This window comes from Populus alba, chromosome 2, assembly GCF_005239225.2.
Source record: "Populus alba chromosome 2, ASM523922v2, whole genome shotgun sequence".
Taxonomy (NCBI): Eukaryota; Viridiplantae; Streptophyta; class Magnoliopsida; order Malpighiales; family Salicaceae; genus Populus; species Populus alba.
This window is the reverse complement of record NC_133285.1, coordinates 15,970,017-16,042,105: the sequence shown is the minus strand read 5'-3', so window position 1 is coordinate 16,042,105 and position 72,089 is coordinate 15,970,017. Positions and strand designations below refer to the sequence as shown.

Sequence of the window (72,089 nt, the reverse complement as noted above, 5' to 3'; positions counted from 1 at the left end):
GTAGAATTGTAGATAGTTCCTTTTGTTCTTTTCGGGCCGAGGCCCCTTTTGTGTATAAAATAATTGAATAGAAAATAAATAGGAGTGTTTGTCAATGTGGTTGATTGGTGTTTAAAAAAAAATTGATTTTTTTTAAATTAATTTTTATAATTTTAAATTATTTTAATGTACTTATATTAAAATTAATTTTTTAAAAAACTATATTATTATAATTTATTTTCAAATAAAAAAATATTTTAAAAAACAATTTCAATTATACTCTCAAATAAACATAAAGACAGGAGGGAGAGGTGTGTTGAATTTGTATTCGGAAAATTAATAAAAGAGGTAAAAGAGAAACTGTCAAACTTAAAATAATTATATAAAAACATAACATTAATAAATAACATTGTTGATACAAAAAATAGCTATACGATTCCAAGAATCTATTTAAAATCCATAACAACAATGATCAAAACACAAATAACACATAAAATATACCTCCAAAGTAAAAAAAAATAAAATTGGGTTGTGATGTGTGATTTGCTAAGCCTATTTAGGAGTGTGATAGTGGTTGTAATTTAAAAATATTTTTCATTTAGAAATATATTATAATAATATTTTTTTTAGTTTTTAAAAAATATTTTTAATGTTACCAAATTAAAATGATTTAAAAAGAAAAAAAGAAAAAATTTAACAAAAGATCAATTCGAAATTTAGGATAAAGTTGTTTGCTTGCGTTTCAAACACGCTTTTCGAGGGTGGAGAGTTGAAAGAGACGTCTCTACAGGGTGCGAGGGACTTAAATTGAAAAATTGTCACAACCAGGTCCTGTTGATATTCAGTTTGTAAAATTAAGAGCTCGTTTGGCATTGTGGCTAAACCGGCTTTTCACCAAAATTCAAAAAAAAAAAATTTTGCTAAAATTGAGTACGGTTTGTACTTTTTGGATCGTTTTGATGTGCTGATGTCAAAAATAATTTTTAAAAAATGAAAAAACATTTTTGGCATGCTTTTCGGCACGAAAAGCTATTTGAAAAGCAACCGCTACCACACTTCCAAACACCTTCTAAATTACCAACAAATTATCAACTACATTAATACTAGAAGAGATTGGAAAGATAATGTTGCGTGGTGGTGTACTGTTTTTTCTTTTGAATAAGATTATACAAATAAAATAAATAAATAAATTCGTTCAAAAAGTGATTAAAAATTATAGAGCTAATTGTGTATCGCTGAAAATAATATTTTCTATGGCTTAGCTGTGTTAAAAAAAATATATATATTATTTTCAATTCATTGTTGTGTAACGATAACATTAAGCAGGTGGATATAAGAGCACTACTGGGGACGGTGATTATAACGTCGGTGGTGGTGATGGAGACATCGGAGATGGTGACCGTGGTGGCAGTGGAGATGGAAATGGTGATAATAAGGTGTTTACAAAATACTTGATATTTGTTACACATTTTAATACGAATTAACTTTTTTTTTTGAATAAAAATATTAAATATAAAGGTTTCTTTCAAATTTTTTTCTTACATGAAAAACTAAAGGTAAATTGAAAAGTTTATGTACCTATTTAATTAGATAAATTAAAAATTATATATGTTAATAAATAAATAATAATTTATTAATAATAATTAAATACATACTTGGAAAAGTCAAGAAATAGAGGTATATCAAAATATTTGATTTCGCAACACGGATCATTTACTTGATTTTATTCAACAACCCTGTTTATTAAAATTATTTTTTTATTTAATTAAATGATAATAAAAATAGACACATATATAAAATTAATTAAATCAAATCAAATGAAAAAAATCTCGCAAGGTTGCACTTACTAGAAATACTATAAAAACATAATTTTTTTTTTAAATAGAGTTCAATTATATAAAACATTAAAAAATTTATAGATAAATTAAAATAATCTCTTCAAAAATTAAATACATAAAAGATAATTTTTAAAAAAACAACTATTTAAAATATGATAAAAAAAAACAAAGAGAATGCGCATTAATTTAAATATAAATTCAAAAAAATATTTTAAAAAACATATAAAAAGCATGATTTTTTTTTCTAAAAAGCAAAATTACAAAAAAAAAAAAAGTTTGGCCCACACATAGCCCTAATTTTTTTTTTTTTAAAAAAAGGTGCAATTCAGGTGGATGACTATCTTTTGAAAAAAAAAATTACATATAACATATTGTCTGATTTTCCCTAAATTTCAATCACTATGGTGTCTAGAAAAACGAGGTATAATTTTTTAACCTAAAAACTTGTTTTTGATCAATTTTTGATCCAAAACACCTAGAAAAAAAGACTAAACATCTTGATAGCTCTATAGATGACTTAAAAAAACTAAAAAAAAACACAAAAATCATAAAAAAAAAATCCTCTTAGGCTTAAATGTGTTTTTTTTAGAGAATTTCAAGGTGAAAAAAACCTAAGTAGAACTTCCCTTATAAAATAAAACACATTGACACCAAACTCAACTTTTTTTATGGGTAAATTGGTGTTGGTATTGATTTTCTTTCTTTACTACTAGAATCTAGCTGCTTCTTTCTCTCTCTTATCTCTCAAACCAAGGATTAAAGAATAAAAAAATAATTTTTTATACCAAAATTGAATTGAAAAAAATATGGAGGGATTGAATATGTATAATATGTAAAGTTCAAGAATTAAAGTAAAACTTTTTGTGATATCTTTGAACTCATCACTTATTTTCAATGTCTTTTTTTCACTTTAGTCCTCCCTTCTTTCAATCTTGTCTTTAGCAAGCAAATTTGATTCAAACTTCTTTTAATTTGGCCCAAAGAATACAATCACGCAAAAACAGACTAACAAAAAGGAGAAGTATGAATGGTTAATCCACAATAAATATGAGGTGATGAGCAATGTCGATGTAGAGTAAAACAACCACACCTTTTCGTGTTTCTATAAATAATGTACATGCCCACAGTGTTGTGTGGAGAACCAGCATTTTTTAAAACAAGAAAACATGTCAAAGTTTCATGAATTTTGTTGGCATTTTTATTAAACATGAAAACATGCAATTGTGTAAGAAAAAGTCTAGGACTAAAATTAAAAAAAAAAAAAAACTTATGAAGAGTTAATCCACGATAAAATGTGAGGTGATGAACAATGTCGATGTATAGTAAAATGATCACACCTTTTAGTGTTTTCTATAACTAGTTTGTATGTCTGTGCTATGTTGTAGAGGATAAATATTTTTTAAAACATGAAAAAATATCAAGGTTTCATGAATTTTTTTGGCAATGTTATTAAAAATAAAAATACAATCATTTTGATTTATTTTTTTTCCATCAAGATAAAATTTTCTATTAATATATCTCCTGGTTATCTTAGAAAACGCTATATTTGTAAATGGAATAATTGTTTCTCTTGATTATTGAAGTAAGTAAACAAAAAATATCAAAATTACATGTTCATATTTTATGTGATTAAAAACTAAAAAAATCATAAATGTAATAAAATCATGTTCTAAATCTATTTAAAAGATTTAAGAATAAAAAAAATTAAATTGAATTTTCATAAACAATTTATTATTATTATTATTATTATTATCCTTTTCATATAAGTTACATAATAATTGATAAAATAATTATTAAAATTCAAATAAAAATCTACTTATTCAAGAACCATGTTAAAACTGAAGAGCAAATAAATTTGATACTTTTTTTTTTATATAGTACAAAAAAATAAAAGAGAAAAATTAAAAAGGATCAAACCTAGTGCCTGCCCTCGAATAGCAAGCCAGGCTCGCACACTTGACCATGCTTTTTTCTTTTTTTTTCTTTTTTTTTTTTTGATTAAAATAAAAGAAATGCTTTTTTCTTTTATTAGGGAGGGACTGTCTCTTATTTTTTCTTGAAAAAAAACATGTACAACAATTTATTTGTTTGAAAAATAATTTTATCAGTGTCATTCGAACTCATATCCTCATGGTGCTGACTTGCATATTAGCTAACTGAGCTCCAACCATGAATAAAACAATTAAAAAAGCATATTAAGATGTGTTTACTGTTCATATAAATAGCGAAATATGATATGAAACTTTTTTTTTTTTATGGTATTCATGTAATTTGCATTACATTTATGAAATTACAAGTACAAATAAAAATATATTTTTTTTATTAATCTAGATCGTAAATAATACACACACCAAGTTATATATATATAATTTCTATTTTTAAAATATAATTAAAGCCGTTATTTATATGATAATAGCCATGTAATAATGATATGTATTTAATTTTGATAAAAAAAACCTGTAATAAAAGCATGTATTAAAAACAACTTTGATTTTTATAAATATTTAAATCATACATAAGAGCTCGTCATTAAATTAGTAGATAAAACAAGATAATTAAGAAAAATATTAAAATTAAGATAATTTAATTCACCAATCCATCTTGCACACATGCAAAGCGAGACACTATTCACTCCACTCCACTTCAACATCAACATCAACATCAACATCAAGTTCGTTCCAAATCCATCCGTGAGAAAAAATCCATCTGCAAGAAAAGACAAGAGCAAGCATAAAGAATATCCAAAAAATATTTTTTTTTCAAATTATTTTAATATTTTTTCAAGTTGATCTGAGTTTTAAAAATATTTTAAAGAAAAAGATTCAACGAAAACAAACACATTATTCCCTAATGAAAATACAGTATATATGTAATGATGCTAGATTAATGTACTGCTACATAATACCATCAAACAAAAAGAGAAAAAGACCAGCACTAGGCTACTAGCTAGTGTATACTAAACCTCAGACGGGAGGCCTGCTACGAAAGTCAGAGAGGACATAATCTCAGAACATCAGACACCATTACTGTTGCTTGTGCTGCTGTTGCTATAAATGCTCCCTGTAACACCACCACCACTAGCACCGCTGCCTGCGTTGATTGGCGTTTTCTTTTCTGAGGAGCCCTTACAGAGCTTAACAGGGTACTTGATGGCATTGATCTCCAGCTTTCTCATGGCAGCTTTACCAAGATCAACACCGCATACATCAGAGAGCCTTACAAGATACAACAACACATCCGATAGCTCCTCTCCGAGGTGCTCTTTCTCTTCACCTTTCCAATCAGGGAGCCCTCTTGGAACCTCTCCTTTCCACTGAAATATCTCAGACAATTCACCTACTTCTCCCACCTGAAACAAAACAACAACAAAATACAATCAAACACCGAAATGCTGAAACGAGACATGAGCCTGACAGAGAAACCTCCACCATTATTATCATTGCGCCTTCACATAAGAACTGTAGTTATAATCAAACAATGTGGGGTCTTGTTTTGAAACATAATGTGGCCCAGAAATGGTGCTTGTGATTGCCTTACTTGTGTAATGGAAAAAACATGCGGTTTCAAACAGTGGAAGCTGATGAAGTTCTAGCTTTTCGACGCCCAACTTCATCAATTTTTCAAAATTCACATACAAGAAACCACTCGAGCAGCAAAACATGGACAAGTAAGAAGACAGATAAAACATCTATTTAGCTTCACTTAGATCCGAGAAACCATTCAGAGAGCATAACTAGAAAATAGACAAGGGAGGAGTGCAACTATCCAGCTGAAAAAGGTCCAGCACCATCAATGAATAAAAGAAGGAGATTATGCAGTTGGGTTTAAAACTTTTTGGCAAAAAATCAAAAAACAAATGGTCTAATGCTAGAAGAAACATGAAGAAAGGGTCAGTAAACCTTTTATCCTCCTTTTCTTTCTTCAACAAACGATCAGATTCAGTGATTGTGTGTATCCTCCAGTCAATTATTTAATATTTTAAAGGAGCTAAATCATAAGACTAGACCAAAAAAGAGAACTGAGACTAAGGAATTGAAAGCCAAAGATCAATAGTAATATACAACATGAAAATGCATAAAATTAAGCAGCTTTTTTACACATACTGAGGCCTGACACACATAAATTTTTGTAGAAAGAAATGAGGTTTGTCACTTTGTTTCAAGCTCTGATGGGACTACAGAAAAATCCCGATACAAAACAAAACAAAGCATAGATATTTGAGAAGATTATATCAATATGGTATACTTTTTATAGATTGTAATTAGGGTTGGGGAGAGGAGAAACATACCATGGCCAAAAGGAGATTTCGAGGACTATGAAACTGGTCCCAGTCTCTTTCCTTTGCAAAGTCAGCCATTTTCTTCTTGAGGTCTTCTAGGGAAACCCTCTCTTCCACTCCTGCCATCTTTCTTTCTTCCTTCCTTCCTCTGCAACACCAAGAGAAACCAAGTCGCCCTAAATTAGTAATAACTAGCAGGCAACCAAAAATTATGTAGTGAGCTGGGCTACCTGCTATGGCCCGTTCAATGGACTCCATATCCGATGTGGCCTGACTGACACGTGTCGGGTAATGATTTCCATGGAGAAGCTAAAGATTTTGAGGGACCACCCGTTATATTAGAGAAATATATTATTAGTAGCACGGAGAAATTATGTTTTAAACTGTTTTTTTAATATATTAAAATAATATTTTTTTTATAATTTATTATCATATATCTAAAAATAATTTAAATAAATAGTATTTTGACAGCCTAATAAATCAATTCGATGATTCATTAATTTGGGTTAGGTTTTTTTTACTAGATTAAAAGTTGATTTAGATAAATTTAAAAAGATTTATATTTAAATTTATAACTTAATCAACTTGAATGAGTTATAATTGAGTCATTTTAAAAAAAATTTAAATTTTTATAAAAAATAACTTTGTTAAGAGTTTTATTTTAAAACTTTTTTTTTTACCTATATGACATTTTTTTTATTTTAAATTATTTTTGAAACTACATCATTTTAGAAAAAAGAGTCTAAATTAACCTATTGATTTGAGGGTTTACTCGAGATCTAAGGCTAAGCTTTGGTGGGATTTGATTTCAGGCCAACTTTGATAATTATGGTCAGTATAGTTGTTAAACCTTGCACAATGAGTTGACGTGATAAAACTCGGAGCTTCGTCTGAGTTGATTTTTAAGTTAAATAAGAAAAACATATACATCTCGCATTCCTCGTTATGTTTTTTTTAATAAAAAGACAAGGAAATGAACAAAGAGATGAAAAACAAAATTATATATTTGATTGAGACATTCCAAGAGAATAGAGATATGCGAAAGGAACGTTACAATATGGTTGTGGGGACACATATTGATCGTCTGTAATCACGGCATTATAATAAAAAAACTATAGAATTGATATTACTGTGCGAGTGAATTTAATTCACTTTATACTAATTTTTCAAGAAAAAAATATTATTTTGTTAATGAATTTAACTCTCTAAACTTTTTTTTTTAAAAAAAATTAATACAATTAAAACTTTCAACAAAAAAAAAAAAAAATGTGAACAGTGCAGTGAATTGCACTGTTCCTTATTTTTTTATAACGTGCAGAGAATGAAAAGCATGTTTTCGTTGCTTTTTCCTTTTCAGTGTTTTAAAACGCAAAAATTGTGTGGGTCTCATAAACAATAAATTGTTTTTTTTGTATTACCAAACGGCTGCGTGCTGCGTTTTAAATAAAACGCAGCCGCAGCCGCGTAGACAAACGGAGTCCTAGACTCCTTTTGTTCATGTGGTCACGCCATTTTTTTTTTAAAATTAATTTTTAGTGTTTTTTTATTGTTTTAATATTAAAAATAAATTTTAAAATAAAAAATATTATTTTAATATATTTTAAATAAAAAAAACTTAAAAAAATACATCTAGACTACAATACCAAACACTAATTAAATCTAATACAAGAATCAATCGTAGAAACTTTTTTCTTAGAATGTGCGTGGATCCATGCCTATCTATTTTGCTAGATTCTGCAAAAGATCTATTGATGAGATTTGTTGTCCAGATCGTTTATAAATACAATTATAATTATTTTTAAAAAATAATTTTTATTTAAAAATATATTAAAATAATATTTTTTTATTTTTAAAAATTATTTATACACTCAGCGTATTAAAATATATAAAAATATTAAATAATAATAATAATAAAAAATTAATTTTTTTAAAATTTTTTTAAAATAAAAAATAAACAATATTTTAATGGAAGCTTAAGAGAGCTATAGTAATTATAGTAATTAGGTTTAAGATTGTTCCCTATCACGTATGTTCTCAAGAAACTTTCTTTTAAGATATTTTTATGAACACAGTTTTTTATTATTATTATTATTATTATTATTTTGGAGTCCACAACATGAAAGAAATATTTTAATATGAATAAGGTGGAGATTGACAATTGACAAATGACGATCACTGCCTCTCTTTTCTCACAGTGAAAAGATTATCAAAATATTCGTTTTTTGTGTTTCTTTTAGAGGTGGAGGATAAGTTTTGTTACGTGGAATCTATTAAAAAAAAATTAATTTTTGTGATGGAATTTTGTGTATAATTAGGTTATATTCAATTACAACTTTAACTATAAAAACTAAAATAAATACCAATGATATCACAACAAATATAGTTTTTTTCAATAGAAAAATTTATTTTTGGTTCAGTTCGGTTTTTATTAAAAAAAATAATCAAATTGGTTTTTTATTTAAAAGAAACCAGTTCAATTTGAATGGTTTCAGTTCGGTTATGTTATTTTAGATCAAAAACTGGTTTTTTTATTGGCTTGATTTTTTTGGTTTAGCTCGGTTTGGCTCGATTTTTTTTAGTTTGACTCCAGTTTTTTTCGGTTTGGTTTTTTCCATTTCAGGTTTATAAAACTGAAACTGAACTGAGCCAGTCAATTTTTTTAAAATTCTAATCGGTTTAATTAATTTTTTTTTCACGATTTGATTTTTTCAACTATTTTTTTTATTTTCTCGATTTAATTGGTTTTTTGAATGTTTTGTTCACCCATACTTTGTAGTAATCAGCACTAGTTAGACACATAACAATTAATCCATGATCGATTTGGTAGAGCTTTTTTGTTTTTGTATTTTAAAAATATTTTTTGAAAAAAAATAATTTTTTTATATTTGTTCTTCTTTAAATAATTGTTTTATGTTTTTAAATTGTTTTGACATGCTGATATCAAAAATATTTTTTAAAAAATAAAAAAAATATTATTTCAATATATTTCCAAACAAAACACCTTCTAAAAACAAATCACTAACACTATACCAAACAAACTCTTAATCTAATAACTTCTTGTCTGATAACGAGCCAAGTGTCATTTCAAACTTAGGGTATAACTAACTTGATTGAATCGATCAAATCTAAATAAAATTGAATAAAGTTAATTTTAAATATTTTATTTTTTTATTTAAAAATAATATATTTTTTTATTTTTTTGATAAATAATATTATTTTAAAATTAATTTAGATTGACTCTATTAATCTAGGAAACTTACGACCGAATCCAATAACTGTGATTAGGTGAATCCTCTTTAAAACAGTATATAAAAAGCTGGTTAATTTAAAAAAAAACATATTATGTATTATAATATTTAATTAATTCTTAAAAATATCAAGCACCGTATTACCAACTCGATAACATATGTGCTTAAAAAAAAAGGTTTGAGTGAAGAATCTGTAGAAATAGACATTATTGCCTTGAGTCATCACGAGTATGAAACCTGTTTATAAGTGTTGTTATTATTGTTTTTTTAAAGTATTTTTTATTAAAAATATATTAAAATAATATTTTTTTATATTTTTAAAAATTATTTTTAATATTAGTGCATCAAAATAATCTAAAAATACTAAAAAAATATTAATTTAAAATAAATTTAATTTTTTTTTAAAACAATTTTAAAACATAAAAATAAACAGATGAACAAGTAATAAACATTGTGGCCATCTTTTATTTATTATTTTTTTACGTATTTATTTCAAAGAGGATCATCAATTAATGATGGGTTCTCGTCTCCCAAATGATTTTTTCTCCCATCAATTATTTTTATTATAAAATATTATTTTTTTAATTTGTTTTTTAGATTTTAGTAATCAGACTTTATTGAACCAATCAAGTCATAAGTTAACTTAAGAGAGTCAATTGCGCGTCCCATTATCAATATCTTTTTTTATTTTAATTTCAAACTTAATTAGGGTTAGGTTTTGAATTTTAAAATCTTTAAATTAATTCTTCCAGTCAGTTGAATTTAACAAATATATATATTTTACTGCATACCATAAAGTTAGGATAATTCTTAAAAAAATAATTCAACAAAAAATAATTGACTATTAATAGAAATACAAAGTTATAAAATGCTTATTACCATTTTGGGTTAATTTGAAAATTTGAAATAGATTTTTTTCTGTAAGTGTCTATTTAGAACGCGGTGTAAACTATATTTCTAAAAATTTTAAATTTTTTTATTAAAAATATATATTTTTAGATTATTTTGATATATTGATATCAAAAATAATTTTTATAAAATAAAAAATATATTAATTTAATATATTTTTAAATAAAAAAATATTTTAAATCATAACTGCGAAGACAACTCTAAACACTATCATGAAAACTAAATTTTGACCACTAGATGATATTGCACACGCTATCCAAACAACTCGGAAGCACTAACACGTGAATTTCACGCGCAACTGATTTTTTAAAATAAATTAATATTAAATATATATTATAAACCAGGCTCTTATAAAACACTATTACTGAAGTTCAAGAGAAATTGCTTGCATCACAAATTAAGGACACATCATTTTCCAATGGAGCATTGTAGAATTCAAACCATTTATACCAGTTCGAGAAATCAAATCTGGAGATGCCGGCAACGGAGTGAGTTGATAAAACAGGAGCAGAAAAGGAAAATTCAAAGAAAAAGCATCTATGTGACATTTTGTGAAGAGTTACAATAGAGCAGGTTCAGTAAAAAGAAAAGAAAAGAAAATTTAAAACAATGATTTCAGAATATCATAACTTAAAAATAATATAAATTATATTAAAATCCGAGCTGACGGTGGATAATATAATAATTACTGGAGATATATATAATTATTAATTTTAAAACTCATGAATTAATTAAGATATGTGCATGTGTTTTATAAAGAAATTATAATAAATACTAGATAAATAGCTCGCACTATACTACTAGTGGGGTAAAGTGTTTGCCAATATAAAAAAAGATGTTCATGTTATATCAATAATTTAAAAGGAGTAAACAAAAATCTAAGAATTTAGTAATTAAAAAAGGTCACATGTGTTGTCACAACAATGAACAAAAAAGCAAAACACCATGAATAGAGAGCATCTCATGCAATTAATTTACTTTTACTAAAAACTAAATTTTCTTTTTTAAAAGCTAGATTCAACAAAGGTTAAAAAATAAATATGAGTTGACCCTTATATCTTTCAAAACCACCAAAAAAATCCCATAAAAAAACGAATAATAAAATAAAAAAATATGGATGGATGAAAATAAAAATTAAAAACTTTTTTTTTTAAAAAAAACAAGTAAACTTAAGTGACCTTGTAAACTTAGGTTAATCTCTTAAACTCGTAAGCCATTAAATTATAGACCTGTACTAAACTAAGAAGCTCAAAACCCTCTAAATCAACCGGAGAATGAAATCACTAAATCTAATTTAATTAAAAAAACAAAATTCTTTTTTCAAAAGATAAATTTAACAAAGACTGGAAAAAAAAAAACTTGAGTCAACCCTTGTTATTTTAAAAAGCGAGATAAATCATATAGAAAACAAAAAAAAAATGTTGAAGGATAAAATCACAAAAAAAAAAAATAGAGCTCAAACAAATGAAAAAAATCAAGCAAACAAAGTGAACCTTATAAACTCGGGTTAAACTCTCAAATTCACAATTTGTTAAATTCTCAACCAGGGCTTAACCCGGAAGCTTAACACCTGAAGAATTAAATGTTGGAATATGAAATCAATTAATTAGTTTTAAAAAGTTAAATTTAACAAAGACAAAAAAATAATAATTTAGGCAACCTGTGTTATGTTCTAAACGAGTAAGATATCCTATAGAAAGTGAATAAAAAATAATAAATACTAGAGTATGAGAAAAAAGAAAAAAAAACCAAGGGAGACCGTGTCAATTTCATAAGTTAAGGCTAATCTCTTAAACCCGCAATCTATTAAATTATAGACCTAGACTCAACTAAAAAGTAAGACACTTGGCCAGTCAAATGTTGAAGGATGAAATAATAATAAAATAAAATCAATCTTAAAAAATCCTACAAGGTAAAAAAATAGCAATAAGGAGAAAAAAGAAATAGATTTGATGGGAAAAAAAAACTCAAGAAAGAAGAAATTGTAAAAAGAAAATTCAAAAACCATCTAAAATAAAACAATAGTAATTAAAAGAACAAAAACTAAAATTGACAGATGAAAAAATCTATTTGAGATGAAATTGAAAAAAATCCTTAATTTTATAAATTATTCTAAATAAAAAATTATAATAAATAGAATAGAGATAAAATCTTAACGACAAGAAATCTTAGTTGTTGATTTGATTTTTTTAAGGCCAATATAAAAATTGAGTAGGAGAGGGGAAAAAAAAATCCACATGCACTAAACTAGAAATAATTTAGCAACATACATTATCACTTGTACGTAGAGGAGATGCCGAGACACTTCGGCCACTTCGGCCATCGCCTTGGAAGCAAGGTTTTGTACATTGTAAGGTGCTGCATGAGTTATTTGAACCTGACAAATATTGTTCACGTGTTTCTAGCTTTATCATATTTTATTTATTTATTATATTATTTTGATGCCATAATGATATTCAATATCTATCAAATAATAAAATGCAAAAATAAAAATAAAATAACCTCTAAATCAAAGGCAAAGCTTTTTAAATCCCAAAGGCAATCAAGTGAGTAACTGTTTTAGAATTAAGTCAACGATTGAAAAGCTATTTTTTTCTATTATGGATAATAAATTAATTATATTATATAATAAAAATATAAAATAACTATTTAACCTCGTTTATTCTTGAAATGGTTAATAAATCTTGTGAAAAATACAAAATTACCCTTAAAATACGTGTTATAAGAATTAAAAAGTTAAAAAGGCAAAACAGTAATTTAACCGAGCAGCTTTTTAGCTAATGATCCCAAGATTTTCATTTATACGTTCCCGGCATTGTTTTATACTACTAAGCATGCAGGACACATGTACGCACAAAGAACAATACATTCAAGTTTATCAGGAGTACGATTAATTAATTCTAAATTTATTATTTATTTTGTTTCGTATATAGAATAATAATAATAAAATTTTTTATCATCTGTTTAAAAATATAATTACAATTATTTTTTAAAGTTTTTTAATTTGAAAATACATTAAAATAATATTTTTTTTTATTTTTTTAAAAATCATTTTTAATATCAACATATCAAAATGATATGCAAACATTACAAAAATATTAATTTAAATTTTTTTCCAAAACAAAACATAAAAACAAGATAATAAATTAATTATATTAAATGTCTTCTTAAATTAAATATTTACCACACTTGTTTAATTAAATATCAGTATAAAAACGTACAAACTAAGAATAAGTTAACTTTTATTAACTTAAAAAAGAATTAATGTTTTGAAAGGATACCATGCTATCTATCTATCTATCTATCTATCTATCTATATATATATATTAAGCTTGGGCAACGACATGCTTACATACTTTGCTGGTATAAAAAGAAGGATACGATCCATTATGATATTTTATCTATTTTGGAATCAAAATCTTGACAATTTTACATGATTGGGTTTTTCAAGATATAGTTTTGTTTTGTTTTATTTTTGTGTTTTAAAAATATTTTTTAAAAAATAATTTTTTATTTTATATTAGTATTTTTTGAATGTTTTTAGATTGTTTTAACGTGATTATTATCAAAAATTTAAGATATTGATTGATTTGTTTGTTTTGTATTTTAAAAATATTTTTTAATTTATTTTTGTTTTATATTAATAATTTTTTAAGTGTTTTTAAATTATTTTAACGTGATTATATCAAAAATAATTTTTTAAAAATAAAAAAATATATTATTTTAATATATTTTTAATTAGAATTAATTTATACTCACAAACACACCGTTTAAAAGTCAAAGAGTCTGGAGTTAATTGTGTTTGGGTTTCCTGCTCCCTTCCTGAACTACATCTTCATGCCATCAATTTCTGTCTATACACTCTGTTGCTGACAACAATCAACAGAACTTTTGTCTTCAGATTTTGGGATTTGGAACAAGGTATCTAGCTAGGTGATGAAAATAAAAAACTATAAGCAAAAAGACAGACCAGGTAGAACAACAACAGGTAATCCATTATCATAAATATTACAGAGAAAGGTCTACGTACAGAAGAACACAACTTGGACACTGCATGGATACCCCCATTCTTATTTCAATTGCTTCATCTGCGCACCTTTTCTCCTTATAATTCTTGCAAAAAGCTTAAAAGTTGAACATCCATGTCCATATATAGCTGCTCTTTACAAGGCTGTAGACAACATTGTTTGCAGCCTCTTAATTAAAAGATACAAAAATCACAACATATTACTCCCTTTAGTGCTCGTAGTTCATGCACGTACAGCCTGGTTAAAAGGCAAGAGCGTGGTTCATAGCTAACCTCTCCAGTGCCTACAAACCCATTGGATTTCACCATTTGGGTCAAAAAATGAATGACACTTGCGGAGAATCAGTTTGGAAGACCACAAAACAAAACCAGACTGACCTAATTCACAGAGCTGAAAGCTAGAAAGTAGTTTGCCAAAAAAAAAAAAAAAAAAAAAAAAAGAAAAGGAGAAGGAAAGGAAAGGGAAAAACATTGCACCCAGCTGCTAGTCATCTCCTTGAATATACCAGCAGAGAAGCATGGTAGCACAGCGTCGAAGTACGTAAATCCTGGCTCGTTGTTCTTGAACCAACGAAGCACATTTTCTTGTAAAGCCATGCCTCTTCTTCTTTGCTGGGCTTTTGGTGATGTTCTTCTGGAATAGCTTGACCTCAGCCATTGTATATGTATAATACGTTTACAAAGAAGAAAAGAAAACTCTAAAGAGAGAAAAATCACGAGAGGAAGAAAGCTCACGAGAAAGAGCAAAACCTGAAGTGTCAAAGTTATGTCGATGTATTTATAGGATACCATCTGTACAGGAAGAATCATAAAAAAAATAAAAAAGGCACTTCATATATTAAACTTAAGTTAATTTAAGGATTAATTGAACATGGACACAATAGTTGTCACCCTATATATGGGTTACGAGCTGAAATAGAAACTCGGGTCATATTAAGTTGATCATTAGATCAATTCGAATCAATTATTTTTATTTAAACCTAAAATTTGATCTAAATTAGGTTTTAAATTATATATTTTTCATATTAATTCACTAAACCCGACCGGGTTTACGCAAAAACACGAGAGATTGGAGGATTTGCATTGAAAGATGATTCATTTCCTTGGTGTAGATTCCTATAAAGAGAGGTTTGGCTTCCTTTAGAATGAAGCAAGGGACTGAACGTAGTCAGCTTGGAAAAAGAAGGGGATTTTTGCATGGAAAGAAGCAGGATGAATTTGGGACATTATTTAGGTTTTTTTTATTCAACTTTGTAAGGTGGGTGGGGGAAATTGTGCCCTTTTATGATCTCTCGTCAGTATAAGACGCCCGAGCAGCTACGTTTTCTTTTCAGGGGAAAACATTCCTAAATATCTGAATATTTCGAAGTAAATGTTGCTTATAACCATGACAGAAAGAGTAATGAACAATGTGTTCATTTACCAAGATGATTGAACTCTTATTAAGTGACATTGAATTTTTGAGTCAGATTTGTGTTTTTTTTTTTTAATATAAATGCATCACTAACTTGTTTTCTAGTAAAAAAATAACCATGAACAAAAAAACCCGTTATTTATTACACAATATTTTATTTTATTCACTACAAGATTTAACAGTTTTACCGACGGACTTTTTCCGTCGGCGTAAGACACATATTCCATCGGTAATTAATTTACCGACTAAATCACCGACGGAGAATTTTCATCGGTGAATCATTTGTCGGTAATTTTTTGTCCGTCGGTAATTCCATCGGTAATAATATTACCGACGGATTTACTGGCGGAATAGGCGCGTCGGTAAATTTTTTTTATTACCGATGGATTTACCAATGGATTTACCGACGGAAATTTCCGTCGGTAAAATCCGTCGGTAAATTATTTAAAAAACATTTAAAAAAAAAATTATTTTATAAAATTATAAAATAATTAAATTAACATAAATCAACATTGTATAATATATACTCAAAATGCTTGGAAAAAATAATAAGAAAATCAACTCAAACAAATTTGTAACAAAAAATAAAAACAAAAAAATTAATTCAACTAAAAAATTCATATGAAAAAAATGAATATGAAAAATTTAAAAATTCAATAAATAAATCAACTAAAAATTGATCTCATATGAAAAAAAAAAAAAAAACTCACAACAACATTTATACAATTATTAAGAACAAAATCAATTAAAATTAAATAAAAAACAAATATAGTGAAAAATCATGAAAAAAATAAGAAAAAGAAAGATCTTACCTTAATATACTTGCAAGTGAAGCTAAGGAAAAAACAATTCGTGAAGCATATTAATTAAAAAAAACTAAGAGGATAAAAGAAGAAGGAAGAAGAAGACATACCCGAGCATGGAGGAAAAGAGAAGGAGATGAGGAGAGAAAAGAAGAGAAAGAAATAGATATTGATGTTTTTTACATATAGTGAAGAAGAAGAAGAAGAAGAAGAAGAAGAAGAAGAAGTAGTAGAAGAAGAAGAAGAAGAAATAGAAGAAGAAGAAGAAGAAGAAGAAGAAGAAATGAGTCTGTTTCTTGTGAAATAAGCGGATTCAGGTTTTTTATTGGGGCGCGTTACCGACGGATTTACCGACGGATAATTGAATATTAATATTTTTTAATTATTCCGTCGGTAATTCCGTCGGTAATATTTAATTTAAATTTTCAATTTCATAAAAAGTTTTTAGAAACCGCCAAAAATTACCGATGATTTTTCAATCCGTCGGTGATTCCGTCTGTAATATTTAAATGAAAATTTTAAATCAATTGAATTTTTTCAGAAAACCGCCAAAACACGCCGATGAATTTTCAATCCGTCGGTGATTTTGTCCGTAAAGTAAAACGATTAAGTGCAATTGGAAGATGAACAGTTCTGGAGCTCTCTGTAAAATACCAACGGAAAAATTCCGTCGGTAATTCCCTTTGTAATTGACATGATGAACAGTGTTCACAGTTTACCAACGGATTTACCGACGGAATTCCGTTGGTAAAAAATGACACGTCATCTTTTTTTTTTTTTTTGCTTTGCTTTATTTTTTTTCCCACGGTAATTCCCTCGGTATATACCGAGGGAATCTTTTAGTCGGTAAAATCCCTCGGAAATATTTCCATCGGTAAAATCCCTCGGAAATTTACCGACGGAAATATTCCCTCGGTATTTCCGTTGGTATTTATTGATTTTCTGGTAGTGATTATCGAATGAAAATTTTTAAAAATATTTAGACGACGACATATTGGAACGATTTAAGCTGATCTTGGTTAACTCGTAAAATTTGTGACCTAGTTCATGAGATAGCGATAACCCCATAAAAAGATAACCAAAATAAATTATAGGAACAAGATAACCATATGGAAAGTTAATAAAAAAATATTATGAAGGCTAACTACCAATCAATCTAATATCGAAGGATGAATTTGCAAAAAAAAATTTAATTTGAAAAAAAATTATAAAACAATGACAAAAAAATCAAAATCAACAAGGGTTAAATCATCAAACACATGAACTAAGTCATGATAAAGGGATATCCCCAAAGAAAAAAAAATAAAAAAGAAAAATCGAACCACAATTATCAACCAACTCAATGTTAAAGAAGAAAATTAAAAGAAAAAATCAATTTTAAAAAAGAAAAAAAAAATCAACTTGATTCAGTTTGCCAAACCTATAAGACGAATCGTGAGACTGTGATAACCTTGTAAAAATAAAATTAAAAAAAAAATTATAAAGATAAATCCCCAAACCAACTTAATGTCTAAGGGAGAAACTGAAAGAAAAAATTCAATTAAAAAAACAAAAAAAAAAAGATCTAATCCAACTAGGGTTATCGTGTCAAACTCGCCACTTGGTTCATGGGATAAGGATAACCCCATGGAAAGTAAAGAAATCAAAAATTATAAAATTTAATCCCTAACAAACCCAATTTTAAAGGATTCAATTGTAGGGGAAAAAAAATTAAAATAGGACCAAAAAAAGGACCGAAATCAACTCGAGCCAACTTTTCAAACCTGTGACTTGGGTCATAAGGCTGCAATTATCTCATAGAAAGCAAATCAGCAAAAATCATGAAGCTCAATTCTCGATTAATCTAATGTTGAGGGATGAAATTGAAAAAAATCATTTGAAAAATGATCCAAAACAAAATCAGTAGCAATCAAAAGAATAATAACCATATCTGATATAAAAATAAAATGGCATGACACCTTGGGGAGATGAGAAAGAAAAAAACAAGAAAAAAGAATCTCCATGTGCCTCTAACCTCTATACATATTGCATCACTTGCAAGGGCTTGCTAAAACGCTTCTAACACCATCAAGTAAGGTGAAATTTGTACACTGAAGGAAGCCATGCACGCTACCGGAGAGCGTCAACTTCACATGGTGGCACGTACAATGCATGCGCCACCCTGTTTACCAGTGCTTCTTGACTCCAGTCCTTGTAGTTTGTTTCTGTTTAAAACCTGGTTCATCAAACCTAAATTGTTTTAAATCAATAAAATTAAACTTTATTTTGCAAAGCCGACTATAGAGTCTTTCCTTAACGACGCAAAATCCCTATACTTTGGCAACCAAAAAACTCTATTGAGTTCAACCCCAAATAAATTAAAAAAAAAATGATCAAATTGAAAAACAAAAAAATAAATGAAAAAGAAAATGGAACTGGCAGGCTAACTCAGTTCAATTAAATTTTTTGAAAAATTAAAACAATTTTTTTTTAAAATCAAAATCAGGTTAATTCTAGATTAAGTTTTTTAAAAACACAATCTGAGTCATTAACGAGCCTAAGATTAACCTGCCAAGCAGGTCCAAGTTTAATAAATGCGGTTATACTGATCAGCATTCTAGGGTTCTCATGGAGATTAATACATAAGCCACGTTAGAGACAAGAGAGGACAACAGCTCCTTTTTGTTAATTAGCCCATAGAGAAGGTGATCAAAGGTCATAAAAAAAAAGTAATTATATTCTATAAAAAAAATTGTCAATTAATTTCAACCCTATCAATAATTACATATTGTCACGGGGTAATTTTTCGCCCTTGAATAAACCTGTGCGGCAGCCTAGTCCCTCACTAGACTCAGCCTTTCCTCACCAATCCCACTCGTGTTTGCCTAGAAACTAAGCAAGCGGAATACACAAGTAGAATAGGATAATCAAAGTGCACAACAAGCTTTATAGGAACTCTTTCCCAATCTTTATTGATCTCGTAAACAAAGGAAGCTATACACAAATCTGTATGTGTGCTATGCACAAAGATTGCATGCTACACCAAGCTATCTCTAACTCGTACTCTACATGTTCTTGCATGTCTGAACGTGCCCCACGCATGCCTCCCTTCAACCAAGAGCTGCAACTAGTATTTATAGACAAGCATTTACAAGGCACAACTCCCATTCCTACTTTTAAGGAAGTAGTGGGACATTATCTCACCCATGAACATAGTGGCCCCATTATCTACCAAGTAGTGGGTAGTTTCCCCCCATGATCTCCCATGCTCTTAGTGGGTTGAGAGCAACCCCTGGTCAGCCCCCACGTTTTTAGCCCCCATGATCTTGGATATCCATAACTGCAACTAACCCACCTTCTACATGTCCACATGGCAGCCCCAACTGTCAATTCTTGCTGCGTCATCTGTTGAGTTTCTCGCATGCCTTGGACAATCCGTCGTCCAAGCTTCAGATCGTGCCAAGTCATGCCCCTGACTTGCACAAGCTGTTGCGCGTTTCCAAATTCGCATCTGTGTGCAGGCTTCCAATTCCTGCGCTGCCGAATTCGCATCTGTGTGTAGGATGCCACTGTTTGCGCTGCCGAATTCCGCGACAGACCCAGTTCTCATCAGCCTATCCCCCTGACGAGTTTTCCTGCTTGGCCTGGACAGTCCATCGTCCAGTCCATGTTCGTCAACAATCTGCGTTGCCGATTTTTCTTTGACGAACCTTCAGCTGCACAAATTTGCGCTGCTGATTTAACCCACTGTTGGCATGGCTGCCAGCACCTTCAAGCACTGTTTTGGACAGCCTGCCAAAGCGTGCACCTCGTGCACATTTAACACTGTTACACATATCCTCTTTTGCCTACAAGTTTGGATATAAATTTAGCAATTAATTTGTTATTTATTTACCTTTATCCTTTTTTCCTTTCCTTTTATTTATTCATTTATTATTTATTTTGCATAACAAAAAAATTAGAAAGGGAAAAATAAATTTTAAGGGTGTGTTTGTTTTCTGGAAAGTGGTTTCCAAGAAACCAGTTTCCAAACATTCATGTGTTTGTTTGCCATTAGAAAAATTGGTCAACGAAAAACACTTTCTGGTCAACGAAAAACTTTTTTCAGTCAAAGAAAAATTTGACTTAGTTTCCAGAAAAATATATTTTTTTGGGTGGAAAACACTTTCCAGAAGTTGTGAAAAATTTAGAAATATCATATTATTTGCTGATTATATCAAATTTGGTCCTTAAGCTTTTGATATATATATATATATATATATATATATTTGTTTTTCAATTTATATTCACTTTGGTCTTCATTTTTATAATTATTATTTACTTTTTTCTTATTATTTTTTAGTTTAAATTTTTTATCAATCAAATTTGATCTTCATTCTTTTGATTGTTACTTATTTTATTTGAAATAATTTATGAAATATTAATTATTATTATTATTTTAATTTTTTTATTTTTTTAGATTTGATTTCTATTATTTTGTTTATTATTTATTTTATTTGAAATAATTTATGAAATTATATTTTTTTTCAATTTCATTCTCATTCAACTTTTTAATTTGTAAGATTTGTTCCTCGTTATTTTAATAAACTTGAAAAAAATAAAATATTAATAAGTTATTTTCTAGCTCATTTTCCATGACATAACCAAACACTGAAAAAATATTTTTCAAATTATTTTTTCATTACACTACCAAACATTGAAAAAAATAATTTACTTTCCCAGAATTTACTTAAAAAAAAAAAAAACTATTTTCAATAAACAAACGGGGCTATAAGATTTGGAAGGAAAAAAAAAAAAGCTTGACTATGATCTAATAAAATAAATTAATTTTACATGTCATAAATAATTTTCTTTTCATGAAATGCAGTTATATTCAATGTATTAATATTCGCTTCATTTAAGAGCTTTACAAGATGTAACATGTATGAACAACTTCAAGTATAAAATTTTTCAAGCCACCTGCCCTGATTCTTTAGAAGATCCTCAGCAAATGCCAAAACAATGCCCCTCCAACTCCAGTGTTGTTAACTCATGGTTGCCTCAGTCAACTCTCTTTGCCCCCAAGCAACAAGCAACTCATAATCCTGCAGAATCCAATACATTTTATAAAACATTAGGCTTTAATGCTTCCCTACTCGTTTTTCATCATCCTTTCCATTCCTTTTGTTGATGCATGCATTCTTTCTCTTCTGGGTACAGTCAAGAACATAAACACAACCTTCCTATATATATATATAAATGTTTTTCGATTCTGTGCTGACAACAGTAACTATCTGGACAGCTTCAGCCATCCCCTAAATCGAACTTTTCGCAAGGCTGTAACGGCAAGTGGACATAACTGACAGCTTAAAAGAATATGTTAGTCCGACAGTGAGTACCTGTACAATTGCCTGCGCACAAAGCTTCCCTGATAGAACAGCACCTTCCATTGAAGCCAGGTACTTTTGTTTCGTGTAGTCACCAGATAGATAGAAACCCTCTATAGGTGATCTTTGCAAGGGACGGCAAGGTTCACAGTTGGGACCGTCTTGTAAACAGACCTGAGACATTCATTAGAAAGGTCTCAAGTGGGGAAATGAAGACTTGAGTACTGGTGTCATTCACCAATCAATAGCAGTGATATAAAGTTCTAACATAGGGTGCTGGATGACATTGTTACGTTTTTGCAGGAAAATAAAAGGTAAAATTACATGCCACTAAGTCCGTTATTCAACTTAAATGCATTTTCTGTCGCATGAGGGTAAAGAATCCGTCTTCCATCACCCACTGAGGACTTCAAACAGTGTTCATGATTTGCTTAATTGCGTTTAATGAAGTATTTCCAAATGCAAGGCTTTGTAGTCTAACCTTGGAGTTTTAACAACATGATACTTTACTATTTTTGTTTTGCTCTGATCTGTGGATATTTCATCAGGAAAAAGTTTTGCAAGTTCCCCCATTGCAGCATCAATAATCTCCGAGTCACTCCGTGAAATCCATTCTTCAGCAGGTGCAAAAACTAACTCCAGCATTGACTGCTTTGGGTCATAATATTCTTGCATCACCAGTAAATAATGAGTTAATGGTTACATTCAGTTTACTCTTTTTATGATTAGGGGAGGGGGGGCAGAGTTGGTCTCTGAAGATTTGATGATGAATAGGCATGTCAGTCCACCATAAATAAACAACTCCATCTCTGAATATCATCAATTGAAGTAATAAAACACACTCGTATACTTTCTCTGAATGGCGACATAACACTAGCAATTGTTAAAACTTCTAGCAAACAGCTGCCCAAAGCTTCATCAAACCCCAAATGGTATGCTGTTTTCCATTCATAATGGAACAAAGTGAGAGGATTCAACATTTAGATACTGCTACTTAAATTATGTCAATCTACATGAGAATATTACAAAACTCAGCATGTGTTTTTGTGTGTTTCATAACACATGTATATGCATGTGTCAGGTGTGAGTGAGTAAGAAAAAAACATTTTAATACAACTTTTACCTTACATGTCACAGACATGTCAGCATACACACTGAGAGGGGGACTTCTGCACAACATAAATGAGAGATGAAACGCGTCAGGCGATAGAGCATCTCTAATTTCAAAAAGAAAGAGAAGAAATATAATTACCAAAAAGAAGACAAACATGTAGTTGGATTGTAAAGGAAAGAAAAACTCTTCTTGAGTCTAGGGCAAAGAATGTATCGGAAGAGTTTGAACACTAAACTCCAAAATTCCAGTTGAAAATATGATTGAAGCTATCAGGAAAATTCTTCTGATGCCAATCATTAGAAAGTTTTACAATGGAATCTTACTTCAAAGAGCAATTCTATGAACCCTAACATCATTCTGTTGAAATAAAGAACAGAAGTAAAGACACATTTGCTAGCACCAATATCAATATCATTGTTGGTACTGTTAAATTCCCGTCTCAAAATTGTTACATGCAGAAGGCATCTTACCAAAATTGAAGTCAAATCAATGAATCAGTAAGTTATCACAAAATCATTAGCTTTGAAGTCGCTCAATCAGCAGAAGAGATGCATTAAGCATAATATGCTTTTGTGTGTGTGTGTGGTGTCTTATATGCAATAGAAATATAAGGTAAAACACGGACCTTAACTAAGAGTTTAAGTTGTCAGGTTGAGTGGTAACCAATTAGAACGCGAGGCCTCCTCAAGTTTCAAGTCTAGAGGACTCACTAGAGGTGTATAAGAGAATACAATATAAATTATTCTTGAAACCTCACTTATTAGCTTAAGATTTTGGCTTGACTGGTTTTTGACAATAAACATATGTTCTAAACAAATAAATTGATACAGAATGAAGATGCAGGACCTGCTGAAAAGTAGGTGATCATATGTTCTTCAGTTTCCTGTCAAACCTGCAATAAAGATAATTGTTAGAGGAACATCAGGCTTAGGTTTGAACTATTTAACAACAAGATGCGTCAACATACAGAGAGAGATATTGACTCCAACTTAAAGATTAAAGAGTGCCATAATAAAAAAAGTTAAAAAAATGTTGTGATACTTTTCTTGCAGAAGAAAGTGTTGTGAAATTGGGAAAAAATGATTGATGACACAATTATATGGCTGATAAGAATGTTCCCATTGAGCTGGTGCATAAGTAACACATATCAAGATCATTCTAACAAATGCAATACACTTACTTAGTTGTTAGTTGTTACTAGTTAGTGGGGAAGGGAAGCTAACTTGACCGCTAATGGAAGTTGCGGGGCTAATCGCCACCTTCTTGCATAATGCAAAAAGGTGCTACCACTTGCAGTAAACCATAGGTAGCCAAAGCTAGAAAGTTAACAAAGAAAGCTACTGACATCGTCTGCTCTCGGCTTCAAGAAGCATCAGCTTGAGTTGAAACTTCTGGACAACCCGTTTGGTGGTCACAAGAGATATCTACACAATTACCTTGTGTGGAGTGGACAGAGGGACAACAAATCTCAGAGTTTTGCCAGGTACTTTAAAAGCCACAAGTCAAATCTAAAAGTTAATCTAATCAGTATAATAAAAGTTGACAACCGCATATTGAGTGCAAGAACACAGCGTGTTTCTTCAGATTATTAACATTTGCATCATCAAGCTCAACAAGAAACCACGAATTATATGATGATGACAGGACAAGAAAAAATAATAAAATTAACAGATGAATAGAAAAATCAGAAAGCACAAGTATGTTGCCAGCTTGAGAGCAGGCTAAAAATAGAGCAGAATAGAAACCTTTCCACCTAGAACATCTCTTGCTTCAAGCAATACAGGCTTATGGCCTGCATCTGCCAAATATTTTACAGTAGATAAACCAGCCAAACCTGAAACACTAAGGAAATTTCTTAATCACACATTAACGATAAACATTTTTTTAATTCTAGAACTGCAGAATCTCTTAAGAGTGTATATACAAAATTTGTGAAATTACGAGCTCAATATTGTTAAATACGAGGAGAATATGTCAATGAATTTTTTTTATATAAATTGAAGTCTAAATTCTTAACCCACAAAATTTTATCATCCAAAGAGAAGGATAGAGTTTCATCACCTGCACCAGCAATGACAACCTTCAATGGTTTAGATGGAGAGAGAGAGAGAGAGAGAGAGAGAGAGAGAGAGAGGCAGAGAGATGGGACAAGAGAGAAGAGGCACTTCCACTTACCCTTTGAAATGGAAAGAAATTGGTCCAGACAAGAGTGAGAGGGAGAGTCGGAGAAGCAACTAGATAGACATTAGACAGTACCTGGTGGAGCTAAGAAACGGTTGATGTACTTTTTGTCCGTTAAGTATTAACAAAAACTAAAACATAAATGTGTCTCATTAAAAAAAAAAAAAAAAAGGTAAAAAAAACTGTGAAAAAAACTGTTAACTAAAATATTTGAATAATAATTTCTTATAATATAGTTATTTTTATTTTTTTTACTATTAAATTGATTAAAAACTCATGTCATAAACTTTAGTTTTAGATATATATTAAATATTTTTTTTGTTAAGGCGTGAGAGGATGAAAATATTAATGTTTTCCATACACAAAACTCAAACTTAAAATCTTGTTTTAAAAAAATAAATACAGAATGACTTGAATTAACAATCATTAATTATGTTAATTATGTGTTCTTTGTTTTGTCCATTCCTCCTGTTAAGTGTTTATGCCTTGTTAAAAATGTTCATGGACTTCAAACACTGAACGTCATAATTAAATTACACTCAAGCTGCACTTGCAAGTTCATGAACAGTTCCTAGCAGAGTTTAGCTCATGCTTGGGAAGTGAAGATGCCAGAAAAATAAGTCAAAGCTAAAGTGTGTTTGATATTGCGGTAGTTATTGTGGTTGTGATTTGAAAAAAATTATTTTTATAAAGAATATTTTTAGTTGAGGTTGGTTTGAAAAAATTGATATTTGGTTAAAACTGTGATTGAAATTGAGATTGGACAAAAAATAGTTTAATGTGTTTGGTTAAAAATGCTTTTGAAATTGAAGTTATATATATATATATATATATATTAATATTGATGGTTTTTAATTTAAATATTATAGATTTAACAATTGCTATTACATCATGAAATAAATAATATTTATATAAAATATTATTTATTTCATGATGTAATAGCAATTGTTAAATCTATAATATTTAAATTAAAAATTATTTATTATTCCATTAAACTATCTACAATTCCATCACTTATGAAATACATCCGACAAGGACTACAGTTTTCAAAAATTTCTTAAGAGCGCAACAACATCATGTAAAATATAATCAGGAATAAAATTGAGATTATAATCAATTTCTATAAATGCGGCATCATCAAGCGATCTCCGTCTAATTTATGTAGCCATTGAATAATGTTTAACACTAATTTTTTAAATAAAACATAATTAAAAATATTTTTTTTTATTTTGTTGGATCGGACCTGGTTCAATGTATTTTTAGCATTGAACCGGATCAGTCCGGCCAGAACACTATTCATGAGTTTTTTCATCACAAGAAGCAGCTCGTTGCTGCTTCTTGTAACCTATGGTTGTGCCATAGTTAATGGTGGAACCCATTAATATAAAATTATAGTAATAGCTTTACCAAATAATAATAATTATGTTCACTTGCAACTATAATACCAGACTGACCAAAAATTCAGCTTTCAAGGGAGCAAAGATGCCCAAGTTGCAAATGAATAAGCTAAGAAAGTCACCAAACAAGCTTTAGCAGGACTCTTTTCTCAATTCCAAAGTTTCTCTAACCTTTAGAAGTCCAAAGGACGGCCTTTGCTCCCCTGTTTCTCCACCATATCAGTAATTACTTCCAGTATTCTATCCTCTGACACCAGCTTTTGGAACATCAAAGCAACCTAGAAATATGAAAAAGGCTTTTCTTTCTAGATAAAGCTGAGACTGAGAAAATCTAGGTGAAGCCCACTTCTAGGTCAAATAATCTGCGACGTTCCCATTCTAGTTGAAGTTCATAGCCATCTACCATTGTGTGAAAGGCCAAAACTTTTCTGGCTCAAAAGTAGTAATCTGCAAATATCACTGTACACATAACCCAAGGATAGGAGTTTGACACGGCCCATATTGAAAGAAGATCACTACTTGTTTGTCGACGCGGTGAAAACTGCAGTTGAAGCTCTGGAAAGTTGAAACTATGGAGCAAATCGTGTAAATAAACAGCACTAACTGATTGCTTGAGGTGAAAATGGAACAAGAAGATGGAGTCCATGTCCATACATGAACTAAAATGTTGAAGTGAAGTGCATCTGCAATAAAAAAAAGACTGCAGACAGATGCATGCAGACACTTTGCCGCCCCATCCAGGCAAGCGAAGAGAAGAGAACTTTTAAGAAAACGAGGAATGCAGTCAATAAATGAAAGAGAACAGTCAAGAGTTGCTAAAGAGTATCGTTTCTTGCGAAATCAGTATAGTAAATTGATGTTGAACAAAATAGAGAGATTAAAGTGAAGTGTAAAAACCTAGAAATCCACTGGACTACCCTTGAAATCCATAAGAAATTAAGGCTCAGGAAATCCCCAAACAATGGCGCAAGGAAGAGACAGCAGCAGTCCCTTTTGCAGAGTTCTTGTTTTTCTCCAGAAGACTGCTTCTATATTCGTGTTCTTCCTCATTTTAGCAGTGGTTTCAGTTGAAAAAATAGGCCATGTCGTTAATTGTAGTGTAATAAAAAATGGAGGGAATCAAGGGAAAGGAGATTCTTGAAATTTAAAACAATAAAGCAAAGGTTTCATGCCTTAATCAGGCCTCAAACTTGTCAAATTTCTTGGACATCATCCTACACTTTCAAGTTCAAGACGTGTAATCAAGACCTCAACTCTATAAACATACAGAGTAGCAAATACAGAGTAGCAGCGTTTAATTTTGAGATAAACAGATGAGCAGAACAAGCTTAAATTATGATTTAGTTGAATAATGATATAAGATTTTCATTTAATAAAAAAAACTCAAGAATAAGTAAGATATATTTATCAATTATACTTTTATGAAATATAAATTGCCCCCACTTAATAAAAAAACTCCAAAGTATGAAACAAAAATTGTCTAAGAACTTATTTGTCGGACATGCATAAAAATATTAATACCTTAATCAGGCCTCAAACTTGTCAAATTTCATGGACATCATCCTACACTCTCAAGTTCAAAACGTGTAATCAAGACCTCAACTCCATACTAACATATAAAGTAGCAGTGTTTAATTACTACCTCGAGATAAATAGATGAGCAAAACCAACTTAAATTAATAGCTAGTTGAATAATGATATAAAGTTTTCATTTAATAACAAAAAATATTCAAGAATAAATAAGATATATTTCTCAATTATACTTTTATGAAATAAAAATTGTCCCCACTTAATAAAAAACTCCAAGTATCAAATGAAAATTGTCTAAGAACTTATTTGTCCGACATTCATAAATAATAATAATAATAATAATAATATATTTTTTAGATATTTTAAAAGATCTCATTTAGAGTTTTGTCCAAGACCCTATTTACCTTAAGTCGACTATGTATATAAAACAAAAACAATGACACAATATCACTTTATATTTTCTATTTTTATATTTCTCATAGATAGATTTATGTTATATTTATTTTAGATAGATTTATATAACTTCTCTACATTTGCTTTTTATCCCAGGACATTTACCAATTCCAAGTTCACAAAAACCAAAGTAATTCCATTAATTTAAGAATTTTAAAAAAACATCGAGCCAACTGGTGTCAACTTGGCACTCATGCTATTTTCATTACATTAATTAGCCATATGATGGAAAAGAAGAACCCCACTCTAAAATGGTAGTCTTTACTGCATCAAATTCCATTTCTGAAAACAGAAATAAGAGAAAAAGGAAAGAAGTCTGTCGATCAGAGGCCACTTTCTCTCCGAAAAGCAGCTAAGCTCGAAGGAAAACATGCATGTCTGTGTATGTGTGTGTGTGCCTTTGCAATACATCAATGGCTTGGACTGGACTTCAGTAGGTTGAAGAATGACTGAGCCCTTTTCTTCTCTAATATAAAGGCCCATAAACTAATCTTCAATTATAAAAAAAAAAAAAATTATTTGTTTTAAATTAATATATTTTTTAGTGTTTTCAGATTATTTTGATGTGATAATATCAAAAATAATTTTTTTAAAAAAAAAATCATTTTAATATATTTTCGAACAAAAAATACTTTAAAAAATAATCGCTATCATATTTTAAAACACGTGCGAAGTGTTATATCGTAATAACAAGTGCTTGCCTAGGCTGAAGGTTTTTGTTTTCTTTTTTATTTCAATCATCAAACACTGAAATCGAACTTTATACGTGCATTTTCGTTATAAATAGAGGCATTTTGGTATAAAATGTTCTCTTTTTTAATATTTTATGTTTAATCTTGAGAGTTTTGGTCAAAACATCAAGTTCTTTTAATAATTTATAAATTTCTAGGATATTTTAATGAGCATGATCAGAGCAAGTTTATTCATTTATTTATTTTTATTATCTCTTAAGAAATGGGAGAAAATTTATTAACATTTTGCTACAACGACGAGCAAGGGTAACAACCCCAAGCAACCAAGAAGGGAAAAGTCAAACATTTATAAAATAAAGACATGGCAGCCTTGAGGGACTCCACTCGCTTTCCTCGCTTATTATTATTATTTTTTTCCTTCACCATTTTTTCTCAGCTCTTGTGCAGGCAAGGAAGAGGTGACTTTAACACTTGAGGGCTTAGCTGCTGTGGTCAACTGCAAGTTCAATCTTTGTGAACGTTCCGGGTTCGAACCTCAAAGAGTACCCTTGTCACCCCCGTGGTGTCTTACCTATTCACTTGGCTTGCAAGATGTTCAGTGGGCCCGGGGATTAGTTGTGGTGCACGCAAGTTGGCCCGGACACCTCGGTTATCAAAAAAAAAAAAAAAGAGGTGACTTTATATATATATGACCACAAGAGGAGGGAGGGTAGCCGACTTGTCGGCTATATGCTTCCATGTAACAATCATCATCTTAACCTTAACCCCTACGTAATATTCCCTTGCAAAGGACAGCCCTCCCTCCGTCGTCTTCTTTATTTTAATATATTCCAAGAAATGAGATTATTTATTCAAGTTACAGTTATGCACAATCCATGTCTGCTCCTCCTTGGTCTTGTTTCGACTAAAAAATAAATACAGCATGCAGAAGACATCAGGGTGGAAAAGTCGGTTGCTATTGGACGAATCGGGCAATTATTAATGCATAGAGAAATGATTATTCAACACAGCAGCAAGAAATATCGCAATTTTGGATTTCACATTTCATATCTGCGACCTCTAATTATTGATGTAGTGTTCTTTACCGTGATATCAGTTTGATTAATTTTAAAAAACATTTAGATTTTATGATATGTCACACTTTAAAATCTAATATGTTAAGTTATTATAATTCTTAAACACGACATGTTTAATCTGAAACGTGATAATTATAGAACATCAATATAAAATTTACCCCTTGATTATTTTTTCATTAACATTTGCTTTGGGATAAGATGATATTTTTACCATGATATAAATATCTTTTAAAGATTGTGCGGGGTTTGTTTTGGTGATTGCATTTTGTTATACACAGTAAATTTACTAACATAACTCTTGGATAAAATAATCCAATGCTTTCTGCAAGGATATGTTTGTATTTTTATATTTTATAGAACAGTTGAATTACTACATTACCCTTATAATTTGAATTTTTTAGCCTTGGTTTCAGAGGCTTAGTTGTAATTTCACCATATCTTGTTTGTTAATATTGTTTAATCCCGAGGGAAATTTATGTTTTTGCACAAAAAAATAAAAAAAGTAGTTGACGTCTGCCTTGCACGCGTCAGTCACTCCACCACATTTTAAGAGTGCATGCAGCTTGCTCCAACGGTTGGAACTGTAATTCCAACATATTATTTGATTTGTCTTGGTATCCCCTTACTCTATGGGGGGCACGTGTAAGGTGATTCGGTGTGGTTGGGCTTAAAATTGCTTTTCTTTTCTTTCTTTCTTTTCCTTCTTTTTCTTCATCAGATTGCATACTAGCCATGCAAAATTTCATATCAACCCTTTAATTTATTTTTTCTTTTGATGCAGTCCATCTTCTCTTATTTTCACTTGTTTTATTTGCATTGATTATTTTTAATTGAATTTTATTTTTGATTTCATCCCTAGTTATTTTATTGTTTAATTTATTTTTAAATTCGCTCCTCATTCTTTTAATTTCTATTTGTTTTCTTTTGAATCATTTTCTTGATTAATTTGTTTTTATCCAATTTCACCCCTAGGCATTTATTTTCATGTAATTTCTATGTTAAATTTGGTCCTAATTCTTTTAATTACTATTTTTTAATCATTTTCTTAATGAATTTATTTTTTACAATTCCATCCCTATACTTTAATTTCATTTGTTTTTTTCCAAAACATTTAATATCATTTAATTCTTATGTCAAATTTAGTCCTAATTTTTTTAATTGCTATTTTTTTTCCATTCATTGTTTTTCTCAATTACATCCTTCAAATATTTGTTTGATTAAGAATTTTATTTTTTTATTTTTTTAGATCGAATTAGGTTTAGGAAGTTCACCTAGGTTTGCTTGGTCCCCCTTTTTTTTATGCTAATGTTTTCTTTTTTTTAAAAAAAAAGTTTATCTCTTTTATTTTTCCGGTTAGGTTAGTATTTGATTATTTAATAATCCAATTAGGCTTGAGGGTGATTTTTTTATTGTTTGTTTTTTTAGTTTATTTATTTTTGTTATGTTCTTCATTAATATTTAAATTGCTAATTTAACTAATGGCATGAGATTTGATTTTTTCTTAATCTACCACTTTTTTTTGTATTAAAAATAAAATTAATTCGGACCTCGGCAACAACATGTCTCGTAATTTTCTACCCATCATTAACCATCCTGCCCCATATGATTTCTTTCAAGCTTTTGTTGGAAGAGACTTCCTCAGGCAGAATTAATTAACATTAAACCTAGCACAAACGATAAATAACACTGCAAAGTGTCAGATATATTAGTTTTTATTGGGGATTAAAAAACAAATTCATCTCGAAACTTGAACCCATTGACCAATTGAGAAGCAAAACTTGGCCCCGAGGAGTATTAAAATTTTGGTCAAAATAGTAGAAGAAGATGCATATGAATGTGTGTCCTCAATGATTGAAGGTCACGTTAGTTCTAAGATTTGTAAAATCTTATTCAGCCTCCCTTGCCGACATTGAGTGCATTGAGAAGCATCTTTCGTGTTTCAAAGAAATGGATACTTGTATTTTATGAATTGTTAGCATTTGAAAAGAGAGAGAGATACTTTGATCGAGTTTTGTGTTGTTTCTCTTCAATTTTCTTTTGTTTAAGTGTTATCTTATATGGTTGCATTCATTGTTGAATCGAGAGTTAAAAGTGCTTCGAGAGCTAGAATTTAGAGTATAGCCTGTTATTATTGTTATTAAATTGGAGAATACTTTAGAGCTAGCTAGGTAGCTTTTGGATGATATGTCTGGAATAATTACTTAATTTATAAGCTATATGAATGGATTTGTTCATTTAGCAAGGTAGGCTATTAATTAGGCATGTAACTTGTTAGAAGCATCGTATTTAAACTCGGCCTAACTCAGTAAATCAATTTGGTATCCTACAAATCTGATCAAATTAAAAAAGAAGTTAAATAAGAATCAATCTATTAAATTCATGACCCGGGTCTTAGATTGAGTCATAGATCAAACCGTAACCAGATTAAAGAAATTCATCTTTCGATCATGTAAAACCACCTTGCCTAAATATAAAAACTAAACTCCTCTTGGTTATATAGGGTTATCTTGCCCATGTATAAAGGCATTTAACTATCTAGTATATAAGAAAACACCTTACCCAAGCATAAAGATTATATCCCTCCATTATAATAAGCCACTTTTCCAAGTTTAAAAGGCACCCATGTTGCTTAACCTCTTTTTAGAAAAGCCCTCTCCATGATGACACGTCTCCCCTTAACAAGACCTGTCCCTTTTTAGTGGATTTTCCATGCAACCCCTTTCATGGGACTTGATAACATGTCTCTTTTTTATAAGGCCAAACATTTTATTTTCCCTTGATAGAATGGTTGTTCATTCCATCTTAGTGGACTAGTCATTCGTTCCTTTTTTATGGACTAGTCATCCGAGTATTCAAACTTATTAGTCATCCTTCATCAAAAAACTGGTCATGCATCCTTTTAGACTGACATTACATCTCTCTTTAGTAGGATGGTTATAACTAGGAATGAGAATAAAATGTCTTTCTAGTTTGATAGATGATTGTCTTTATATCCACTTTGGTACAATATACATGACATCAATCCACTAAAAAAAAAAACTTTTTGTAGTTAACATCATTTCAAAGCAATGTATATGTAATATCTCTCAGCTACATATTATGTTGTCAATTGATATTATTGTTATTTTAATGGCTTCTCTTTTTACTAGATTTTTCTCTCGTATTAATATATTAGTATGGGATGAAATGACATTGGGCTGTTATACTTCTAAATCTAGGTATGATTTTATCACCAAAATTATTTATTCTACGGATAGAAATGCTCACTAGTATGCAATTAGAAAATTACAACTTCTATAAAAATTGAGATTCTTCCTTCAACACTTAGAATGACAGTGTATTTCTATTAATGTGTAGAAATAGTGGTATGTTTGTCTTTTCTATGTGTGATAGACGTGGGTGTTAAAAAACAATCTTACATACTCTATGTGATTGTATATGGGCAAAAATTCTTTACTAGCAAATATATGATATTACAAAAAAATTTAGGTTTTTTTTTTCACTAACATGAGAAAGGATCGACTTTATACTCGTATGTTTTGTGCTGGCATTCAATGGCACTAGCATCAGCCTCTTTTTTTTTTTTAATATATTAAGCAATCTAGTGTATTTCATAGTTAAGAGGTTATTTGAGGCTTTATCATTTATTCTTATTATCGGATTGTATTTGATATCTCTATTTCTGGTGACAAATTGTTTTTACCTTATTAGGTCTCATGAAAAATTCCCCTCATTGAAATTTATTATGGTTAATATCGATGATCGTTTTGTAGTAGCTAATATTAGAAATAAGTTTAGTGGTTATAAAAGTGTGCTTTCATCAACCCATTAGAGTTTATAAAACGATAAGTTTGTCTATAAAAAGGAAATTCTCATGAATTTACCTATTTCAACATAAATAATATATATTATTTACCTAACTTGATTGCATAGACAAATTTAGTCTTAATGGATCTCCAAACACTTGTTGTAAAAAAAAAAAATTAGCATGCTCAAGCATCAATTATCACCGTAGAAAAACATTTATATGAATAAAAAAGGTACTTAGTGATGAAGTTGTGAAAACTTTAGAACTTAAGTGGTATTTTCATGACCTACCTTTTAGGCTAAAGTGTGTAGACTTTTTGTTTAGGCTTCATGTTTCTTACAACACAAGTCTCCTATTAGAATAAAAGACTTTGTGATGTTTAAATCAGTAAATTTATGAGAAGAAAATAATATATATAAAGATAAATAATGTGAGGAGTAGGAAAAAAAATATGTACAAGGAGTAAGAGTCATATGAGTTACAAATGACTTTTGCTTACCCAACTTAGCTTTTTATTTTATTTTATAACTAGAGTTATTTATAGACCTTGATCACACCAACTTGTCTCATGGTGAGTGACGCTGCAATACCTTGTGCTGCCTAGAGTGCTTGTTGTGCTTATGCAAATTGCTAGAGTTGTTTTTTTTTAGTTAATTTCTGTGCACAGTCACTTTGCACCCCTAGGGAGGAAAAGAAAATGTCAAAGTACTGCATCCTTTTGATTAAGAAAAGAGAAAGAAAGAAAAGGGAAAACCCCTAAAAAAAGATAGCAATATTTAAAATTATTCCAGATCTGAAGACTACCATCCTTTCACATTAGATCCAAACAGCTCCTAACAACCACACACAGAACAAAAACAATAAAGATATCACCTAAAGTAATCAATCATAATTAATAACCTATACATAAAAGCATCTTAAAAAAACCCTCTTCCATCCCTTTTCCCTCTGCATTAATCATTGGTGATTAACACCCTATGGACAACAAAACAGTGGAGGTGTTCTGTGCCAGCAGAAAGCCACACCCACCTTCCTCTCTGCAGCATAAAAATCAAGGCTTTTTGCTGCTCTCCCTCGCTCAAATCCCTTTTGAGTTGAGTTCAACTCGGACAAAAACATTGAAAATTCAATAAATAGATGACACAGGCAATGCCTAGCCTGACGTTCGAGGCCCGGCAACCCCACCTCCGATCCCCTCCCGTCTTCACTGGAGTTCTAGCCAGAGATTAGTGTGTTCTTGCTTAATGGTGCGCGCAGACTAGATTTTAATTCAAGAGATGATAATGCCAGCATCTTACATCTAATATATGACAAAACAACCATGAACGTGCTCAAATAAATAGTAATATTTACCATCACTGTAGTTTTTTTATTTTATTTTTCATAATGGATGCATAGTAAAATAATATCTATAGACCTAGCTTGATTTCTAACCCAATTCAAGGCTCAAATCTCGAGTTATGCAAGTTAACTCACGGATTAACAAGTGCTAATTGAGGTTTTGAATATATTTTTAAAAATATTTTTTTTTTTTTTACAATATTGTTTCGGTAAAATAAAATTTAGATAATGTTTAGTATTATAGTGCAGAATATTTTTTATTTGAAAATACAATAAGATTTATTTTTATTTTTAAAATCGACACATCAAAATTAAAAAAAAAATACTAAAATATTTTTTCAACTTAAACATGTTTTTAAAATACATAAATTTTTTTTTTACTAATCCATACAAAACTGGACTTGAACTACGTTTATAGTGGATTTAGAAATACAGTAACCTTGAAATCATAATGTTTTCAATAATTTCTTTCTTTTTTATATAGAAAAAAGGTCAAACAGACATTTCCTTTATCTTTCTTGCTTCCTCTCCACTTTCCTCCACAAGCACTCTACTTTTCTCTCTGCTTTTTTGAGCTCATCCCCACCGCATTCTTTCTCCTTGCCACTTTTTTTTTCTCTGTTTTTTTTCCATACTTCTGAATTGAGTAACCTTCAAGAACTCTTCTTATCATCATTACATGTCCTTTTAACTCCAATCTACTTAACCTTCGCTTCTTTATATGTCCGAAAGCATAGCAACACACCTCCCTCAAGATAGATTTTTTTGTTTTGTTTTGTTTTGTCAGGCAAATTAATTTCCACTCCTCTGTAAGTTTTCTTTCTTGGTTCTTAGTTTCGACTCTAATTCTTCATCTGGGTCCTCTAAACTTTTCTGAGATTCCCTTCAGTTTCTCATCTCTTGCTGTCAAGATAATTGCTTGTTGTTTTCTTTCCTCTCATGGAAAAAGACAAGTTGTTTATGGGCGAGGGAGCCAACACAGCAGCTTCCATTTGGAATTCTTGCAGTTTTGGAATGGAAATGCAAACCGACGAGCTGAATTGCAGTTCAGGGCAACTTGCCAATTGCTTTCTCAATCCCAATTGGGACAACTTATTGGATCAGAGCGATCCCTTTGAGTCTGCTTTGAGCTCCATTGTCTCATCTCCAGTGGCATCCAGTGCCAATGCCAACGTTATTTCTAATGCTGGCGTTGGTGGTGACAGTGTTTTGATCAGAGAACTTATTGGAAGACTAGGAAACATTTGCAATTCCGGCGAGATGTCGCCACAATCCTACATTAACAACCATAACAACAACAGCACTAACACTTCTTGTTATAGTACCCCATTGAATTCCCCTCCAAAGCTGAGTATTTCAATGATGGATTCACAGATGAGAGGAAATCTGCCAATTCTTGGAAACAGCTTCGTAAACCATCCAAGTTTAGCACCATTTGCTGCTGACCCTGGATTTGTAGAGAGGGCTGCTCGATATTCTTGCTTTGGAAGCAACAATCTTGGAGGCATAAATGGACAATTCGGATTGAATGAATCGGAATTGATTAATAGGATGATGCCACGAGTAGAACCTGGTAAGCTGTCGAGAGTTTCGAGTAACAATTCAATGAAGGTCGCTGGATCGCAAGCAAATGTTCAAGAAAGCAATAAGAGTTCACCCCAGGATGGGAATTTGAATTCTGATAAGAAATTCAGTCGGTTGTCAAGACCTTCAACACCAGAGAATGGAGATTCCAGGGAGGAATCTTCAGTGTCCGAGCAGATCCCGGGTGGGGAATTGAGCGTGAAATCCCAGAATGATGCCAATTCCAGGAAAAGAAAATCAATTCCCAGAGGAAAAGCCAAAGAAACTCCCTCTGCCTCTGTTTCTGATGTCAAGGTAATGTACATAATTCTGTTTCTTTGTGCAGACCTCTGCTGCGATTTACTTGAGGAAACTAATGATTGAGCTTCATTTCTCAGGTTGCAGCAGAGAATGATGAATCGAGCGCCAAAAAAAGCAAATCAGAGGAAACTAATGGAAGTGACAAGGATTCAGCAATGGCCATGGAAGAAGAAAATGGAAATCAGAAACAGAAAAAGGACAATTCAAACCCGCCAGAGCCACCAAAGGACTATATCCATGTCAGGGCCAGAAGGGGTCAGGCTACAGATAGCCACAGTCTTGCTGAAAGAGTACGGATTGATCAAACTTTGTTCTGTCATCTGTTATTCGGACACTGATAGATTTGTATTAACATGTCCTTGAATTTTTTGCCCTTCTTGAATGGCCAGGTTAGGAGAGAAAAAATCAGCGAAAGAATGAAGTTTCTTCAGGATCTTGTTCCTGGATGCAATAAGGTGTTTATAACATGCTAAATTTGTGGGGTTTTATTTATTTATTTATTTATTATAAAGCACCTTTCCTGCAATGAAATTATAGAAATTAGATGGGGTAAAATCTTCTAAATTTTGGCTTGAATGTTGCTGATTTGCAGGTTACTGGGAAAGCAGTGATGCTTGATGAGATTATAAACTATGTGCAGTCATTGCAGCGCCAGGTTGAGGTAATATTCAAGTCTGCATAATTCCCTCCTTAAATTTAATGTTTAATTGGTCAATTTCTGATTGGATTTTATCACTTGCTGATGCCATTTGCAGTTTCTGTCAATGAAGCTGGCAACTGTGAACCCGAAGATGGAAATTAACATGGAAAGTTTCTTGTCCAAGGATGTAAGTTGATCTTTCAACCTGTTCTGTGTCTGTGACAACCAGTCTGAACTTTCATGTCTAATGATCACTGCATTCAATTCATGTTGCAGATTTTCCAATCCCGTGGATCCATGCCTCATGGTCTTTATCCATTAGATTCGTCGACGCCGGCATTCCCTTATGGTTACCAATCCCAGCAAGGGTTAGCCCTACAAGATGGCATGTCCAGGAATGCAGAATCCCAGTTCTCTATGAACCCACTAAATGCTGCGTTGCGGCGAAGCTCGAGTATGCAGCTGCCTGCCCTTGATGGCTTTGGTGATGCTTCTCATCAGGTAATCGAAAAGGAAACATTGCTGATAATCCCCATGAATTTTGGATGCCCTACACCTGCATGTTCTCATCACAGCTAGAATTTTGTTCTTCAGGCCTCAGCAATGTGGCAAGATGATCTTCAAAGTGTTGTGCAGATGGGATATGGTCAGAATCAGCAGCAGGACTTTCAAGGTAAGCAGAATTTCAAGAAAAGTCTGGTTAGGTATCAAGTTTTGGTAGCTTTTTCAGAGTCCAAAAAACTGAAATCCATAAATTGTATGATGCAGGCTCAGTGCCACCAACTCAGATGAAAATTGAGCTATGATTTAACCAATAAACAGTCATTGATTCCACTGAAGAGGTCTGCCTCAGAATGTACAGCCAGGTTCCAGTTTGCATCATCACTCTTTAGCAAGGAGAAAGACAACTTACTCATCATCTATATATTTATATATTTATGTTTTTTCAGTGATTTAAGCAACTGATTCTTTGGAGAGTTCTTATACAGAGCTCCTTACAATGTAAAATCTAGAACTAATTGCAGTCATTGGTGCTATCCAACTATTTATTCTACAATTTAGCCTATAATTTCATTTAATGTGTAACAAATTAAGGTGTGTTGGAGGTTTGAGAGGGTTTTTTTTTTTTTTTTTTGTAAGCTTTTTTTTCTCCAACTTTGTGTATTATACCTTACCATTGAGAAATATCATCAAATATTCATTCAGTTGACACAAACTCCCATCAAGCCTGGCTTTGCTTGGTATGCCGGTCTAGAATCCGGTTCGAGATGGGTTTTATAAAAATATAAAGTAATTGATCTAATTTGATATGATAAAAATATGAACGAGTTTTGGATCCAATCAAAACCTTTTTAACTTCTTAAAAAACTTTATTTTTTTTAATTCCATATTGTTTTTATATTATTATTCATTTCTTCTTTAATAATGTTTTTTTCTCAACCTATTATAGGTAATATATATCTCACATGTTTGAACTTTGAAGAGTTAATTATAGCTTAGTGTTTAACAAAATTAATTAATCAATTAGCTCTTTATAGTTTCAAAAATTATTATTATTTAATCCTTATATTTTAAGATTTGTTAACAAATCAGTCCCTTGGTCAATTTCATTTTAATTTAAAAAATTATTATTTATTCCCTATATTTTAATAGTATAAGGACTAATTAGTTTCTCATTAAACTACAAGCACTAGTTTATAATTATCTCATATTTGAAGTAGTTGCAGGACTCACAAATTTAGATAACTTTTTTTCTCAACTTTCTCGTCAACAAAACAAAAGCTTAGGTTATTAAATCTGGATTATCTGACCGGTTGATTTAGGCTAAACTTAGTCAAAAACTCATCAATTTTGTTTTTTTTTTTAAATTAAAATAATATCAAACTATCTTATCAATGACTTAGACCTTATTCGGGATCAATCCGGGATATCATGTATAAAAACCATGCTTAAAACAGTATAAAGATAAGAAACTTGTATAACATTGCTTTCAGATTTAGCTGGAAAAATATTCGATGGGTGGGATCTGGTCCTGCTATGGGATGATGAAATTATTATTATTACAAAATTGCGTAACTTAAGGGGAAATAGATTCTTGCTTGTTTAAGTGGCTGTTAAGTGGGGACAAATGGTCACTTAAGTCCAAATTGATGATTAAGATTGGTTTTAATTTTATTAGCTAGAATCCAATGTCATTTTGGATTTCACTGTGCATCAAATTGATGGAAATCTTTATAGTAATAATTATAAATAATGTATATATAATAGATTGTGTTGTATACAAATGTTATTTCTAGTATTGTACGTATAAATATATTTTATGAACTATTTAAATGTATTTTATATATATATATATATATATATATATATATATATATATATATATATAAAAACCATAGTGAAGCTATTATGTCTATTTGGAAGTGTGTTTGCGGTTGCTTTTTAAAATATTTTTCATGCTAAAATACATAAAAATAATATTTTTTTTATTTTAAAAAAAATTATTTTTGAGATCAGCGCATTAAAATGATCCAAAACATAAAAAATTATTTTTTAAAAAAATAAAAAAAAAATTAAATTTTTGTGGAACACGGTTTGTATCGCGTTCCCAAACAGTCAGCAAAAATTAAGGTTTTATAAATTTTAAAATTACAGCTAAATTATAGAGAAGATCTTGTACTAAACTATAGAGATTTAATAAACTCTAAAGGTCAAATAATTGAATGTTGATAACCTACAAAACTGTTTTTGAATAATATGCTAAACCAACCAAACTAATAAAATCTAAATTGAATAAATATTTTATACCCAATTAAAAATTGAATATAAAAATAACAAGAAAAGTAAAAGAAAAAACTACCTAATTATAGCTAATCAATTAAATATACTCCTAAAATCTCAATCCAATAATCAAATTAAAAGTTATTTAATTGATTTAAACTTTATTATATATATATATATATATATATATATATATATGGAGAAATTAGAGGTGTTTTAAATGCAGAGGTGAAGTTCTGACTTGGCTGAGGAAGTGTTACAATTTATGCATCTCCTTTAAGTTATAAGAAAATATATAATTTGAAAAGGAAATATTTATATGGATAAGTGGGAGAATAAAGTAGTGGATTGAGGATGTAGATTTCGGGCATGTCTGTGAGTGTGGTTACGGTTATTTTTTAAAATGTTTTTTGTACCGAAATATATTAAAATAATTTTTTTTATTTTTTAAAAAATTATTTTTAAGATCAGCGCATCAAAATAATTCAAAAAATAAAAAAATTATTTTTTTTAAAATATGATTACAACCGCATTTCCAAATACTCTCTTTTTTTATCATATCATGCAAGGCTGTGATTAAGATCCAATTTCCATACTTTAGCAAGAGAAATTTGCGTTGTCATCTTTCTTTCTTTTTTGGTAAAATGATCTTTTAGAGCTGATTTGAGCATTAATTTACGCAATAGAAAGATTAAATGCAAAGCTGAGTGTACTTTGACGAGGCAATGTTTTTAGAACTAATAATTCTTATAAAATTATTATTTGGGTTTGTGTTCTAAGAATAATTATAAGAAAAAAGTATATACCTTTTTAAAATGTGAATATATTATCGATAATCAATTGAGTCCTAAATCTTTTGATTGTATCGATCTTGCCTCAAAACATAATCAATATTAGACAATATCACCCCTTCAAATATAATATATTAGGGGCTAAATTGTTAAAAGAAAAGGATATAGATACCCAGATATCGGGGAAACCCAGCGAAAAAATGAGCTGAAATTACTATTGATGGAGAGAAACCATTAGACTAAAATTAGCTGTGTAGAGAGAAATCCTAATAACAACAAGTAAATTTGTGATTTTGTTGTTGACCGGTAAAATTAAAGATACAGGCTTGTAGTTTTAAAATTTAACTTGAGGCAAAGTAAAAATTAAAGGTCGAGAGGGTTAATTTAAATTAATTTAATTTTTTTTAATGAAAAAAAGTTAATTAATTTCTCATTGGGTTTTTATTCATGCTGATCATGCACCTAGATTTTGATGGATTTAGACTTTAAACCAACGAGGTACTGTATCTGCATGTCAAGCCGGTGATAGACTAGCTAGGGTTTTAATTTCTTGTTCTCCTTCACAACCAGCAAGGAAGATTGTGGAAATAAATTGGACCAGAAAAAGCAGTTCATATAATTAGCATGGATTTTAGGTATTATTTGGTTGGTGATGTTACAGGTCAGTAAAGTTAATTCAAATTAATTTAATATTTTTTAAAAAAAGAATATATTGAATTTTTTATTGGATTTTTATCCATGTTGATCATGTCACGAATCAACCTAGATTTTGATCGGTCTAGACCTTGAATCAACGAGGTACCATATCCACATGTCAAGCCAGTGATAGACTAGCTAGGGTTATGATTTCTTGTTCTCCTTCGCAACCAGCAAGGAAGATTGTGGAAATAAATTGGACTAGAAAAAGCAGTTCATATAATTAGCAAGGATTTTAGGTATTATTTGGTTGTTGATGTTACAGGTTAGTAGAGTTAATTCAAATTAATTTAATATATTTTTAAAAAAATATATATTGAATTTCTTATTGGATTTTTATCCATGTTAATCATGTCACGAATCAACCTAGATTTTGATCAGTCTAGACCTTTAATCAATGAGGTACCATATCCACATGTCAAGCCAGTAATAGACTAGCTAGGGTTATAGTTTCTTGTTGTCCTTCGCAGCCAGCAAGGAAGATTGTGGAAATAAATTGGACTAGAAAAAGTAGCTAATATCATTAGCCAGGATTTTAGGTATTATTTGGATGGTGATGTTACTGGTCCATAGGGTTAATTCAAATTAATTTAATTTTTTTAAAATAAATTAATGAATTTCTTATTATGTTTTTATATATATTGATCGTGTCATGAATCAACCTAAATTTTAACCGGTCTAGACTTTAAATCAATGAGGTATCATATCCACGTGTTAAACCGGTGATAGACTAGCTAGGGTTATAGTCTCTTGTTCTCCTTCGCAGCCAGCAAGGAAGATTGTGGAAAAAGCAGTTCATATCATCAGCCAAGATTTTAGGTATCATTTGGATGGTGATGTCCAAGCGAATCATCTGTTGAAATCTCATTGGGCGTAATAAAATTGATGGTAAGTATGGAGTAATTGGATGCTATATTTTTCTCAAGTCAAAACAAATCAAATCATGTAGTTAGAGTCCTTTTGACAAAAACTCGCTAGAAACTGAATTTGTGTTCCAATTTCAAATGAAATAATGGAAGAGATTGAAAGATTTTTACCGAATGATTTTAAATCAATTACACACAGCATCAAGTATTGATTTAGCAGGAATCTCTAATCTAAAAACAGCACATCGCCCAGGAAAACATAACTTTTTTTATTTCACTTTGGTTTTTTTCTTAGCTTTTTTTTAATTTGATAGATTGTAAATTAATTTTGAATTTTTTTTTATAAAATTATCACAATTTTAAACAAATATTCAAATAATTGATTAGTGTTCTACTTTACGAGGGTTTAATTTTGTTATTATATAATTAAATAAAAAATATTTTCAACAACTTATTAATTTGGGTTGAGTTTATAATTCAAAGTACATGTTTAATAAATTAAATTGAGTTTACTTGCACATTTGATAAAATTATTGTGTTTAACAAGTCAAAAACTATTAGTCTTTTTAAATTTTATATCATCAAATTAAAATAATCTAAAAAATATAAAAATAATAAATTTTAACAAAACATTAAAAATTTAATAAAATATAATTAACATGGTGTTTCCAAACAAATTTTGCAGGGACACCAACCCCCGTTACAGAAGTGAAATCTGAAGAAGCTTCTTCACATTAGGCATAGAAAGACCTCATCTTGCAAAACCAAATAGTTAGGTGGAGTGAAAATCTTACCGTCATTGTCTCCACCTTTAGTAAAAAAGGAGTCGGGTTCTTGTTTCTTTCAACCAGGTGACAACACAGTAAAAAGTTGAATCAAATCTTTACTGCAGCTCAGAGAGAGAGAGAGAGATGAAACTTCCAACAAGTAAATTTGGTGCCAGTGGGGCCCTAGTTAGGACGTATGATTGATGGAATGTGTTTCTTTTTTTGGGGTTCCTATTAATGATCATTGCAAGGGGTCCCCCTTTACCAGCTGTCAATCAACAATCATAGGTTTTTATTAACTCGGATTGTTTTCGGATTTTAAAAATAATTTAAGAATTTTTTATTTTTTTCATTATAAATTAAATTTTTATTTTATATATTTATAAAAACAACACTTTAAAAATCAATAATTACTATTTTCTCAAAAATCCACCAATACTAATAGTCCTGTTTATTTTTGTATTTCAAAATATTTTAAAAAAAATTAAAAAAAAAAATTTATTAACTTTAAATTAATATATTTTTAATGTTTTCAAATTATTTTGATGTTCTGATCTAAAAAATAAGTTAAAAAAAAAAAACATTATTGGTATGCATTTTGACACGAAAAATTATTTGAAAAGCAACCGCAACCGCAACCATACTTTCAAACAAGTTTTGACCCTTCTCGATTCATTGATATAAACCTACCTAGAATTTTTTAAAAAAAATATTTAGGAATGAGATGAAAATTATATTTTTAAATTGTTTTGATGTGATAATATCAAAAATTATTTTTATATATATATATTTTTTTTTAAAAAAAAAAAAGCATTTTGAACCGTTATTACTACCACAATCTCAATCACGCTCTTATTTAGATACTAATCTAGCTAAATTTGAGGAAATCGATGGTTAACTAGGCTAAAATCAAGAAGTGATTTTTAGCTAAATTTGAGGAAATCGATGGTTAACTAGGCTAAAATCAAGAAGTGATTTTGTTCAAATCGATATTATTCCATTTAGGAGACCATTGTTATGCATCTTCCTTTCTCTTTATGTCTCTTTCCCTCATCTCGGAGCAGCACTTGGCTTTAACTTTAACTTCGGATGGTATATATAACCTTTGATGGAGGAGGGGAGGTGGAAAACAGAGGCCATCGAGCAGTACCATTTTGTTTCACCAAACATAACCATCTCAGCCCTCAGCTGGTGTTCCTTGCAGCACAACTGTTGAAGGGTACCCTAAAAGGTCTCAATGCAATTTTACTAAATAATAGTGAATAAAAATAAATACATGAAAAGGTCGTTTAATTTCCTAACAGGTCCGAGAGATTTCTCTTTTTTCTTTAATGGCTAGTGTTGGTACGTAGATGTCACTTTCAAATCCATCTCCCCCTCCAGGCTGTAACGAGTGGCTAGGGTAGGCAAGTTTCTAATCTTCTTAAATGGAACATGAATCCGAACACTACTTGTTTCACATGCAGCCATGGGGAGATTCATGCCAGAGAGGACAAGGCCACAAGCTTCATGTTTTATGTTCTCCATGGTATGATAGACTGACTACTACCTCTAATACCATGAAGGCTGCTGCCAAAGCACTCGTGGACGTCTGCTTTTGTTTTCGACAACTTAAAGGGCTTACGGAGTATAAACACTTTCTGTTTTTAAATTAATGTGAAAATCTAGGCTAACTTGTATATATCATGATTAATTTTTTAAATTTTAAAATTAATGACCATATAAATTTTTAATAACTTAAATTTATATAAGACTTGAATAAATAATTTTTTAAAAATAAATCTAAAATCTAATTATTCTCTATAAGTAAACACCTTCTTCTCTTGAAGATTGCCTCTTGACATCATCCAAACCAAACAAATAAAAGATCTAAGAGCGTGACTACATCTTTTTAGTTTCTTCAGATCTTTGCACAGGCCCCATTGTCCAGGCAACAGGGCCCACCATATCATTACACCAAAACATCCGAAAGTCCCATTTGAGTACAAAATAACAGTCTCCTTCCTTCTTCAATTCAACCCCTCGTTTTTGGGTAAGCAAGTTATTCCCATATAGCACGGCGTGTGTCCATGCGAGTCTCACGCATCGACATTGGTCTATATTGACGCTACAAGGAGGGGGGCAAGATAAACCTCTATGCGCGTAAACCATATTGACACAACATGAGCAAAGATTTAATTTCAATGCGCAACAACTAATTCAAGGATATACGCGACATATATATATATATACACATGTACGTGTAAACATGTGCCTACGTGTGAAGAAAACAGTGGGTACATATTTTTTTTTGGTAACTCAAGGTGTTCGAGTTAGTTTACGCGCACTACGATTAATCCTCGGATCCACTGAACATCCTACAAGCTTAATAAACAAATAAGGTATTGCGGAAGTGACATGCGTGCATGTTAAGACTTGAACCTAGGATGTAAAGATAAAAAAACCCTTGTCAGGACCGCTGGACTACAAGACTCGGTGTAAAAGGTTGGTACATATTAATATGCAAAGTAGGTGTGAATAAAAGAATATATTCTTCATTCATTCAACTGTTATGAACTGCAAGAATCTGAATGGAATACAAGGCCCAACAAGAGAGCCGAGAGGTTGGCCCTAACAAATGGGGTGTGTGCGCGTTATAAAATGGCAAAAACTAGCGGTACAAGCTATATAATAAATCACACGGGAGTTAGTAAAACGTACCACTTTCTAGATGTTGCATCGATCATAACCAGAGAACCAGGCTGAGGGTTCCGCGAGTTTTGACAATTCACCTTCACCATCTTCCACGTTATAAAACGGTTCAAACTCCTCTCTCCATCGTTCATCACCTTCGCTAAGAGGCTCGCCTGCATCATACTTTGGCATGTCACAATCATTGTGAGCAGGTCGTCTTGCTTCTTTGGGCAAACGAGACTCTGCCACTAGCTCCTTTAGAGAACTAATCTCGTCTTCATGTTTTCTCTTCAACTTATTAACATGTTTATTCGCCTTTACTGCTTCTTGCTCTGCCTCCATAGCTCGCCTCTGCCAGAAAATTTCTAGTTAAAGAGTGAATGTTGAATAATTGCTAAGAACTATAATCGAAGTTCATAATTTCAGGTTGAAACTCTATCCTGTCAAAAATGAGGGTTTTCAATTGGTACATGCGAACTATAACACAGGATAGCCTAATCTTATCTTGCACATTATTCAGCGTTGTCCAACAAATTCGAAACAGGGCATATCTAGCACATTAATATTCGCGGTACTGAGCAGCATTAATCAAAATATACCATGCTTCCCCTATAGGCTTCATGAAGCTTCTTCTCTATCTAGCTGAGCGACATGCACAGGTGTTGACAAACCCATTATTGATGAGTTAATTGTAAAGGAAGCTAATCTAAAACTGATTTCATTTGTTAAAAATTATGTGATAAATTCACAATGTTGAAGAGACAATGATATGAGATTTGCGTTCCAGCTCCAAAAGAAAACCAAGATTAAGTAAATGAATATACTGAAAAAGTAATTGCACAATGCAATAGAGTAGAAGGTACTTGAGTGAGCAAAATGAAGAACTGATTTAGCTGATGATCATAATTAATTCGAGAGGTTTGCATGCAACATTTCTGGTGTTTGGGGCATTTTGAATGTGAAATTTCCTTTTATCTTAAAACAGTTTGACTTATCATTTAGCAAAACAGCAATTGGAATTGCTTGACCATGTAAGACACGTTATGTAGAGGTGATAAGCCCAGAAAAGGTAATAAGACTATTTGAAGGGCCTTCCTTTACTTGTTTCCTAAGCACGTGAAATGAAACTTTCAGACTAAAAAAGATGCATATCATGGAACGATAAGAAAAATGATCTTAACAAAGAACACAATAGGGTATCATGATTTGGCACTGACCTCGGCAACAGCAGCAGCTTCTTCTGCTTCTTTCAACCTCGCAAGCAATTCACCTGCTGCTTGTACAGCTTCAGCAGTGTCCCTCAGTTGAGCCTGAAGTCCCCTGCTTTCATCTCTAAAATATCGCCTCTCCTTTTCTCTTTCAGCTTTCAATGCAGAAATTTCAGCAGCAAGAGCATTTATGAACTTGGATTCGGCGCCCCTAACTCCAGCTTTAGAAGCTGCTTTCTTGACATCTTCTATTCCTTCCTGTATCCGCCTGTGCCTTGCAAGTAATTGAATGTGTTTCTCCTCAAGATCTGCATACTGTTCAAGCATGCGTGCATGTCCCTCCATGGCCATTTGCATCGCTTCCTTCAGCTCTTCTGCACATCTCTTCTCTGTACCCAATTCCTGCTTCAATTTTTCAGCTAACGCCCTGCTAGCATCAAGTTCAGCTCTCAATTCTTCAGCAAGAGAAATCCACTTGCTCTCAGCATCCATCCAGCGTGTTCTCTCCATTTCAAGTTTCTCCTCCGGACTCTCCTCAGATGATTCCTGGATTGTGTTAAGAAGGGGAGCCAAACTGGGCTCACACGAGTAGGTCAATTTCAGCAGTGAATTCCTTTTTAGAGCAGATGGGGATGAAGAGTCTGTATAGTATTGTAACTGGCTTCTTAAATCTTGAATCTCTTCCAACAAGACTTCCCTTTCACCCAAATCACAGAAGTTTCGATAATGTTCTAGCTCATCCTGTACTCTTTTCAGCTCAATATTTATCTTTGAAACTTCAGGATGATTCTCATATTTCTCCTTCAAAAGCTGTATATAAAAAATTAGATATATATTAAAACTAATAAGCACATATGAAAATCTGAGTAAAACAGCCATACCTTGTGCTCGTGCATGAGTGCTGCGAACTCTTCCTCCATGAAATCCTTAGTAGATAAAACACCATCCATGAGGCTCTCAAGCCGAAGAATTTTGTCTTCCCTTGTCTGCCCTATTATGGAATTGCATTCCCTCTCATGCTTGTATTGTTGAACCTGTAAACAATGACCACAAAATCATTTCGACAGTAAGAAAATAACAAACTACATTGCTGTTGTCCAAAGTGGTAACCTACCAGACGGTTGAGCTGTGTTATCTCATAAGCTTGTTTGCCACAAAACTCTTCCAGGGCCATTTCTCTCCTGATTGCTCCTGCCAATACCTTCTCCACTGCCTGTGTGTTGACAAATAATCAAACATGATGCAGTTGGTACGCAAAAATAGGGAAGCACAACCATTAAAACCAAAGCATCAAGATGAAGCCACCAAACGTACTTTAGGAACTTGCGTTTTGGGTTTGTCAATAGACTCTGAGCCAACAATGGGTACTAGCTGTAGGTTTGAGCTGTCATCGACGGGTACTAGCTGTAGGTTTGAGCTGTCATCGACATCTTTCACCTCTAACTGCATTTTGGTCTTGCAATTCGCACACAAGAATACTCTTCTTGATGTCTCATCATCTTGAGGAAAAGTTTGCACACCCACATCAACGAGCGGAATCAGGTTAGATTCTGCAGGTTTACAGGCAAACCTGAATGACAATTGCCTAAATACAGAACTCTTGCGATGACTATCAATAATTTCCAAGCCACGGTGAAGGCTCGCCGCTAAATGTTCAGTTGGTGCAAGACAACTCTTACTGGTTTGAGCAGTTAGAGCAACAGAAGAGTTGGATTTTGCAAAAGAAATACGCAAGTTCTCTGATCCTGGCTTGCTTTCATCTTTGGAATCTTTCTGGGAAGCAGTTAACATTGATGAAGTCCGCAAACTTTTCCTGCTGCTGCTGATTCTAGGCGAAACACTTGGAGTTGGAGATTTAAGAACAGGAGAAACTTCAGAAGGAACTATACTGAGGCTAGAAGGAGACACACAATTCACTGTCTCATTTTGAGAACCATTGGGTTCACCTGTGGCAGCAATGCCAGTGGAATTTCCATTTTCAGAACCAGAAGTAGTGCATGAGGACCCAAACACCACCATTTCGTTTGGTGATTCTTCTGTTATCAATTTACTGGCAGAGGAACTAAGAAACCTTTTCTCCTCAACTGGATCCTCGCAGGATTCTGCATCAGTTGTGTCAATAAGTAAATCAACTGGACTTTCTAGTATTTGTAAGAGTGAAACTCTCATTTAAATCTGTAAATTCATGACAAATTTTAGCATCAACGTTAAAAAAACCTGAAGTGTTTCTAGCAGGTTTAGCAAAACTCGAAATCAGAATTTCATGATTCTCAGCTTGTTCAGATATTGCTTCTTCCATGTCAACATCTGTATCCTCGGTCCCTTTTTCGATGATAGATCTACCTTCATCAACATAATTCTCATCTGCAGAGCCTGCTGGTCCCAGGCCTACTTGAATGCAGAGCTTTTCAACAGCTTCCTCATCAATTTCCATCATCTCATCACCATCTTCATCTACTTGAGGTAATAGAGGACGCGGATGGATGAGACTTTTCAGTATATTCAAACTTTTACGGGGATCCCAACCTGTTGGATTGTTGCTATTTGCTTTCACTCGGTGCAATTCATCCTATTGCATTTATCCAAAGTCATGTATTTGCTTAACTTCTCAGCTATTAAAACAAGAATATTAATAATTGAGAATGAGAGTTTACCCTTAGCTGCCGTATTACTTCTCGCAAGTGATTCACATCATCCTCCACCTCTTCATTAACAATGGCCTTATTCTTGATTGCCTTAGCACGCTGTGCAAATCGCAATGTACTGAAAGTTTCACTCTTACAACTGCATTTTTTATTAACATGAACTTCCATTATGAGAGCGAAGAAGAAAAGAGTGCTTTAAGACAGCAGTGTCTGCATTGTTTACCTTTGTGCTGGAGAAATAGCACACACCATTGCTAGTTTGGCATTGCCACCAAGTGATTCCTGTAATAAAAACGTCAACCTGGAGTCTCGGTAAGGTATATGCCTTTGCTTTCCTGTTTGAGAAATCTCAGCAAGAATGTTTATCAAGTACCTGCAAATATAATAATTCATCACAATTGGAGGAAATGTCTCTCTTGATGCATGGTTAGAGGAACAAGTTCATTAGAAATTGCATCTTTGAAGTAGCTCAAACTCGTTTTTGAAAATACATCATAGAACAGAAGGCAAACAAAAATTTTATCATCTATGTTGAACCTCATATGTGTATGAGATGATTCTACCATGAATTTGACTCTATGACAGGCTCCTCCCTACATCTATCATTCCTGAACTCCAAGATTCCCATATTTAAGTATTCTGCATTCAGCTCTTAACTTCTAATAGCTTATCAGGGGGAGAAAGAAGAAGAAGAAGAAGAAGCTCTAAAACTTCTACCTCCAGACCATCCTACATTATTCTTTTAATTCTACAGTGAACGTCCTTTTGTTTTATAAACATAAAAATCCTGGTTGAGGTTTCGACAAAGCAAATCTTCATTTTCATTAATTTCTCAATATCAAGGGTGTACAATGAGAGAAAATGCTCCTAATGCTAACTATTGTCACCCCAATTTAAATGACATCTTGCACTTTGTCAATTTAATCATTTGCTTCAAAACCAGCGAGTTTAGTTGTGAATTTGCTACAAATAAACTATCACAATTTCAGAATTTTTAAAAATCATAGAACTGGGGAGTATAGACTTTAAACCAAACCAAATGACACCTCCTTTCTTATAGTCATATTACTAAATCCTCATGTTGATTTGCTTTGGTTCATTTGTCTTAAGATAATTTAATTTGGATGATCCATAGTTCTACACCGGCATTACGTTCAGCTTTTTCTTGAACGTTCATATGTACTAATAAGATCTCATTTATTTTATTGAGCTCATTCTTTATCATGCACCAAAACTCTCCCATCATATGTATATGCTTGACATGGTAGCATAACAACAAATAATTGAAGAGAGTTGATTTTGCCTTTTTTGTAGGTAAATTAACTTCAGACAACTGTTCAGAGGTAGTATATGCATATATCATTACAATTCAAAGTTGTAGTATTATATTAAAAGCTCAGACAAGTGCCAGATTATTTTATGTTTTACTTTTCAGATAAACTCGATATCATAAATGTTGTAATATCAGACCTAAATAAAAATCAGAAGATTTATTTTTTGACAACAATGTTATTTTTTGGAGTTACACTAATTTTACAACAACTTGAAACTTGGCAAAAAAAAAAAAAAGGAATGAAAGTGATAGCTAATATATGACCATACCCGAGCTGTGACAGAGATCGGTTAATATTCCCTGCTTCCTTCAACCGTTCCCCAACAGTGCCAGTTGACTTCTGTCTCTCTGATCCAGCTAGATCAACAAGATTTATTCTGCTTGTTTTCAAGCTACTCATTCCATCTGCCATGCTCTATAAGATAACATTTTACTTTAGAATCCCTCTGGCAGAAAATGTAAAACTTCACAATATCAACAAAGAAGAAACATGTTCAATAATTTACAATTTTTTGTTCATAATGCTACTTTATGTTCTAATTGCTATATTCATGAGCAAATATTGTAACCAAACTTCACAATATCCCAACTTGCACAGCTAGCAAATCTTTTTTGGAGGAAAAATAAAGTTTGAATCCCACCAACAGAATCAGAACCTCTATCAAAAAGGAAAAAACCAAGAAAAAGAATAGAATTCTGACAACATACTTCATTCCATAGGATGAAGAATAAATAGCATAGATGCATACATGAGTAGTGAAAGTACTACCTTGCATCGAGATTCAATAACACAGGTGAAAACACTATGTGAACGGGAACTCTCTGCATTTATGCTGGTGGCGCCAGTCCTCCTATTGGATAGTCCCTGCGTAGTTTATTTCACAACCATAAACACAATGCTAGAGTTCATTTTGAAAATTAAAATTTCAAACTAGGAAGAAGTTTAAAAGGAAAATAAAAAATGAAACAAGAATGAGGTAATCCCATCCTTAAATATAAGACTGAAAGCAGGTGATTAAGGTAAATAACAAACAGAGACTGCAATAAGAGTGTGTATCCTGCTTCAAGGGATATGCAACACAAAATTAATAGTTGATATTGATGGCTAGTCTTGCATGTGCACTGTAGGAGCAACTCCATCAACAATCTACCTCTAGATTCCTTTTTAGAATGATAAAGCAAACCGAAAACCCAACTTCGTTTTTAATACAAGCATTTTACTAAACGTCAACTATTTTCCAATCTTCATTACTCTCTTTTAATATCGTTTCTCCACAAATGCAGACTTCCCTGCATAAGACTGCAATAATAATACAACTACATTCTGAAACTTTTAAAGCCTCATACATGAGATTTTGAAATTACATGATGTAATTTATAGATTTTAATCATTTTTTACTTTTCTACTTTTCACCCTAGGATATGATTTAAAAGGTGAAGATGGTTTTCACCCTTCTACAAAGAGTTGAAAAATTGAACCAGGTTTGGAACGTGAAAACCACCATGCAACAACATTTTGGAACTTTTAAAGCTTCATACACGAGATTTTAAAATTACATGATGTGGTGTAGATTTCAATCATTTTTTACTTTTCTACTTTTCACCCTAGGATATGATTTAAAAGGTGAAGATGGTTTTCACCCTTCTACAAAGAGTTGAAAAATTGAACCAGGTTTGGAACGTGAAAACCACCATGCAACAACATTTTGGAACTTTTAAAGCTTCATACACGAGATTTTAAAATTACATGATGTGGTGTAGATTTCAATCATTTTTCACTTTTTTGTTTTTCACCCTAGGATAAAAGTTGAAGATGGTTTTCACCCTCTCCTAGAGAGAGTTGAAAAATTGAACCAGGTTTGGAACATGAAAACCACTATGCAACAACATTTTGAAACTTTTAAAGTCTCATACACGAGATTTTAAAATTACATGATGTAGTCTATTGATTTCAATCAATTTTTACTTTTCTGTTTTTCACCCTAAGATATAATTTAAAAGGTGAAGATGGTTTTCACCCTCCTAGAAAAAGTTGAAAAATTGAACCAGGTTTAGAACGTGAAAAACAACCATGTAACAACATTCTGAAACTTTTTAAACTTCATACACGAGATTTTAAAATTACATGATGTAGTCTATAGATTTCAATCATTTTTTACTTTTCTCTTTTTCACCCTAGGATATAATTTAAAAGGTGAAGATGGTTTTCACCCTCCTAGAAAAAGTTGAAAAATTGAACTAGATTGGAACGTGAAAAACAACCATGCTTAGACCATTCCCTTCCATCATTTATGCTCTAGAACAGAAGGAACACAAGAGCTGTCCTTGCTCCAGCCATATTTTCATCTCCTTCCAGGAAAGCAAAAGAAATCATAAGAGTTCATTGCTGGTCAAGAAACTCTCTAAAGAGAAACAAATAGAGGAAAAGCATCTGCAGAAAGACCCCCTACCTTTTACAACCTAAACTACCAACAAATCTTCTGTTTGCTACGGTGTAAAATGAGGTAACCTCAACATGTTTTTTCCATGGGAGCATTGAAACTTGTATCTGAGAACTATTAAGCCGCAATCAATATTTGTGAACTTCATATAAATTTGTGCAAGAGCAGTGATTATAACAGCAAGTTTATGTTCAGTGCACGGTAGAAAGTAGTCTAAACAACATGTTCAGATATTTTACTTCATGGGCACTCTCATTATTCATCATAGCAAAAGAAAATTGAAACCAAACCTTTATCAGGAGTTGAGTCACATGAGCAGTGATTATAACAGCAAGTTTATGTTCAGTGCAAGGTAGAAAGTAGTCTAAACAACATGTTCAAATATTTTACTTCATGGGCACTCTCATTATTCTTCATAGCAAAAGAAAATTGAAACCAAACCTTTATCAGGAGTTGAGTCACATCTTTCATTGTAAATACGTACTCCTCTCTGAGATTTTCAACATAAACACCAGTTTGCATGTCTTCTCTTATCTGGAAAAGAAACCAGACCGACAATCTAAGAAAACCATTTTTAATTCTATCAAGGACAGAGTAGGATGCAAAATTGTCCTGTTTACCTGAAGGTTTCTTTGACCTGGATCCAGCAAATCTGTTATTTGTTCATTATAGATCTGCAAAAAAAAGTTTAATTATCAAGTGGTGTAAAATGCACGGTTAAAGAGCCAAGTGTGTACCAAAAGGAGCATTTAGAATTACTTAACCTCGAGAAAAGAGCAGCGGCACTGATACTTAAGTTGTTTGTCAGTATGTTTAATTTGCTCCTGCAAAGGAAAGGAAAGGAAAGATGAGTGTTGACGGTGATAATCTTCAACATAAGACAATCTTCAATCAGCTTGAGTGTGTAAAGAATCAAGCTTCACCTCATTTATACGATCAAAAAGTCGCTGAAAGACTCGGGGGGTCAAGCCTTGTTGATCACTTGATAAATTTTCACTTGATAAAGCATTGGCTGGGCCCCACATTGTGAATGTCTTTCCACTCCCTGTCTGAACAGTACAATTTCAAGAGTATAAAGAAGAGTTGGAAACATCATCTTGTGCAATATAAAAGAAAAGGTAGGAACTAACAAAACTGATTGGGAAGCTACCTGTCCATAGGCAAATACAGAACTGTTAAACCCAGCAAGACAATTCTCCACAAGAGGGGCTCCTACAAGTTGGAACATGTCTAGCTGTGGAAAACAAGAATGAATAAAACTTAAATGAGTATTATTTAATTACCATGATCATCAATCAGTACACTGCAAAGGAACACATAGATAGAAATCATGCCTGAGTGGCCCCTGTATCTGCTACAGAGTCAAAAGTGAAGGTCTGTCCATTGATTGCCAACGAACTGTTAGACATTTTCTGAACTATCGTCTCTCCTTCCTCCTCGTCATCCCTTTTCAATGGCCGCATTCGCACTATTACCTGAAATATTGTAACACTAAGTTACCGAAAACTGTTTAATCTCAAATTCAACATGTAACCCGAGAAAATAAAAAGGCTAAAGCCTAGTGATCCTAATGCAAATGTTCTTACTCTTTCTTTGGCTAATAACAGATCGAAGTTCCAATCCAATCTGTTCCTTCATCTTATCAGTAACCAACACGATTTGAAAGTGAATTGAAGCCGTTTCTCATCAGCCCAAAATTTGAAAATAAGTGGAATCAAACAATAGAATGCTCAGATTTATCATCACAAATACTTTAAGATCACAATCCAGAAATAGAAAGCTAAAATTCAATTTAGTGGAATCAAGAAAACTAGGATTTATAATATTTAAAACTGAACTAAAATTTCCTCGTTGTTTAAACAGAAAATTAGAAAAAAAATATCAATTCAATTTCAGTTGCTAAAATTTTCTCAGAAACCAAAAAGAAAAAACTAGGCTCTATTTATTCAGGAAAATAATAATAACAACAACAACAATAAGCATAACATACCTTGACGCCAGAATCGGAGAGCGAGTTCTCCGGCGAGGTCTCCATGCTGAGCTTGCGCTTGAGAGGATTTGAAGACGGAGGCCGAGGAGGCAAGGGACTCTTCAACTTAGCGGAGGCAGGGGACGGCAAATGCTTTAGATCGGAAGTAATAGAGTTCGGATCTGGAGGCGGAGCGTTCTCTTTAGACGATTTGGTCCTCCGCGATGGCGACGGCGAGGGTTTCGTCTTGTGAGAACTAGGGATTGGGGACTGCTCATTATGCGCTGCTGCTTCTCTCAAGATCGGGTTTCTTGGTAGCATAAAGTGCTTCATGGTTAGCTACAGAGTTTTCTAGAGAGAGAGAGAGAGAGAGAGAGAGTGAGTGAGTGGATTATGATTTCTGTAGACAGAGCGAGAGAGAGAGAGAGTAGGGTTTGGGCAGGATAGCGAGAGAGTAGGAGGAAGAGAGACAAGAAGGGAGCGTAGAGAGAGAAATGTAGCCGTTAGAGAAGTAGGAGTTTGAATTTCTTTTTTCTAGTTTTTAATTTTTTATAAGAGAAGGGGAGAGGGGCATGGCGATTTTTGAATTTTGTTGCATCTGAGGTGGCGGGGATCCTGTGCATACAAGTGTAGCTTATTATTACTGTTTGTACGGTTGAGATGGTGTCCCAGCCATGATTTTTTTTTTCTTTATCAATGTATTCATATCTTACCATTGTGTCTCATATTAGTTTATGTGAATATGAATGATAATTTTATCTAAATGGATACTGAACCAAGTGGGTATAAAAATTTTATACTAAGATAAAAGTTTAGGGAGGGTTTGGGTAAAATTTAAAAATAAAATATCAGTTTTAGATTGGGTATGGATATTAATCTATTCGTCATGATCTAAAACTTAACTCAAAATAAATAAATAACTTTAAAATTTTTAAAAAGTAAATATATATCAAGCTAATTATATATTAACAAATTTTAAATTAAAGCATTCAAGTTTGTACTTGGATTCATGTTATGATTACCCGATAAAATACTTGAAACCTTGATCAAATTAAATTTGGATAATTATTTTGTATTTGAATTAGAGTGTGAATAATGTAAGACTTAACAATAGGTATTCATTATCATTTCTAGATATAAATAAAAATAAAAATTAGAAATGTATAAAAATATTATAATATAGCTTTTGAAAAATTTTCAAGTTTACTATAAATAAAACTTGATCAAATTTTGATAGAAATTAAAATACTTATTTTGAATTTATTTCAAAATCAATTGATAATGTAATAAATGTTTGAAGAAAAAAGGAGTTACATCTAAAAACATGTAAAATTAATAATGTTTGTATTCCCGTGGATTCATTAAAAACATATATTAGTTATTCAGATCAATTATATTTAAAATAATTGTGTTATTGTTTGTAAACATAAGAATATGTAAGTCCGCAAGGGATAAGAATTAGATTCAATTAACACTGAGGGATGTGGCCCAACGGTGGAAGAGACTTGTTCCCTTTCACTGCACATGAGTTTGAACCTCATTGTGTACGCCTATCACCCCCGCGGTGCCTTACATGCTCATTGGGCTTGCAGAATGTTCAGTGGGCTCTGGGGATTAGTTATGGTACGCATAAGCTGACCCGGACACCTCGGTTAAAAAAAAAAAAAAGAATTAGATTCAATTAAGTTTTTTTTTTAAAAAAAAAAAACTATCATTTTCATCACTAGAGAATTTGAGATTCCCCTCTTCTTAAGATAAAATTACATTTTCTAGTTTTAGGAAATGTATGTGTGTTCATTATGATATATAGTGCTTTTCAAAAATATTTTTGAATTAAAATAATTATTTTATATTAAACTATTAAAATCATAAAAAAAAAACACTCTAAAAAACACTACTTTATTGTTTTATAGGTGAAAAAATAATTTTAAAAATATATTGAAAAGCATATTGTCACATATTGTCTAGCGAAAACAAACACATTTCCTACAAATGTTAAATTTCCTAGGATTTAATATTTTTAAAGATTTAACATTCTATTGCCTAGATAGACAAAATAGACAGTATTTTTTGATATCTCAAAGAGTACTTGATACAGAGAATGTAAGAAGTCTTTGTACTAAACACGCTATAATCTGACTTTACCTCTAAAAAAAGCCATATTCAAGGGTGTTTAAAAATATAATAGTGATTATTTTTCAAAGTATTTTTTTTAAAATATATATATTAAAATAATATTATTTTTTTTATTTTTAAAAAATTATTTCTGACATCGATATATCAAAATAATTTAAAAAAATAAATAAAATAATTTAAAGTAAAGAAAAAAATAAAAATATATATTATTTTTTAAAAAACACTTTTAAAATGTAAAAACAAGTAAACCCTTAACAACTAGAAGATAAAAATAACTCTCCACTTGATAATTTATTTTTCAATCAAGATGAAACTCAACAATGTACAATTGCAACTAATAAAACAAAAGGAATTTTTTAGCATACATGAGACACGAGATGGCATACCCGAGCGCTGTCGCGGGCTTATAAAACAAATATATTTAATAATGTTATAATTGTGAACCAGCTCTGAATAAGTAATAAAAACTAAAGGTATGATTAAGTCAATATTTCATTATGAAAAAAAAAAAGTTGTGTTGGTGATAAAAAAAACTTAGAGACTGCACAAAATGATTTGTAGCAATCCACAGTATTTTGTGAAAAAAGATATAATGTTTTTCCCCATATGATTTAGCTTTTCTGTTAATAAAAAGAAAAACAAATTATGAAGCTACATTCTCTACCAACTTAATAATAACAAAAAATCAACAAAGATAATTTTGGAAGGAAAAAAAACCCATGAGAAAAAACGTTATAGCAATTGACAATGTTTTGTAAAGAACACTATAGTACTTTCCCCAATAAAATTAACAAAGATAATTTTAGAAAAAATCATATAAAAAAAAAGCATTTAGAGAACTATTGTAGCAATTCACAATATTTTGTGAGAAAAAACTACAACGCTTTCCCCATATGATTTAGCTTTATTTTAATTATAATTCTTAACCAACTCAATTTAAAAAAACAATTGACAAAGATAATGTTGGAAAAAATCATAAAAAACCATGTGGAAAAACACTGTAACAATTCACAGTGTTTTAAAGAAAAAAAATTACAAAGCTAAATTCTCAATTAGCTTATTATTAAAAAAAATAAAATTGACAGAGATAATTTTAGAAAAAAAAATATAACAAAAAAAAAAACCATGTTGGGAACATTGTAGCAGTTCACAGTATTTTGTGATGAAAGCTACAGTACTTCCTCACATGATTAAGCTTTATTACAAAGTTAAATTCTAACCAATTCAATATTAACAAAATAAAATTGACAAAGATAATTTTAGAAAAAAAATATTAAAAAAAAAGAAAACACAAAAGAAACTATATATATATATATATATATATATATATATATATATATATATATATATATATATAAAACCATGCAAGGAAAAACATTAGCAATCCATAGTGTTTTGTTATGAAAGTTACAGCATTTTCCTCACATAATTTAGCCTTACTTATATTTACTTGTAATTGCAATTCTTAACCTACTCAATATTTAAAAAATAAAATTGACAAAAATAATTTTAGGAAAAAACTAAAAAAAAAACCTGTGGGAAAAAACACTCTAGCAATCAATGGTAAATTGCAAGGACAGCTACAATGCTTTCCCTGCATATTGTAACTGTAATTCTTAACCAGCTAAGTATTAAAAAATAAGATCGACAAAGATAATTTTGGAAAAAAAAAAAACCATGTGGAGAAACATTATAGGAATCAACAATGTTTTAAAGAAAAAAATTACAAAACTAAATTTTCAATCAGCTCAGTATTAAAAAAATAAAATCGACAAATATAATTTTAAAAAACCATGTAGAAAAACACCGTAGCAATCCAAGTAACATGTGAGGAAAGTTACAATATTTTCCTCACATATTTTAGTTTTATGTATAATAAAATAGAAAAACCTTGTGGGAAAACACTGTAGTAATCTACAATATTTTAAAAGAAAAAAAATTATAAAGTTAAATTTTTAACTAGCTCAATATTAGAAAATTAAAATTAACAAAGATAATATTGGGGAAAAAAAAAGAAGGAAAAGCACTATAATAATCCACAGTAACATGTGAAGAAAGCTACAGTACTTTCCTTACATGTTTTAACTTTATGTATAATGGTTTTTTTTTTATTTGAAATTATTATCTCTAACTATATAGGATAAACGATATTAAACTCAAGTTCAATTAAAAAGAAAAAATCCAACCGAATTTGTAAACCGAAACAAATTGGGATACTGTAGCAAATAGATAAACCATTTTAACCTTGTAAAAAGGCAAAATAAAAAGAAATAAATTACAAAACTTAATTTTTAATTACATCAATATTAAAAAAAATAAACAAATTTTTTTAATAAAAAATTAAAAAAAGTGACAAAATAAATGAAAAGGTGACAAAAAAAAAAAGAATGCAATAGTAATCGTGCATGGACGTGGGTGAATAGTAAATTCCTCACGCCCTTTAACTTATTACTTAATAAAAGGAAACTACTCATGCAAGTTACATAGCCAAGAAGAGCAGTAAGCATGCCACTCGGAGGAGAGTCCAAAAATCCAACAAAATGGTCCTTAAAAGCTACAATCTTAGCAAGATAGCCTGCTCTGTCTTTGCTTTTTTTTTTTTCTTTCTTTCTTTTTTTTTTTTTTTTTTATAGAAAACACTAGATAAAGATTCTTCGCTAGTTGGGCTTTTTTCTTAATATAAAAAAATAATATTCAAATACTGCTACTGTGTTTTAAATAAGAAAGAAAGATAAATGACTCGAGTTATCAGTTCCATCTAATAAAATGGTTTTATTTAGTTGTATGAATTCAATTATACTAATAAAAGCTTTATTGAAGAAAAAAAATTGAAGATTGAGGCTTAATTGTAAAAAAATATATATATATTGAAGATTAGGGTGAATCTGTAAAATCTATAAGTTGCAAGACTTAATTGAACTTTGGATTGGCCTTTCTATGCAATCAGGGGCTTAATTGAGAGAATTAAAAGGTTCAATAACAAAATCTCAAGATCAAGGACCATTTTATAAAAGGCATTGAAATTTGAGAATCCAATTGAATAAGACAATGGGTGAAATTGTAAAAATTTCAAAAGATCAAGGTTGGTTAGGGCTCAATTGTAAAGGTTCAGTGACTAGATTGAAAGAGGTTGTAACCATTATTCACCTTCTTTTTTCTTTCAAAAACCAAAATCTGGTTTAACTTCTTTAAACCCTTCTTTCTCCTTTATCTCTACATCACTACAAACAAAATTCTCACACCCTCTACCCTATCATCCATTCTTCCAGGGGTGATGAAAATAATCAAAAAAATAATTAAATTGAGAAAAAAAAATTGAATTATAAAAAAACCAATTAAACTAATTAGAATATTTTAAAAAATATTTAGTTTGATTTCATAAACATAAAATCAAAAAACCAAACCAAACTAAAAAAATAAAAAAAACTGAACTGAAAAAACCGAACCAAACCGGAACCAAACCCATTAGAAAGCCCAAAAAAACCCAAAAAAAATATATAATTTTTGGTTTTTAATATAAAATAATTGAATCGAACTGCACCAAAATCGAACTAAACCAAAACCGATCAGTTAGGTTTTGGTTTTTAATATAAAATAACCAAACTGAACTAAAATTGATCGGTTTGAACCGGTTTTAATTTTATTTTTTATATTTTACAAATTTTTAATTTGATTATTATTATAGATAAAAATCAAACTGAATTGAAAATATTCACCCGCTGTTATATCCTTTCAAAACATTCACCCCTTATTGTACCAAAACCAGCTACAAATACTGTCTTAAAAATTCTACCACTCTGCTTCCTTTGTCAAAACAGCCTTATGTACTCACTTGCCGGCTGCAGAGTTAGATCAATTTGGATTTTCGGGACTGTCTAGGAAGTTTAACTTGTGTTTTTAAAAATTTTAAATTTTTTTTATTAAAAATTAATTTTTTAAAAATGTTTTTGAATCATTTTAATCATATAATAAGAGTTTGAAACTAAAAAGTTTGCTTCATTTATTATATCAGATTTGAGCCTTATGATTACTCATATACATGATCATTAATTTTAGGGCCCGTGAAATTAGTTAAGGTATATGCAAGCTGGCCGAATATAAAAAAAGAAAAATACTACCCTTCAGTTTCCAAACTCTAGCAGCCATCATCATCAAATTACCGGCCCTCGAAACCATCTGAGCTAGCCATCAGGAACTAATCCTCCCAAACTTTCAGCCATAAACACAAGCCTCCCTCTCAAGTTACAGTCACCCTAGAACACCAAGAAATATTCAAACGAAAACTTGTTTCACCTTTCATCTTCTTCTCCCGGTATCAAGACAGTAACTTTTCTCAAGGTCATCCATTTTACTCACACGCCATCAAGTTCACAGAAAGATAAGTGCCTTGGTCCTTTCTAGAGTATATATATGGCGTACTGGCTACCTTCATCACGAACCTCAACGATGTTCATATAAAGGTCTAATGGTGGTCCAAAGTTGTTGCTGCAGTAACATGTGATGGTGATTTAGTTTTGGTTTGGATAGCAACAGTTAAAAACACACCAAGTTATGGAAGACATTGGTATTAGAGAGTTTTTGTTTGTGTGTTGGTTCTGGTTTTGAAGCAAACCTCATAAAAAAAAACTGTTTGGTAAATGAGGAAATATATTACTGTTTATGAAATCTAGTATAATTTATGTTTAAAATACAGGGTAGTGAAAGGTAGTTTGAAACTGCTTCTTCGTTGTTGTTTGGTACCTCACCCGCAATCATAAATTTTCTTGTTTGGTTAGGTAAGAAACACAACTTTTTTTGGTAGGACCCACCATTTTATTAAGGTTGCACCGCAGGTTGATCAAAAGCAGTATTTTACTACTTCTTTACGCAATGGAGAGTTTTATTGTTCACTCAAGTGAACAGTGTAGAGTGAATTCTAATGTTCACGTGAACAATGGAGTCACTATTCACTGTTCTTGTTACTGTTTCGGACTGACCAAGTCCAGTCTAAAGCAAAATTTATTGAACCGGGTCAGACCCGGTTAAAAAAATTAATTTTTATTTTTTTAATTGTGTTTTATCCAAAAAAATTAGAAGGTGATTGCTTGATGACGTAGCATTTGCATAATTTGATCGCAATCCCAATTTTGTTCTTGCCGAGTCTGACCTAGATAAAAAATATTCAGTTTTTATTTTTATTTTTATTTTTTATTTTAATTGTGTTTTATTTAAAAATTAGAAGGAGATCGTTTGATGATGTAGCATTTGCAGAATTTGATTGCAATCCAAATTTTGTTCTTGATGATATTTTTATCTGATGTTGTTGCGCGCTTAATAAACCATGAAAAATATGGTCCTTGTTGGATAGATTTCGTACATGATGAAATTGCACGTAGTTTATTATTTTTTTAACCAAACACATTAAATTATTTTTTGTTCAACGTCAATTTCAAACATAGTTTTAACTAAACATATATTTTTCCAAACCAACCTCAACTAAAAGTACTTTTTATAAAATAATTTTTTTCAAACCACAACCACAACAACTACCACAATATCAAACACACTCAACTGTCGTTCTCCATTGTGTGGAGAATGATGGAGAATGTTTTCACTGTTTTGACCCGACCGGGTCCGGTCCAAACTTAAATGCATTGAATCGAGTCTGACCCAATAAAATCAACTGTCGTTCTCCATTGTGTGGAGAATGATGGAGAATGTTTTCACTGTTTTGACCAGACCGGGTCCGGTCCAAACTTAAATGCATTAAATCGAGTCTGACCCAATAAAATAAAATAAAATCCAAATTTTTTTATTTTAAATTGTGTTTTATTCGAAAAATTAGTGTTTAACATTATTTAATGACATTATATAAATTAGAAAGATATTGCATGATGACGTAGCATTTGCAGAATTTGATCGCAATTCCAATTTTATTCCTGATAATATTTTACCTGATATTGTTGTACGCTCAAGAAACCATAAAAACTATAGTTCTTGTCAGATGAGTTTCATATGTGATGAAATTCTAGATAATTTAATAGAACAATAAAAAATATTTTATATAAAGTATTATTTATTATATAAATCTACTATATTCTTTTTAATTATTTTATAATCTCAATTTAAAAACCATTCATAATCAAACATATTAAACTATTTTTTATTCAACCTTAAAATTAACTCCAATTTTAACCAACACATATATAAATACCAAATCAATCTCAATTAAAAATAATTTTTATAAAATAATTTTTTTTTAAAATCATAACCATAAAACTACTATAATATCAAATACAATCTAAATTTAGCTCAAAGAACTTTGGGCTGTGTACGGAGACCCTCCTGTTACCGTTGCTCTCTTCTTTTTGTTTTTTTTCTTTACTGTCTATTTGTCACGGTAGGAGGTCATTCTCGAGTTGCATTTCGTTTTCTTGTCGGTGCTAAATAAATATTTTGACGCTTTGTTGCCCAGCATGTTAGATGTTTACGCTCATTTCCTTTTCATTATATGATTGTTTTTTAAAATAGTTTTTATTTAAAAATATATTAAAATAATATTTTTTTTAATTTTTAAAATTTATTTTTGATATTAATATAAAATGATATAAATAATTTTAAATAATTTTTTTTTTAAATAAAAAACAGGTTTCTCACGTAATTAAATCGAGACAGAAAGATTACGGTAGATAAATCATTTTGCATTTCTATATTCTTGTATGCATGACAAAATATAGGATTTAGTATGGTCATTGCTTGTGTATTGTTACACCATGGTCATTACGTATACATAAAAAAAAAAAAAAAAAAAGGAATTTCCTTATTTTTTTTTTATGGTCAGTCCTCTAAGCATTGTTTTGGTATTTTTATATATAAAAAAAGCAAAAAAGTATTATTCTTGCATATTTAAGCTCTTTTTTTTTGGCATTTTCATAAAAAAAAAAAAAAAAACACTTTGCCCCCTTGCTTGGTGTTTTGATAGTGTCGGTGTTCCAATCATGCCCCGATTCGTGATTGTTTTGATTTTAGAGGTTATTTGATATTTTTGTAAATTTTAATAAAATAATATTTTTTATTTTTTAAAAATTTATTTTTGATATTAATATATTAAAATAATCTAAAAACATAAAAAAAATAATTTAAAACAAAAATAAAAACTTAATTTTTTAAAAAAATATTCTTTTACCGCAAATACAAATATGAATGAAATAAATCTTGTGTTTTCCTGTGAATTGGATTCGAGAATTACATTTTGCATCAAAGTTTTCATGCAAACCAACAATCCGATACAAATGGCTTGAAGTTTACATATTAATTCTTGAAAAAACTCGGAATCCGTGAGCCATTATGATCCCGTAAAATACCTTCCATTCTAGCATTTGGAAGATTTCCATATAAAAACAAAAAAAGTATGAACAAATTCAATGAAAAAAAAATTAAATAGGTTAATTACCATGTTAAAAAAAACATGTTAGAATTAAAAAGAGAAGGAAGTTTATATATATATATATATATATATATATATATATATATATATATATAAAATAGAGAAACTTAATATTTGATTTGAAACTCCATAGACTTTTCCTTTGTTATATAGTTTTGAGAGGAATTTGATGGACTAGAAAAAAGACAATGATGAATAATGTAATGAAATTATTAGGGGCAGGGGCGGAGCCTTTCACAAGGCTAAGAAGGGCTATAACCCAGGGTAAAAAAAAATAATGGCCCACTTTTCCTTTTAATTTTTACACAGCTTACGTTTTATTTTCCTTATCTTTTACAGCAAATACATAGCATCTTTTCCAGCAAATCTAGCATCCCACTTTTCCTTGCAATTCAAATTAATTACTTGCCATCAGCCGCCACTTTACTTTCCCAGGTAATTAGCCACCAATCTTCTCTTCCAATACTAATTAATTAGTTATACTTTATAGTAAATTTATCTAAATATAAATAATTAATTGATTCATGTTTTTTAAATAACTTAGAGTTTTAACTATTTTTCTTCTCAACAATATATAGTTTTAGCTTGGATTTTAAAGAAGAATCTATACAGAGAGCCGCAAAAGTGTAAAATCATCAGGTAAGAATTTACAAGCCATGACTTTTCATTTTGAATTCAATGTTTCATATTCATTATAGTAGATTGTTAGTAGAGTAAACAGTAGACTGTATCCTAGAAATGGATGCATGCTAACACACTAGTAGTCTAGTACTAATAATTTACTGATTATTTCAAAGTTAAATTCTCTAAATCTCGTAGTAGTTTGCATCACTAGTTTATCCTTGTATATTTTGTATTTTATAAATATTCTATTGTGGCATTAGTATCTTTTCATCTTGCATCTGACTTCCCTAATCCTTTTTACTTGAATAGGTTATAAATTATAATGGAAAATCAAGGAAACAAGAGAGGAAAAACTTTGTTTTCATTCTTTAAACCAAACAAACAAACATCAACCAGTAAAGGACATTCTCCTTCCAATGTTGATGTGTCAAATCATAGTGAACAACCCCCTTTCAAATCTCAAAGAGTTGAAATTGATGTTAATACTCTTGAACGAGATCCTGGGTTACGAATTCCAGTGTGGAGACATCCTATTAATCAACAAGATGAAATTAGAAGAGCTTATATCAAAATGGGTCCATATCAACCTAAGTTAGCAGAGTATCCAAGGACTGAATCAGGGAGACAGTATCGTCGATTTCAGTACACTTGGTTTGATCAATTTCCTTGGCTAGAGTACTCTCCATCAAAGGATGCAATATTTTGTTTTCCATGCTTTATCTTTGAAAACAAAGTGCCTCGTCATCTCACATTCACCACCGAAGGCTTTAGAAGTTGGAAGAGGGTTAATGATGGAGTTAGATGTGCACTTTTGATGCATGTGGGAAGTCCCACTTCACCACATAATAATGCTGTGAAATCTGCTGGAGATTTAATGAAAGTAGGTAGACATATTGATAAAGTGTTGAATGCACAAACTGTTGAAGAAGTTCAGAAAAATCGGTTGAGACTTATGACAACAATTGAAAGTGTTCGATGGCTTAGCTTACAAGCATGCGCATTTAGAGGTCATGATGAATCTTCAGCTTCTAATAATTGAGGTAATTTTTTAGAGATGATAAGACTTATGGGGAGACTGAATGTTGACATTGATGATGTTGTCTTAGAAAAAGCTCCGAAAAATGCAAAGTATACCTCACCTACTATTCAAAAAGAGATTTTACATATTCTTGCGAACAAAGTGAGGAAAAAGATTTGTGAAGAAGTTAGAGATGCAAAGTTTTGTATTTTGGTTGATGAAGCCAAAGATGCATCAAATAAAGAACAAATGGCTATTGTTTTGAGATTTGTTGACATTCAGGGTTTTGTACGAGAGCGTTTTTTTAGTATTGTGCATGTTTCAGATACTACTTCTTCAACACTTAAAAAAGAAATTTGTGATGTGCTCGCTCGATATAACTTGCATATTTTCAATATGCGAGGTCAAGGGTATGATGGTGCTAGCAATATGCGTGGCGCATGGAATGGATTACAAGCTCTATTTCTTAGAGATTGTCCTTATGCATATTATGTACATTGTTTTGCTCACCGACTACAACTGGCATTAGTTGCAACAGCTGGAAATGAGATTTCTATTTGGTTATTTTTCTCAAAATTGACAACCATTATCAACCTTATTTGTGCTTCTCCCAAACGTCATACCGAGTTACATTATGCTCAGGCTATAGAAATTGCACATATGGTAGCTACTGGAGAACGTGAGACTGGTAGAGGGGCTAATCAAATTGGTAATTTACATCAAAGTGGAACTACTCGCTGGAGCTCTCATTTTGATTCTATTTGCAGCTTAATAGACATGCATGGTGCAACTATTACTGTGCTTGAAAGTATGGTTCAAGAAGGATCTTCTAATTCTATACGTGGAGAAGCTGGTGGTTGTTTGATTGTGATGAAATCTTTTGAATTTATATTCATCTTATATTTGATGCATAAAATAATGGGGATTACTGATTTACTTTGTCGAGCTTTGCAGCAAAAATCTCTTGACATCTTAAATGCAATGGATCTTGTATCAACTAGTAAAGCATTGCTTCAAACTTTGAGAGATGCCGGATTTGATCTTCTCCTTGCAAATGTGCAATTTGTTTGCACAAAATATGAGATTGACATACCACATATGAATGCTTCGTATAAAAAGGCTACATGTCGTTCATGTCAACAACAAGGTTCGGTGACAGTTTACCAGCATTATCATTATGATATATTTAACTCAACAATAGATTTTCAGTTGGAAGAATTAAATTCTAGATTCAGTGATGAGACAGTGGAACTCCTTGTACTTAGCTCTGCTTTAGAACCTAAAGACAACTTTAAATCATTTAAAGTTGATGCTATTTACAAGCTTGCTGAGAAATTTTATCCTGAAGATTTCAATGAACAAGAGATGTATTATTTGAGATCTCAGCTAGAGCATTATCAGATTGATGTGATTCATCATGAGAGCTTTCAGAATATGTCTACCATTTCTGAATTATGTCGAGGATTAGCTGAAACAAATAAGTCGCAGCACTATCATTTGATTGACAGGTTGATTCGTCTTGTTTTGACTTTGCCTGTTTCCACTGCCACTACAGAGCGGGCATTTTCAGCTATGAAACATGTTAAAACTGTGCTTCGTAATAAAATGGAAGATGAGTTCTTAGCAGATTCTATGATGATTTACATTGAACGAGAGCTTGTTGAAGATATTGATTCGGATTCGATCATAGATGAATTTTATTCTACAAAACATCGAAGGGTGCAACTTTGATAGTATAATTTATTTTTATTTTTATTTTGAATTTTATGTACTTTAAATTTTATTTTTTATATATTTTATGTTATGTATTTGAATTAAAACTTTATTGTTAATTTGATAAATTTATATATTCGAGTGAATGATTAATCTTAAAAAATAATTTATGTATTTATATTATAGCCCAGGATAAGAAAAATTCCTGGCTCCGCCCCTGATTAGGGGATAGCAAAAAAACTGAAAAATCGATTAAACAAAAAAAAACTAGAAAAAAATAACCGAACCGTGAAAAAAAACCGATTAAAATTTTGAAAAAACCAACTAGTTTGATTTTATAAGTCTGAAATAAAAAAAACCAAGCTAAACTGAAAAAACCGAGTCAAACCAGTTTTGTCTTAAAAAATCGAATTGGAACTGAAACTGGTCGGTTTTAAACTGGTTTCGATTTTATTTTTTAAATTTAAATTTAATTATTTTTTTAATAAAAACTGAACTGAATAAAAAATAATCATCCAATAAATTATTGTTGTTGTCTAATGCAATAATTCTTGAGCGCTTCTGTGGTCAAATTATTCGGGCCAAGTTTTTGAATTCCAAGATCTCATTTCGAATTTTTTTTCTTATTTTAAAACGTCCAAAAACATCATACAAATCCTCAACCACCCTATTTCCAGCCAGCAATAATTTATAATCACTCTGAAAATAAAAATTCAAGCCAAATAAAAAACATTATCTATATTTTTAGACATGGCCGAGTAGTAAAATTATTATATTTGAACTTTTATTTACAGGAGGAATTTATTAATATTAAAACTATCTTTTTTATGATTGAAACGTGGTTTATCAATTTTTTTTTTCTCTACCTTTTCCTATAGCTTCTCTCTCCTCTCTCAAAATCATTAAATATGATAAAAATGAAGTTCGAGAGCTTAAATATAAAAAATGAAAAACTATAAGGGCCAGGAAAATATAGAAGTCAAAACTTCAAGGATCAAAATGAACTTTCATATATAATGTTTCTACCATGCAATTCACAATGTCTTGTATCTTGCTAAACTTCACTGGAGTATCCTTTTAATTTAAGGGGTAAATGAATCCACCCTAATTCCCTAGTTTTATTTATAATTATAATATAATCTTAGAATATTTATTGACAAAGAGGGGGGATGGTATTATTATCCTCAAATTCTCAAATTTGGTTACTAAACAAAAAATATTCCTGATTGGGTTTCCTATTTATTGAGCATTACTGAATAAACCCTCGCTTTATAATTTATACCTTTATTATTATCATGGACAAATATTTGTGGGTATATTTGATATTATATTTTTGAAGTATTTTTAAAAAAATTAAAATTTTTATTTGTTTTTTTACATTAAATTAATATTTTTTGATGTTTTCAAATCATTTTAATGTGCTGATATTAAAAATAATTTTTTTTAAAAAATAAATAAATAATTTATTTTAATATATTTTAAAATAAAAAACACTTTAAAAATTAACTACTATCACTTTCCCAAACATACTCTTAAAATTAGTCGGTTTTGTCATGAATTTAACAGTGAGATTTAATTGGATAATATTTGTTTGATGTTGGGTTCGATTGATGATTGTTTTTCCCTGGGGATCCTGTCGAGAATCATATGGTAGCGAGACACAAACTTCTACTTAATTAATATTAAAGTTTAATTATTTATAACATAAAAAGGGAAGAAAATCTAACCAAAAATCAAATAGACATGCACACTAAAATTCAACTTTCGAATTTAAAATTATGAGAACTGAAAATACGAAATCTGAATCAAATAAAAAAATAAAATTTCAAAAACATAATTTTTTAAATAAATTTTGATTAAAAAAATAGATAGAGTGAGAAGTTTACAAAATGACAATGAAAAATGACTTGAGGTGAAAAAAAAAAAAAAGGAACATGGTATAACAATAAATGCATTCAAAGTGAGATTTAAGGCTGTGTTTATTTTTGTAGTTTAACTGTTTTTTTTTAAAAAAATTATTTTTAAAATTTTTTTTTGAGTTTTTTTTATTGTTTTGATGCTAAAAATAAAATTTTTAAAATAAAAATATTATTTTAATATATTTTTAAGTTAAAAAACTTTAAAAAACAACATTTAAAAAAACAAAACAAACCAAATTGTTTTTTAATTTTTTAATTTATTTTTTAGCCAAACCAAAAGTGGACCAAATCTATTAGTTTAGTTTTAGAATAGAACTAGTTACATGCCCCGCGCGATGCCGCGGGTCAATTATTTTTTTCATTTTAAAAATAACCAAGATCTAAAAGTGTTAGATTTTTTTGTAAAGTTATACCCAAAAGTCTCAGTTTTGGTTGCATCACCTGATTCAAGAGTAATGTTTATAATATTAATAATAACATTAAACTTGGGTTAACTCTTAGCATAAAAGTGTCTGGACTACAATATCAGATCCAATAACATTGGACGTGGGTCTGGCTGCAAGGTCGTGTCATAAAAGTGTGATAATTAAATAGATTAATTAAAAAAAAAAAACCAACAGGAAGAAAAAAACTAATGAAAAAAAAGAAAAAAAAATGAATTAATTGGGTTAACCCTTCAAACCAGGTTAACCCGTCATACCTTGAATTCGCATCATGAAAATTTGATAATTAAAAAAAAATAATAATGGGTTAACCTAGAATTAACTGAGCTAACTCGTCAAACCAGGTTAACCTATCAAACCCGGAATCCATGTAATGAAAGTTTGATAACTAAATAGAAAAAAAAATTAACATTAATAATTTAAATTAAATGAAAAAAATTAATTAAAAAAAAAAACAAAAAGCATCAGCCTTTTCACTGTGAACTGCACTATGCAGTCCACAGTTAAAGGCATAAAAAAAAAACTAAAGGCATCAGCCAAAAACTACTTAGAAAAAATTTAATATTAATAAACTAAATTAATTAAAAATAAAAAATAAAAGAAAAAAAACCTCTAAGAAGGAAAAAATACTAAATAGAAAGAAATTTAACATTAACAAACTAAACGAAACAAAAAAAAATTA

General features: G+C 30.7%; 5 protein-coding genes across 19 annotated transcripts; 2 read left to right on the top strand and 3 right to left on the bottom strand.

Moving 5' to 3' along the window:
- Positions 1-4,608: 4,608 nt before the first annotated feature.
- Positions 4,609-6,309, bottom strand: LOC118043847 (uncharacterized). Its single transcript, XM_035051942.2, has 2 exons — positions 6,106-6,309; positions 4,609-5,166 (listed from the first exon to the last, which is right to left on the bottom strand). The coding sequence occupies exons 1-2, from the start codon at positions 6,220-6,222 to the stop codon at positions 4,831-4,833; spliced, it is 453 nt and encodes a 150-aa protein (XP_034907833.1). The 5' UTR covers positions 6,223-6,309; the 3' UTR covers positions 4,609-4,830.
- A 14,954-nt stretch (positions 6,310-21,263) lies between these two features.
- Positions 21,264-25,212, bottom strand: LOC118043824 (15-cis-phytoene desaturase, chloroplastic/chromoplastic). Of its 12 annotated transcripts, none has more exons than XR_012169125.1 (7): positions 25,132-25,212; positions 24,702-24,790; positions 23,803-23,848; positions 22,966-23,011; positions 22,324-22,779; positions 21,855-22,016; positions 21,264-21,560 (listed from the first exon to the last, which is right to left on the bottom strand). XR_012169125.1 is itself a non-coding variant. In XM_073407407.1 (6 exons), the coding sequence occupies exons 4-6, from the start codon at positions 22,981-22,983 to the stop codon at positions 21,501-21,503; spliced, it is 240 nt and encodes a 79-aa protein (XP_073263508.1). In that variant the 5' UTR covers positions 22,984-23,011; positions 23,803-23,848; positions 24,702-24,790; positions 25,018-25,153; the 3' UTR covers positions 21,264-21,500. The 12 variants fall into 12 exon arrangements, 2 of the variants coding, with proteins under 2 accessions (XP_073263508.1, XP_034907804.1); XR_012169124.1 differs by having other exon boundaries at positions 22,324-22,851; positions 25,018-25,153; XR_004686710.2 differs by having other exon boundaries at positions 25,018-25,153.
- Positions 25,213-35,945: 10,733 nt separating this feature from the next.
- Positions 35,946-39,070, top strand: LOC118043818 (transcription factor bHLH62). Its single transcript, XM_035051903.2, has 8 exons — positions 35,946-37,312; positions 37,396-37,608; positions 37,708-37,773; positions 37,911-37,979; positions 38,074-38,145; positions 38,235-38,459; positions 38,553-38,631; positions 38,727-39,070. Exons 1-8 carry the CDS (start codon positions 36,374-36,376, stop codon positions 38,762-38,764), a joined length of 1,701 nt encoding a protein of 566 aa, XP_034907794.1. The 5' UTR covers positions 35,946-36,373; the 3' UTR covers positions 38,765-39,070.
- A 7,303-nt stretch (positions 39,071-46,373) lies between these two features.
- On the bottom strand, positions 46,374-56,652 carry LOC118043797 (kinesin-like protein KIN-12B). 4 transcript variants are annotated; one of them, XM_073407783.1, is made up of 18 exons: positions 56,150-56,652; positions 55,494-55,634; positions 55,310-55,393; positions 55,083-55,208; positions 54,924-54,983; positions 54,780-54,833; positions 54,601-54,693; positions 52,488-52,583; positions 51,988-52,133; positions 50,609-50,758; positions 50,395-50,524; positions 49,958-50,309; positions 49,055-49,842; positions 48,855-48,953; positions 48,622-48,774; positions 47,750-48,550; positions 46,560-46,883; positions 46,374-46,469 (listed from the first exon to the last, which is right to left on the bottom strand). In XM_073407783.1, the coding sequence occupies exons 1-17, from the start codon at positions 56,459-56,461 to the stop codon at positions 46,566-46,568; spliced, it is 3,903 nt and encodes a 1,300-aa protein (XP_073263884.1). In that variant the 5' UTR covers positions 56,462-56,652; the 3' UTR covers positions 46,374-46,469; positions 46,560-46,565. The 4 variants fall into 4 exon arrangements, with proteins under 4 accessions (XP_073263884.1, XP_073263885.1, XP_034907765.1 ...); XM_073407784.1 differs by having other exon boundaries at positions 46,374-46,425; XM_035051874.2 differs by having other exon boundaries at positions 46,374-46,883.
- A 10,233-nt stretch (positions 56,653-66,885) lies between these two features.
- On the top strand, positions 66,886-69,063 carry LOC118044078 (uncharacterized). The gene is made up of 2 exons (XM_035052242.1): positions 66,886-67,321; positions 67,421-69,063. Exons 1-2 carry the CDS (start codon positions 66,886-66,888, stop codon positions 69,061-69,063), a joined length of 2,079 nt encoding a protein of 692 aa, XP_034908133.1.
- Positions 69,064-72,089: the final 3,026 nt, after the last annotated feature.

What these genes read in the sequence shown, in the direction of transcription:
- LOC118043847 (XM_035051942.2), bottom strand. Translation starts at nt 6,222, where the DNA reads ATGGCAGGAGTGGAAGAGAGGGTTTCCCTAGAAGACCTCAAGAAGAAA. An exon ending in GAAATCTCCTTTTGGCCATG is followed by an intron (nt 5,167 to 6,105) that starts GTATGTTTCTCC and finishes GTTTTGTTTCAG; the next exon opens with GTGGGAGAAGTAGGTGAATT.
- LOC118043824 (XM_073407407.1), bottom strand. An exon ending in GTGCGCAGGCAATTGTACAG is followed by an intron (nt 21,561 to 21,854) that starts GTACTCACTGTC and finishes TGGATTCTGCAG; the next exon opens with GATTATGAGTTGCTTGTTGC.
- LOC118043818 (XM_035051903.2), top strand. Translation starts at nt 36,374, where the DNA reads ATGGAAAAAGACAAGTTGTTTATGGGCGAGGGAGCCAACACAGCAGCT. An exon ending in TTGGTGATGCTTCTCATCAG is followed by an intron (nt 38,460 to 38,552) that starts GTAATCGAAAAG and finishes TTTGTTCTTCAG; the next exon opens with GCCTCAGCAATGTGGCAAGA. An exon ending in TCAGCAGCAGGACTTTCAAG is followed by an intron (nt 38,632 to 38,726) that starts GTAAGCAGAATT and finishes TGTATGATGCAG; the next exon opens with GCTCAGTGCCACCAACTCAG.
- LOC118043797 (XM_035051874.2), bottom strand. Translation starts at nt 56,461, where the DNA reads ATGAAGCACTTTATGCTACCAAGAAACCCGATCTTGAGAGAAGCAGCA. An exon ending in GCTATTTCTCCAGCACAAAG is followed by an intron (nt 50,525 to 50,608) that starts GTAAACAATGCA and finishes TAAAAAATGCAG; the next exon opens with TTGTAAGAGTGAAACTTTCA. An exon ending in AAGCTGCTGCTGTTGCCGAG is followed by an intron (nt 46,884 to 47,749) that starts GTCAGTGCCAAA and finishes ATTTTCTGGCAG; the next exon opens with AGGCGAGCTATGGAGGCAGA.
- LOC118044078 (XM_035052242.1), top strand. Translation starts at nt 66,886, where the DNA reads ATGGGTCCATATCAACCTAAGTTAGCAGAGTATCCAAGGACTGAATCA. An exon ending in ACAAGCATGCGCATTTAGAG is followed by an intron (nt 67,322 to 67,420) that starts GTCATGATGAAT and finishes ATGTTGTCTTAG; the next exon opens with AAAAAGCTCCGAAAAATGCA.